At 35.8% G+C, this 72089-nt stretch overlaps 2 protein-coding genes across 2 annotated transcripts; one reads left to right on the plus strand and one right to left on the minus strand.

Moving 5' to 3' along the window:
- Positions 1-35447: 35447 nt before the first annotated feature.
- On the plus strand, positions 35448-36377 carry LOC310912373 (heparan sulfate glucosamine 3-O-sulfotransferase 1-like; the record flags this gene model as incomplete). Its single annotated transcript, XM_083866906.1, has 1 exon — positions 35448-36377. The coding sequence occupies one exon, from the start codon at positions 35448-35450 to the stop codon at positions 36375-36377; it is 930 nt and encodes a 309-aa protein (XP_083723032.1).
- A 13342-nt stretch (positions 36378-49719) lies between these two features.
- Positions 49720-51429, minus strand: LOC310912423 (endogenous retrovirus group K member 10 Gag polyprotein-like; the record flags this gene model as incomplete). Its single annotated transcript, XM_083867006.1, has 1 exon — positions 49720-51429. The coding sequence occupies one exon, from the start codon at positions 51427-51429 to the stop codon at positions 49720-49722; it is 1710 nt and encodes a 569-aa protein (XP_083723132.1).
- Between the last annotated feature and the right edge of the window lie 20660 nt (positions 51430-72089).

The raw sequence follows: 72089 nt of genomic DNA on the forward strand, positions 1-72089 counted from the left end.
ATAGGGCGAATGAACCTCTGGGCTTGTTATACTTATGAGTAATTTGAAATATGTAATCTTGAAATTGATTGCAAAGTAGAGATGTATTAATTGCTGTGTAGCTGAAGTTTTTGAAGCCAAATGGCCTTTCATTCAAGTGAAGCAATTGAGTATCTTAAGTTAAAAAATGCAAGAGCTTCTTTTATGCTTCCTTCAAATAGCAAAAAAAAAATTTTGAGAAGAATTGCTTCTGTATTCCATATTTTCTCTTGCTATTCACACTCACCTGCTTTGCCAGTGGCAGTGAGAAAAGACACTGAACTACCCTCATTGCAAAGAATGCTTAAGATTTCTAGGGCGAGACTCGGTGCTCTGTGTTTAAGCTCAAACTATTTAAGTTTGGTCTAGGATCAAGCTGTTTTGCTGCAGGAAAATTTATTCAGTATTGCTTGAAGAAAAGGAGTTTTCTGTTTGTTTAGCAAGTGACTGATACTTTTGCTTTTAGCTAAAAGAAGATATATTTTGTTTGTGTGTGTGCACATATAAGAGTGATGAAAACAAACTTTTTAATCAAACAGCTTTCCATTTACAGAATACTGCAAAGGTAGCACTTGAAATACTGAAATGATGATTCTCTTTTTTCTCCACCTTGAAATGAGGATATAATGTCCTAGGGACAGTGATGAGCTAATTGTACTTTCAACTTAATACCTTGACACTGATTTTGAGAAGTAATCTAGGCTTTGAAATTTGATTCTGAATTCACATTCTGTAGTAACTCCATCAGAAAAAATGAGAGAATTTAGCTTCTCTGTGTGATGCTAAGGCCTCTCAGCATGCCTCCAGAATTTGGAGAGAAATGACCCTTGGCATCTGAGCTGCAGTGAACAGGTGGGAATTGAAAAATTGTGAACGGGCACCTGTGCAAGTATGCAGCTCTAGGCCTTACTTTTATTTCCAAAATCAATATAAATGCATATATGATCATCATCTGAATTTCAGAAAAATAATTGGTTATGTTTTTTTCTCTTTTTGCTTTTGTCTAAAATTTCCTGTTAACACTGTGCACCTGTTTAATTTGGAAAAGCAGAGCAAATCCCTTTCAGCTGAGGTTATAAAGGTGCAGATAGTTATGAAGTAAAATGTTACACATTACCTGCATAAAAATGGAGAAAATTATTTAATATTTTTTCCTACTACAATTCTCTAGATTACTAACCAACCATTTTGTGTCGTTTAAGTTTCTGCAAGTAAAGAAAACTGTTCAGAGAGGTTAAAAGGTGTTGAATTTAATTTCTTGTAATCTGCAAGCAGTAAACTTGGGGTTTTTTTACAGAAATTGGCAACAGAAAAATGTGTTCTGAGATTGTATTTATTTACAATGGGATTTTAGTGGATATCTGGAAAAAAAATTGAAGTGAGTTATTAGGGATGTAGATTATTTCGATAAATGGCCAAGTATCAGTTAGTAGAGACCTTGGTTTTTAGACATGAATTAATAAGGCAATTCAAATATAAGCATAACATTTTACCTTCTGGATGGAGATAAACTGGGCTACTTTTGTCCTTGTCATAATTTAGCATTTATATAGTGTTTATAAGGAAAAAAACACCTTATAGATACTAATGATCTTAATTATACCCTCTGAAGGCAGGTAGGTGTTCTGCAAATTAATGGTATAGGACCAATGTATTTTACACCTAGAAATCTGCTTAGAGAATGCATTTTGGTATAAATGTGTTTGAAGTTTATAAAGGGCAGACTATATCCCCCAGAATCCAGACTCAGCTCTTACAAGATATGCTTTCATTTTTAAGGAACAAAGATACAGGTTTTCATTCAGAGCACCTGAATAACATCATGTCTCTTTGATAGCAAAGTCTAGTCAGACTTGGCTTTTCCTGCATAAAAGTGTTGGATACTGTAAAGAACCTTATTCACACAGAATAGATCTTTAATTTACAAAGATTCTATAAGATTTAGCTTCCATTTTTTGTAAAAAGGTGTTTACACATGGAAAGAGGGAGCTTGTCTTCCCTGTCTCCACCCTCCTTGGTTGACAGACTTTCCCTCCAGCAAGCAGTTGACAGCAATCAGTTTGCGGATTATTTCTGGAAGGAAAAAGTTTACAGCTTTTCTCCAACAGTGAGATTAAAAATAAAGTAGCTGTCATCTATTTCCATGGTTTAACTAGTTAAAATCATAGCCACAAAAATGCCATATTACTCAGCTAAGCGGTTCACTGCACTTTATACGGTAAGCAGGCCTTATTAAATAAAGGCAGTTGAGCCTTGCAAACAATAGTTTGTAACACAACATTTTAAAAAAATAAATTTTTACTGGAAATTCAGAATTTGTTATTTATTCTTTCTAGGTAAAATAAGCCTTACTCAGATATTATAATGAAATACTTAATTTTGTGACCTTGTCATATATGAAGGACATGTAGGTAATTCTCAGGATGAAAGAAGTTTTTATCTTACAACAGCCAGATTCTTGAGCATCTTCCGGCCCTGGCTCACATTAATTCCCACAGCACAACAGAAAATACAGAAAACAGTGTTTTCCATTGCACCATTTATAAAGGTAAATACTATCAAGTTTAAGATGGAAAATAACTTACAGTTGTCAGCTTTGACACCTTCTAGTGCTAGATTCTTGAGATTTAATATGAAAATAAACATTTAAGGGGTTTCTTTTTCTAGATTGCCACAGTCAGAAATCTTTTAGACCTAATCCCCAAACATTAAGCTATTTCAGTCTCACAGATTATGACTCTGCTTCCTCTGCACCACATGCTACCTTTAGTTTATTCTGTAAATAAATAGTTCCGTTTACTTAGATGGTGTTTTTTAGATCTACTTAATTTACAGAATTTCATTTTCTGGCTTTGATTTTGTTCTGTACTTTACAATATGAAGTCTTCCAGTAGTTTTGGCAACCTTTGTATCACTGATTTCCTGGGTATGATGTTTTCCCTCCTGTCCTGTAGGAGAGCAATGAAATATCCTTACTATGCGTAGACTTTTTTGTGCTTTTAGGGTTTTCTTAGTTCAAAATCCGATATGTGCACTGGAGAATGAAGAACAAAAGGCTTGTTATTTTCATACTCTGCTGCATTCCTATCTCAGCTCCAAGTTTTTGGATCTAAAGAAAGATTCATGCCTGTACACTGCAGACACTCCTGAGAGTTCAGGCCTCTTTAGCAAGTTAGAGAGCTGAACACTTGTGTTGTTTTCATTCTTTTTTTAATCCCCCCTCTGCAAAATTATGGAAGTTTAAGACAGTTATTTAAATGGTTAATGGGTGGCTTTTTATGCTTGCACTTTATCTCCTGTATCCTGAGAGTATAAATAGTGCCAGTGATAGAAAACCGAAGTTTCAAAAATGAATTTATCTTGAAAAGAGAACTGTTATGATAATTATGCATAGAGCTTTAGAAAATGGAAATAATATGAATCTTCACTAAATAGTCATTAATCAAAGTTAGATAATCTGCTATTCTGAAAAGAACACTGTATCATTCTTCTTTTGAATCCTTGTGTGGTCACACGCACAGAACATGGTGCTGTAATACTCCAAGGAATTGTTCTACTTTGCTTCTATAGTGAAGCAGTTTCCTTTAATCAAATGGAAGCCAATAGAAATACACGAGCATCAAACAGGGCTCTCTGTTGCCTGCTGGGAGATATTTAAATTTGTGCTGGCTTGCACTAGAAAGAAATGCTGTTAAAGCATTTTGGTTTGTTTCTGTAAAAACTCTAATATTCAGTGTGTAAAATTGCCATTAAAAAAAATAATCAGATAATATCATATATACTGATTAAGGCAATTAACTGTTCAGCCAATTGTGGAATAATGCCATACAGGTTTTAACATGTGTATTCCTGTACAAGCTGATCATATTACTTCATACTATAAATAATAAATATGGGCTACTCTGTTGTTTCTACTTTACTTTTTGTGATCCTGGGGTAGTCTCATTTATTAAATGGAAATAATCTTATATATATATTTATTTTTAAAAAAAATCTTATTTATGAGGAAGCAAATAATTAGATAGGTGTTAAATTGCAAGTATTGTTTCAGTCAAGATGATTTACTTCATCTATAACTGATTCCCTGCAAAAAAGGTTCAGAAAAAGAAGAATGTTGAAATTACAGAGTAATTTTTAAAAATTATGAATCAAAAAGTATCAGTTGTCTCTGCATATGGTGTATTATATGTGTGTTGGTATTTTTGACACAGTCTGTGTCTGTTCAGCCATGTGCTGTTGATCCTGGTACCATGAAATGTGTTAATTGTGCATAGCTATTAATAGCAATAGTTACTCTTTAATTTTTTGTTTGTTTAATTTTTTTGTTGTTGTGGATAGTAAGATTAAATATAATTTTTCAATCTTGTTATAGTCTTATTTTTAAGCAGGTGGAACAACCAAGCATTTACTGTGAGTTGTTATATAGGAAGCTTTGGGTAAAATTCAGAATTAAGTTTTGGGTTTGTAGATATTGAATGAGATATTTTCAGTATGAGAACATGACTCATGTACAGTGGTTTAAATGTATTGTAGAGTGTAATTGAGGTGAATTTGTTCTTAGCACTTTAAAATGTACTCATGTAAGGCATGAATAAATTTCAGGTGTCACCATGGGGGTGGTGAGAAACCCCATGGGGTTGGAGGGAACGTACCTGTCCACACACTATTTTAGCATAATATTACCTGAGAAAATGTTGATTATGTTTGATAGAATTACTGTCTTCCTACTCCTAACTAACCTTAAGAGAACTACAGGTTTCAGGAATGTGAGTTGTGGGGCAGAACTTACCGTGCTGGCAGCAGGAAATCTGTATAAGTAGTGGAGTTTGTTTCACCTCACTTAATGGAAAATGTTTTGGAGTTTTTTTTAACAAAGAACTAAGGGAAAACTTCTTTTCTCTTCCATGAATTATCTGAGGAATTTTACTTCCTAAGTGAACTAATTTATTGTACTATTAGAGCATCAGGATTCCTCAGAATACAAATTCTACCTTCCAGTTAGTTAGATAAGTATCCAAGTATGAAATAAGTTCCTTTTGACCTTTTAATATCTATCTTATTTAAATTTTACTTCTGAGTAAATATCTACTTAGCTTTAATACATTCCTTTTTAATGTAGAATGGCTCTGAAAAGTGACTATTACCATCTAATTCTTAAGGTAATAAGGAAAACATTTTCCCTTTCTGAGTTTTTATACATTAGATTCTTCTTATTTAATGTCACGCGAATGAGTTTGGGAAGGCTGAATGAAATGGGAGGAGCTGGAAATGGTTTTCCTCCAAGGTAACTAGACAATCCTCACAAAGTTAAGCTGAACTGATCATTTTTATTTAAATATTATTAATTCAATACATATATAACACTTCTTTCCTCTCTCCATTCAGTGTATTTCACTGAATGGCCATTATATTTCTTAAGAAACATCTGTACACATAGATCAACATTTTAGATTTAATTTGACCTAATATTCCAGAGTTTTCTTATATTGATGTGACCTCAGATCCTAGCTGGCAAAGTAAGGTATATTCTGTGTGATTTTCTGAGAGTAGCTACTTCATGTGTTCAAGTCATAGATCCACATTATCTCCCAGTGAAAATGCAGACAAAAATACTCTTGTACATTCTTGCGAAATGGATTTATCTGCTGCATGTGAAACTGTTTTTTTGGAGAGGCTAGTAGAGAGTAAATAGAATATAATTTAAAAATTTGTGTACTGTTTTTTCTGGAAGGAGCAAAAAATATGAAGCAGGTTGAACAATAGGGTGGAAAGATAGATGCTCCTGTTTTAGTGCAGTCGAGGTAAGAGGAATGCCTGGGATTAATCTAGTGGTAAATTACTTTCTATCCTACACCCATAATCTGTGTTTATTGGACTTGTTATTGTGTGGTAATCCAATTTCTCCATATGACACCAGTGTAAAAGGAACTGTCTTTGCCTGCAGAAACCAGTGCCATCTATTTTCCTGCTCATCTCTTTCACAGACCAGAAAGTGATTGCACACTGCACTGCATTTCTAAGTACAGCATTCTTTGCCCTTCATCCCATTCTTCACTTGGCACAGAAAACTCAAGAACTGAGTCTGTTTTGATCTACTGGGTTTGACTTTATAGATGGGGCTCAGATTGGCTGTCAGTGGAAAAGCTGAGCTTTCTGCTGTGAATAATCAACAGTTGGCCAGCAGCTGTATGTGGAAAGGGCTCAACTGTAGAGCCTTGTTGTGAAAAGCCAGTGCTTTATCATCCATATAATTAGTGTCTGAAATCCATCTCCAGCCATGTGTTAACAGATCTCTCAGGTTAGAAATTAACAATCTCTAGCAGTGGTAGCCAATTCCTGGAGAAAACCACGGATGCTATAGGGATGTGATAATGCTGTAGTGTTGATGTTGAACCAACATTAGGAGTCAGGGGGAAGGACAGGGCCTTGAGCCAAGGTTTTAGTCCCAGAACCCTGGCCAAATGGTAGTTTAAATAGATGTTGTCTACCTACCCTGATTGTCTTATTTTGAGAACGGTGTAGGCTGAAGAAAAGAAACTGAAAAATGTCCATGGTGCAAAGGAGAAATTCTATCTCTGGCACTATAAAATGTAAGATACCTGAAATTAACCTTGAAGTTAATCTTGCATGATTATCATACTCAGTTCTTTAACTTTAGAAACTAGGGGGTCTTTGCTGTGGCAAATGTTCATCTTTTTTCCTTGCACTTTGTTTGTGATCATCTGATATGAATTCTGTGTTCAGTCATTTCTGAGACTACTGTTACGAAATAACATTTGATCAGTTTGAATTTCTTACTATTTGCTTTTGTAAAGTAACCAGGCCATTTCTATCCCTCTTTTTCTCTTTTTGCTTTGATTTTTTTTCCCCAAGCATTGTGAATATTTCTTCAAGGAAGACAGTCTGCAAGCCTTAAATATCACCCTGCCATTCTAATTCTTAAATTGAAACCTTTGGTTTCATGTTTTCCTATATAATCTTGGTGTATATGCTGTCTTTTCCCTCTATCTGTCAGGAAGATTAATGTGAGAGTATTAACATAGTGCTGCACAGGATTGTGTGAGCTAGTTCTTGTCACTCTAGAAAGGACCTCTATGCCTTTATTGTATAGTGTGTTTGAATTTGACATGAGAGTAGGATCCTACTGGAGGATAAATTTATCTCTTTGGAAAGCTAACAAAGGAACAATTTCATGTAACAGAAGTGTCACAGAAGAGTGGCCATATTTTTCATTGCTTGCACCTTCAGAGTAAAAAGTAGAAATGGATTTTATCATTCTTGGATACTACAGTCACAATAGTTGAGAGCAGTTGGATAAGTGGACAGACAGGAAAATAGGGAAAGCACATTTAGTATTTAAAGTTATATTTTAAATACTCACTGTGGAAACATGGGGTCACTATTTTGCACATTTGGGTAGGATGACAGAATAATTTAAACTCTATTTGTAACAATGTTAACGAGATGGTTAGCCACTGTCTTACATTAAAGAAGTATCAGAACAAAGGTATGTCACTCAGTAAAATAGCAACACATGTAGCTAGGGGTTTTGCTGAAATAAATCTAAGAAAAAATGAGAAAATGGCACAAAGTGAAAAATGAACCAAATGCTCATGACCTTCTGTAAATGACTACTTGAATGTGAATTCAGACACTGTTTTGTGAGAGCCTTTAGATGGAATGGTAGATGAAGGAGAATAGTAAGAAATAGAAACCTTACTTGCTTTTGATTTGTTATGCTAAGAAAAGCAGAAATTTAACTCTGTACATAAGCAAGATTGCACCAGACACCAAGTTCCCTCATCTGTTTCTTCTCTTAATAAAAAAAACCCTTGGAGAACTCTGTAATTTTATGTAGCTGTCTAGGCCAGCTGTAGTTGAGCTAATTCCACCTTTAGCAAGAACCAACTCTTTTCATGCTAAAATAATCAAGATAAGAATGGAAAAGACAGGTCCATTGTGCTTTGAGTCATTCCATCTCTGATCTGAGTAATTGGCCCAAGGGATTGCTAGAGAACTTCAGTTTTCTCATTTATTTTTTTAGAGCACTTTAGTCTTCCAGCTGGGAAGCAGTTATTAAATCTGTGCAGTGAACACTAACTCACTTTTGAAAGACTTGCACCTGCTTCCACTGAAATGTCAGGGAAGCCAGACAGGGGATTGGATGAGGAGAGGTATGAGCACCCTTCTTGCCCTTGACTTGTTGAACAACTGTTGAGCAACAAGAACTATAATTGTTGAAACCAAACCTAGTCATGTTGACACTGGGAAGAGATTAATTCTTCCAGAATGGAAGGTTGATTTTTTATGTTATGGGCAATACAGGTTTTTTTAATCCATGCTGTGATCTGCAGCATATACAGTATGCAAGATGATAGAGTCTACCAAGTGTTATTTCCTTCACCATTTTGTTTCTTAATGTATGTGTAAAACTTGTTACAGAATTAGCATTTAACATCTTTCTCTTACCAATCTCTACTTTAAGATCTTTTTTTCTTATTCCTGTACAGTGTTTTATTTGCAGTCATATTGTGTGTATTTCTAGAATATAGATGGTTTGGATTGGACTTTATATTGGTTTAACAATGGTAAAGCAGTGGCAGAGCTTTACTGAATAACAGAATAAACTCCGACCTTATTCTGTTCCTTTAAAATGAATTGTGAATACTTCTGTCATAGATTATAGGCTTATACAATAAATTCAGATTGGAAGTTACCTCAGGAGGTATCATGGTCCAGCCCTCAGCTCAAATAGTGTTGAAGTCAGGCTGGGTTACTCAGGGTTTTCCCAGTTTGGTCTGGAAAACATCTAAGGACAGAGACAGGACCACCTCCTGGGGCAACCTGTTCCCGTGCCTGACTGTCCTTGGAGCAAAACCACTTTATAGGCATTTGGAATCTTGTGTCCCAGCTTACATCTGTTGTCTCATGTCTTCCCACTAAGCAACACCCTGAAGAGCCTGACTCTGCTCTCAGGGTGATGTCCTTGTAAGCAAGTTCTTTTGTTAGTAATAATTTTATAGATGTTAATGTACTTCACCTCTCTTAGAAGATTAGCTTCCTTCTTTGTGGTTCTGATATCAAAAAGGTATTGGAGGCAATTTGTTCTGTGTGTCTTACCTTTTCTGTCAAAGATGTGGGTTCTTTAAAAGGAGACTCAGAAAGACCTCACCAGTGTTTATAAAAATCTAATTGGAGAGTGCAAAGATAAACCCCTGCTCTTCTCTGTGGTGCCCAGTGGCAGAACAAGAGATAATGGACATAAACCGAAGCACATGAATGGCATATGAACATAAGAAAAGGTTTTTTACTGTAAGGAAGGTTTGGAGCAAAAGTATTTGGACTTGGGTTTGGTTTATCTTTCATTATCTGGAAATAATAAAAATAATCTCATGTAGAAGTAAGTTTTATATGATGATGGAAAGATGGAATGAGATGCAAGTTAAAGGGAGCCAACCGAACAACAACTAAAGCACTTTTTAAAGAAACCATTGTTTTTAATGCTATGTTCTTAATTGCCTTTTATTCAGAGGCATATCTGCTGAAATGAGAATAAAATATCTTGATTTTTTTTTCCATCTGTAAAGCCATTGGGTCTATTTGCTTCTGTAATGTTAAGCATTTTATTAAAAGTTGTGGGTTATGTCTCCAGTCAATTCCTATTGTTCCAACAGGAATAAAGGCGAAGTATTCTGACTCACTGTATAACAACAACAACAACAACAACAACAACAAAGCTTTGTGTTTCAAATACATTATAAAAAATATAATCTGTTTCAAATAGATTATAAAAATGTTTTTGAATATCTTAAATTGGTTTTAGCTCAGCCCTCCTTTCCTCAGATTATCTTTTGGAGACACTGGATACAGCTTCAGGCAATGCCTTTTGCCATTTGATTATTGGTACCAGACCAGAGCAATGAAACTGAAAATGGATTTCTAAAAATGAAAATCAGGAAGGACAGTGTAGGGCAAGGATATAAAGTACTAGAGAGCACCTGGTAGCTGCTGATGTTTATGTGCTTGAGCAGTTGGCAGTGCTTAAAACTGACACAGCACATTGAGATTTATCAGATTGATAACCATGAGTCCCACAGACATGCTGTGGGCTAACAGAGACACAGTAAACTCTTGTCAGGAATGAAGTGTTGTGACTGTAATTGTGACAGACAATGATCCCTACCGGTTCTACAAGTAAATAAATATATGAGCTTCCTATAATGAACCTTTTTAACAGCTTGAATATAATGTACTTAAACTCTTTTTCCTTGTCTGATAAATAGAATTTTAAAAATATTCAGAAATTTTGGGGTTTATTCTCCAGAAAAATGACCTACATTAAAGGTGTCACAAGCACTTCAGTTTTCTGAGCTCCTTCACTAAGTGATCTGCTTTGTAACATTGTACTTAGAGAAGGGCAATAATTTATAACTTCAGGCATGTAGCTAATTTTGAATAAAAACATTGGTGCTAAAAATATTTTATATCAGTGGTGTTAAAGAGCAGTGCTTATTGTTTCAATATACAAGGCTACCCTTTAGACACTGCACAATAATCTTATATTTATATTTATATTTATATTTATATTTATATATACATCTTCAACTTTTAAATTGAAAATCTAGTTGATAGAACTTGATGAATATACTGGTGTTACTACAGACTGAAGTATTTTGGAATGGCTCGGAGCAGGCCTAGCAAAAAGGTTATGTGTGCTTTAATTGCATATTCTTCAATCCCAATCTACAAGTTTTCTTTTTCTTAGTTTCCTCCCATCTATGGTGACTGTACAGACACTGCTGTGGCACAAGTGGACTTTAAAGGTAGTTATTATAGATTATAATAAATTTATAAAGCAACAATAATAAAAAATATTGGCTCTTGTTCTTGCAAAGCAACTCAAGTCAATATTTTTAATTATTAGCATCTTCAGTCACACCTGTACCTCTTGTTTGTTGTTTTGGACTCCTGAATATATTCCACAGAATAGATTACACATTATAACTATTTTTACTGGAGTTACCCATACTGTGCATTGTTAGAGTTGCAGTGTATTGTACTTTTAATGAGTCAGATGTAGAGGTTTTTCAGCTGTTCTGAGAAACTTACGGTGTTTTTACCTACTCTCACAACACTGATCTCTGATTAAACATAAATAATACTAACAGTTGTTTTCTGAAATTCTTGCTGCTTTATAATTGTTTCTAAGAGCATCAAAGACTAGAATGAAATTTATGTTCTTATAACTTAATTAAAATGTTGTTTTACTGCAGAATATTAAGCATAACCCTCATTATCAGAGTGTGCATTTGAAACAACTCATTATTAAACTGCAGGGAGGAACCTGAACACACAGAGATTCATGTGTAGGATGCGTTGAAGATGATGCTGGTGCACTTTACAGCTCGTTGTGAGAAGATGTGGCAACTTCATGTGTCTCTGCCTATGTTTCTATGATTGTAACTCTGATTCTTAGAGGGTTGTTTTGTTTATAAACTCTGTCTTACACTAGCAGAAGATGTCAGCTTTCAACAAGGCAAGATGTAGAAGGGAAGTGTAATCCCAAGCTCTCCCCAGAGGCACTGCTGCCTGACAGCTATACAGAAACAGCTCTCAAATAAATAGAATGGAGATATATTGTATTTTTTAAAAAAACATTTGTTTTCATGCCCGTTATTAATAGTTTTTGTCTTTTTCCTGGCAGTTGTTTTTGGATTTTGTTTTATTTGGAAATTTTTGACAGGTTGGTTTGGGTTTTCTTAATGCTCTGGAAAAGTTCCATATTTAATCAAATACAAGGAATTCCATGTCTTCAGGGCAGATGCAGAACAAGGTGAGACCTAAAGCCAACCTGTGTTTGATTAATTCTATGCTAATGAATAAGAATATGATAATTTATACCTACCTGTAAAGACTTTTTCCGTTTAATTACAATGAGTTGTTGAGAATGCCTATAGTGACCATTTAGCAGCGTCCAAGTTCGTGTTGAGCATCTGGCTCTTCTTTATGATTCAGGTGTTTGATATATTAATTTTTGGATTGAATCTTACGGGGATTAGATGATCCAACCTTTTTAAAAATTCCTTTCTAGTTCTTTCAGGGAAAATTCAGGGAAAGATACAGCAATGCTTTGATATCTGTTTCTTCTTCCTTTTCTTTTTCTTAATCATGTTTCTACAACCATCTGTTCTTTTTAATCTAGTTTGATGCCAGAAAGTTCTTACTCAGGGCAAAACTAGCTTCAGAGACAATACCGTGTCATCCTTGAATCATCATAAACAGAACTGTATTTTTGCACAGGAGTAACATTTGGGCAAAAGTCTCCCAAGTGGAAAAGAAAACGGCACTGGTGGCTTTCTTATGACCTTTTTTCAATTGAAGTATTTCCTAAAAGCATGTTTAGTAAAATCCTTATATTTAGTAAGTAGCAGGTGATGTTGAAATAAGCTCAAAGATTTCTTATTCTTTGTTCTCCAATGCAGAATTTCACGTGTGAGGCTACTCATGCACTGACAGCACTGCCTGCTGTAACATTTTCTGATTATTAGTGGTTATTGGCAGCATTTTTCAAGTATTCCATGGCAGAAAATATTTCATTATAGGTGCAGCCAAAATCTCAGTCAAGAGCTGCATTTCAAAGAATAGGTAGCAATGAAGTGATAAAAAACAAACCACAACACAAAAACAAAACAAAACAAAACAAAACAAAACAAAACAAAAAAAAAACCAACAACAACAACAAAAAAAAACCAACAACACTAGAAAACCAGGGAAATTATCAGGACCAGGGGATGACTTTTCAATACAACACCATGAAATTGAAGTTTAAAGTCTTTCTAACTCTTTGGACTACTTTACTTAAAAATGTTGGTAGTTTGTTTTTTCTGATATAATTTTCACTGTGCCTCAAATTTGATTCTTTATTTCTCTCTTTTGTGAATTATCTCCACAGAATTTAATATCTCAACCTCATTTGCTATAAAGAAACTAAAATAAAAAATGGCCAAAGGTCAGGGAAAGAATATCAACCTTTTAAATTATATCTTATATATATATATATATACCTGAAGCCTTCTATCCTGAGGATTAGTTTGTTGCTAATAAAATAAAAAGGGCTTCAAAATAAAATCTGTGTAGTTTTCAAAGTATTTTCTTCAAAAGCAGGTTTGCAATAACACTCTCAGATGTTTTTCTTCACAGAAGTTTGTTACAGAACTTGTGCTGAGCAGAATAGACATGAAGAGCCCTGCAGAGTGTCCAGGCAGGAGAGCTCTGCCTCCCTGTAACACCCACAGGGACATCCCTGCCCACAGTGCCAGGGGCACCAGTCACCCTCCAAAAACTGCCTGCTCCAGCCTGAGGGCTTCTCTGCCTGCCTTGGATCCTCACCAGGAACACTCCTTTTGGAACACGACAAAATTGCAAAAGGCACATTTTATTTTATTTTCAGTTACAGCAATCATCCAGTTTTAGAGAAGATGAATATAAAGCATCGGAGGACAAGAACTGAAAAGCTGGAGTTGCAAACTGGATAAACATTTATTGTGTTTTATTTAAAGAATTTGAGCATGGGTTGTAAATGCTCAAAAGTATGCTTGGATATGATAGTGTTCCTTGTGGAGTGGGTTTTTGCTCTGTGGGAAGAAGCCTTTCAGTCACCTCTGGTAGTTGCACTAATGCTTTTGTCATCTTAAGGTTTCTCTCAGAAAAGGTTTAGTTTTACTGGTGTGTTCTACTTCATGAGAAGAGTTGGTTGCCAGCCCCTCCAAATCTGTCCTCCCTATGCACAAGGGGCATAACAAAACAGTGAGATCCCAAGGAAACAAATATTTAGGGGTTATTTTATTTACTGTATTACAATGTGTCTTGGAATTCAAGCCTGGGACCACTGGGTGGGGCTGTACAAATGTCAAAGACTTCTGCCTGCGAGTTTGTAATACAAGCATGAACTAAGAGACAACACATGGATACAAACCAAGAAGGAGGAGTAATATAAGGCAGCAGTAAGATGTTATGTGATAATCATTCACCAAAGAAGCAACTGGCTTTTGCAGGCCAAGGAAGCAAAGAATTTGAACCAGAGCAATGAAGTGGCTTTGCTGATACTTTCTAGGATGTTTTGTGGGCAGAAGAGCACCAACTTAGTAATCCTCCTGCAAGTAAAGCAATGGACAGCAGACATAAATACAGCTAGATGATAAAAGGGATAGATTATGAACCACTGAAGAAAATGGAGCAGAAGACTGTACAGATTTTTTGCCTATATTTGGATAGGTTTAAATCCTTTAAACTTTCCTTCTCTTAAAGAATTGTGTTGTAGAACTTCAGGGTTAAAGCATTCATCCTACATAGATTATGTTATAGTTTATCAGAAGATTTACATGTTAATCTGAAAAAGTAATTTCTGTTATCTTTCAGTTCCAGTAACTACAGAATCCAAATGATTTAAAGATTGAAGTCTTCTGAGAATACATCTGGTTCTTTCCTTTTGTGCGTCAGGTTGTTGAAAATTTCACTCTGAATGGCTGCTGCCATGCTTAATTAGTAAGCAGATCATAAGTGAAACTGCTTCTTCACCAACTGTGACCAGCAGGTATTGACAAGAAAACTATGTAAACTCTACAAATGACTGCTGGTGTGCTTAAACCATCAGAAAAATATGTTCACTTCAATGTCCCTGGGGCATTTAGCTTTGTATTAGCAGCTTTTACTGGAAATGTGAGCACAGGGCTTGTGAACTTGCAAAAATCTATAATGTTCCAGCTGTTTGAAAAGGTCCTCACACACTTATTGGTAGAATGTTGTCAATATTTAACTCAGTAAGTTCAAAACTTTTCTTCTAGAGGATATAAAATCAAAAAAGAGATTGTCCCTTTTTCCACTTTTCAAAATTGTTTTTGATCTATTTCTGTTACTCTTTTTCTTGCAGATATTGAGACTAAAGCCTTAAAGCTGTCCTTTTCCCATAACTGCAAGATCTTTTGCTCTCTACCACCATGAAAATTTTAATTTGTCTTGTAAAATTATTCTCATAAAGGAGAAAAAAGTACAAAGCTGGGGGAAAAAAGTAAGAAGCCTTAGTTAATGTGTATTAAATTCTGGAAAGAGTTGTTGCCTTTGCAAGTAAAATCCTGCTGGGTTTTATGTTGTTAAGAGAGAATTCATTCATCCTTATTGCAACCAACAGGGAGTCCCAGCTCCTGCCTGTGAATAAGCTGTAATATTGACCCTTCAGTGCAAGTCAGGACGCAGATAGGTGTCAAGAGCCATCTGACTTGGCCTGACCATAGAGTCCTCATTTGTCAAGGTGCCAATTCCTTTATCATTAGAACCTTTGGCTTCAACAGACCAAGACACCTGGGAATGCTTTACATTAGAAATTTGTATTAAACCACAGTCTACTCATAGGGGATGTGTTTGTATATTTTTATATATATGTACATGAAAATCTGTGTCCTGTATCAAAATAGTATGAAAGTAAGATAAATTTATTTAAAATACACTATTGTAGAATTGGACAATTCAACGCATTTGTGCCTTGATTAGTTGTGAAATTCTCTGTAATTTGCTAATATAAGAGCACTTTTGATCAGTTATGCAGAATTTCTCTTTTTATATAATTGGAAACAAACATACATTTTGTAGGTCTAGTCATGGAGATGTAAGTGCATAGTCATTATCTGCATGAATTCTAGAGCACCATATTGTGGATTAAAACTGGAAAGAATTAATCTTGCAGACCTGTCAAGAAGGACTTTTGCTATCTTGAATAATAGCTGCAATTTTTAACAATATTTTTGTAGATTGCCTAAGGAAGCGATGGATTTTCCAGCACTGGAAATTTTATAAGATCAGGTTGTACAAACATCTGTCAAGAATGGTTCCAGTACAGTTGATCGAGCCTTGGGGCAGAGTGGCAAACTAAGTGACCTCTTGAGGTCCCTTCCAGCTCAGTGTTCTGTGACTGTGGCATTGTGATGTCATATACTGTAGATATGTATATAGAAGTTACCCACTTAGAAAAGTTTATTTCTATTATTTCATCCCACCCTCATTTCTTAAGGTTCGGGGATTTATGCAGACAAGTAGAAAAGAAAGGAGAACGGTTCCCAATTAAGTATGGAAATTTTTGCAATTTAATTGGATTATTCATTTTGAGACTGAATGAAAAGAAGACAAAAGCAAAGCAGCCCAGACCAAGACTTGGAATTTGCTAAAGCAACTTTTCTTATTTGAGTGTTGGTCTGTTTAGCAGAGTTGTTAGCTTTTACTAACAGGTGATACAAATCACATGCTAATTCAGACTGTTCTGTGCAGTTTCAAATGTGCATTTGTAGCCTCTCACTGTTGTCAACAGGACTGAAATCATCCTGTTGATGGAATGAGGGTATGGTTGCCTTCAAACTCTTCAAAACTATAGATGCCAACAGATGGCAACAATGTTCATGCCTCTGCAGCTATGCCTGCAATTTATTATCAACTTCCCAGTCTCAAAAACTGAAATCTCAAGGGAGGTGTTAACCAAACTGGAGTTGAAAAAGTATACTGGATAGAAAAGCTGGGTAAGGAGGAGAGGACACAAGTGTTACTCTTGAAGTGGTCTGGTCTAATAACAGCAAATGAGATCTCAATCAGAATAATCAATTACTTGACTGTTCTCCCAGAACCCAGACTAGTGTCCTAACAACAGCCCTTCAAACACATCTCAGTGACATACCACTTTTGTTAAATATTTAAATTATTCAGTTTCGGTGTTCTGCAGAAGGAACATTGATTAGGAAACTTGGGAATGTAAATGGCTTTGCAGTAGAGATGTCCAGAACATGTTGTAGGTACAATTAATACACCTTAGATGTTATGAGAAACACAACGTGGATTTTTTATTACTAACCCAGTTAAGCTTGCTAGAATTATCTGAAATTAAATCTCTTCCAGAAGTGAAGTAGTAGTTTCAGTGGTAGAACAGAATTGAAGTTTCTTGAGTCTTGAACAGTGACTGATCTTTCAAGCTTAATAACAATTTGTATCTGTGCATATGCATGTCAGTGTTTGCTCTTTGTTGTTCAGTTGAAGGCATTTGTTTTAATTTATTTAATTGGTTTTATTTGGGACTTAATATTGCTGAGTTCTTATTTTTGTAAAATTGACATTATTTGATATTGTTATTTAATATTTCTGTCATTAAAATACATGTCTAATATTAAACATCAGGTCTTGAGAATGTTCTTAAATACTACTGTATAATAATAGACTGAAAGTTTTTAGGGTTTTGAAACTGACCCATTTTTAGAAATTTTTGCAACATTTGCAGAATCAGAATACGAACAGCTACTCCATTTATAGAACACTCGTTAAAAATGAAGTAGCAATTTAGTACAGGAATAGTTAAGAGGTCAGTGAAAGTCCCTGCAGCCTGGGACTAAAGCGCTGCCTTTATTACTTAAAATTTTTCATCAATAAGATTAAAAACTGGTAACATGAAGGTAACATAAGCTGTTATTTACCTCAGAACACGACTAAGAACTTTATTGTATATCTCTGTTCAGTCACGTCTTGAATAGAGAGAAAAAAGAAAATACAGTTCTTAAATGTAGCTGAAATACTGACAACTATCATGAAGAAATAATTGTCAGTGTCAGAGGGCTGCATAGCCTTAACCAAATAATCAAATATCAAGTGTAAAAACATTATTGGTTTATTACCATCTAACCCATTCTTATGGACTGTTTCAAAGCTGTTAAACTAAGTACAAATAATTCCCACTGGCAGGTGGGCTTTGTATTGTATACTTATTGTAGAGGACGTTTATTGCACAAACATCAGCAGGTCTCAGCAAGTGAACTGATGCTTTCATCCAGGCCAGTTCCAAGGCAGTGCATTGGCATTCTGAACTGTGTGGCTGGTTTTAGTCTTGGGCTTTGGTAACAAATTAAGATGCTCTACAATGCCAAATTTCAATTGACTTATTCTAGTTCATTTTATTAGAAATTAGTGGCTCTCTTCAGCTGTTTTGCTATATCTCTTAGATGTTCATTTATTCTGTTCTAAAAGTCAGATTTTGGCTAAGTCTTCTTACAAGGAGGTGCCAATGAATCAGTTTGTAAGAAATTAAGGCAGGTCTATTCCTCCATTATCCAAGAATAACAGAAACATAAAGCCCAAAAATACAACATTAAACCACAATAGTGTAGACTTGCAAAAGAGCTTACAAAGCAACTTGTTAAAGATTAAATGCATTAGAACAGAAACATTTATACAGGACAATTTTAACAGGAAAATTTGCAGTTTAAAGTAAATTATTTAGAATAGGAGAAATGAGACCCAGCTGTAAAGAAGTACCTCAGTGATACTGAGTGATAAAGTGACAAGTGAAATTCACTGTAAATAAATATAAAGTGATTCTCAAAGGGAAAAAAAAATAAATTTGTGCACAAGAATGGACTTCAAACTGACAATTATTGTTTAAGAACTTCATTGTGAGATTATCTATTCACAGTGTATTCACTGTGAGCTATGAAAATAGGAGCCAAAAAAAGGAGGCAAATTTAATATTACACATGTTAAGAAAGAAATAGAATAAATTAGAGAGGATCATGGTTACAAGCAGTGTCACAGCATCTTGAATAGGTAAAGAGAAGAATGGGTAGGATGAGTAAAGGATGATCAAATAATTCTCTTAAACAATGAACAGGTTTTCAGTCTGGGAAGAAGAAAATTGAAGGAGGCTATGACAAGTTTATTAACTCATGAGTGGTGAGTAAATAGATAATGAGTGATTGTTCACTGGCTCTTTACTGCAAGAACATTAGGTGAAACCAGCAGGTGGTGTGTTTAAGTTGAACCAAAGGAAGCATTTATTCATTTTCACATAGTTACACCATAGTTACACCATGGAACTCCTTGACACAGACCGTTTTAACAATAATTCAAAAAGTAGACTTACAGAAAATACTGATATTGTCCATTAAGGACTATAAAACTCATAGTTCTGTTCCAGAGAGCCACTGAAGCTCAGATTCACTGGAGCCTAGGGAAGTGTGCTTGGAAAAATCACTGCATGTTTGCCTTGGATTTGTGCACTCCTCAAGAGTCCCTGATGAGGCACTGCTAGAGGAGGGATACAAGACAAGTAAATGTTGGTTCAGTCAAGTATAGCCTTTCTTAGATGAAGCTTAACAAATGTTTCAGTTAAAAACATTGCTAAGATGCAAGCATGTTTTTATTTGCTTATAGTTTCAGAGATGGAAAGCTGGCTTTGTCTCTTCTATGTTCGCTCTAATTTTACTTAATCTGAAATTAACATCTCCATTGAGACAAATGGGATAGGATTTCTAGATGTTTGTTGTTTGTCACATGAAATTATGTTCCTTTCATGGCTAATTATATTTTAATTTGCTCACTGCATATATTCATATCTCTTTTTCTTCATTTAATCACATATCAATCCTTGCCTTGTATTTAATTCCCATACTTTCTTTTTAATATCTTTTGAATGAAAGTTGTGCTGAGTTCAGTGTTTATTGGCAAAAAGCCACATAGAACTGCACAATTTTAAAGCAGAAAAACCCCAGTAGGTGGTATCTTTTATTAATTATTTGGATTATGGGGGAGACAAAGGTGGCTCTAAGACAGGAAGGGTTCAAGCATACTGGAGAACAGGACTGGGTGTCAAAATGCTGTTGCTATTTCCAAGAAAATGTTTGCATAAAATAGGCTGCAGTTTAATAGAAACAAATATAAGCAGAAAAGAAATGTTTAACTGCACAAATCCCAGGTGTGGAATTTTTGGCTAGATAAGAGTTCTGCCTTGAGAAATTTCATGTGATTTGATGGATTAGAAACTGTCCAAGGATTAATACCATCTCCAAGCAAAAAAGCAGGAAGAATGTGGGGATTATTTACATGGACCATAATCTTGTTCTTTGTGTTAGTGAGGTGTGATCTGAGTAAAGTGGCCTAAAATTTGGTGTCTTGATTGAATATGAAGGAACAGAAAATTTAGAGATGAGGGAGAATGGCCAGAGTCTAGAACACGACTCACAATCTGACATTAAATGAAGTGTGATTGTTATCACACATCCTCTTAAGTTTAATAATCATTTAATCGAGTCACTTTGTGCCCTGGCATCTATGAACCATAGAAGCATCTGAGTTCCTAAGTTTCTCTGTTAGCTTGCTTCATTTTTTATATTTGCAGCCTTTTCCCCCCTGGAATGTGGCACCAATCTGGCATTGCTGCTCAGGTTTTCCTTGTCTTCTGTAGAACCAAATTCACTTGTGCTTTCAATATCAATGTCAGACTGTGTGCTTTAATTTTGTATTTCCTAGTCTTTACTAAATTAGTGAAAGGCAAAAGCTGGGCTTTGAGAGATAAGAGTGGAAACTGTAGTCATTTAGTCAGAAATTGAGATTTTTTTTCTCTCTCCCTCTTTCCACAGAACCCAGTAAACAAACACAAACAAAAGCATATAAAATTATTTAGACTTTATTTATATGACATTTCTTTGAAATGTATCTTTAGTAAGTTGCTACATATTTCTGTAATACATACCTAGTTATTATGAAACTAGAAATGCAGTTTTCTCAAATTGATCTCTGTTTCACCTGGAGCTCTCAGAAAATCAACTTTTATGGTAGATTTTTAATATAAGAACTAATCTAATACCCTATTTTGAAGTATAACTTAAAATGTCCTTTTTCTTTGTTGGCGGTTGCTTTCTTTTTGTTTGCATTATATAGATCTACAGTAACATTTAGTGACAATGACACTCCTAGATTAATTGTACTTTGTTCAGAGCATATAACTTTGTCAGTTTTAATTTTGTTGCCTTTTTGTTTCTCTGAAATATGTTTTGTGGACTTGCGAGGGAATGAGCAAGGATTATCTTAGTTCATTTATCTAGTGCAGTAGTCAAAGCACAGACTCCGCATTCCTCCTTTTATTGACAAATTATTTATACTTGCAATCTTTTGTTGACAGCCACCTCTGAACTCCCTCTTCCTTTTGGGAGTGATTGACCAGAGTGAAACACGCTGCTCTAGTCACTCTGAGCCATTAGTTTACCAAAATGCATTAAAACTGTACTGTCATTTTCACTTACGGCTTTTGCATACTAACAATCTGCTGGCCTTGGTCCACTGCTGTGCGTCCAGCTGAAGTTTTCACTGAGATTTTTGAGTGCTTCATAAAGAATCCTAAGGGTAGGGCTTTCCAGGAAGGCTAAGGGATCTAGGTGTCCATCTCTAACATAAAATTCAAATTTCACATATGTCAGTAACTGAAGCTCCTTGGACTCTGAAACTCTCAGCCAATACCTTTTCCTAAAGAGATGTCTGGTGCAAGGTTGTGAATTGACTGATGCTGAGGATTTCCTGTGCATTCCTATACTTTGCTTTCTGAACTGTTTTTTAACCCACATTGAATCTTTGCTTTTTACCCTGAAACTAATAGTGAAGTACTTTGTCAGAAGGCCAAAAAAATTTTGTCAACCTGTTTTTCACCCCATGTTCTTTAGCTTGCATGACTAATGGAATCCAAAAGCAGTGTAAAAATTTTGCTCAGCAAAGTAGGATATGCGTTTGTTCATATGGGAGGGAAGCATAATCTAAACAAATTTAATTTTAGTATATTATCGCTCTTTTCATTTTCTCACTAATTTCAGTGTAATTTCTCTCAATTTACATCAATGACTGTGATGTTTTTAGTATTGTTCATAATATTAAATATCTTTCAACGTGTGGGCAGTTATTGCTTGATAGTTTTTCAGCTCTGTGATTTAAAATCTCTCCAGAACACCTGGATGTATTTCTAAGCATGCATAATGGTTGAATGTTTCCTTTATTGTTCAGCTGTAGCAATGCAACTCAACGTTTCAATCGTAAGGAGTTCATTTTATGGTTTCCTCCATTCTTCTATCACCTGAACACTCAAGATGTTTGAATTTGCCTTTGTAATATCACTAAAAGGTGAGAAATACAATTCTGAAAAGCACAAGATGAGGAAGAGAGGAGAATCTTTCAAAATTTTCATAACTTTGCTACTAAGTAAAAAATACTATGATGACTTCTGTGGGACTAGAATGAAACCAGTATAAATGGTTCTGAAAAATTTCACTCTCAAGGCTTGTCTTCAAGGGGAAATTACTGTGAGAAATCTGAGGTGTAAATTATAAAACACATTAGCCGCTGAACGTTAACTCCTCATGTGAATAAACCGAGTTTGAGTAAGTTGCTCTATTTGTACTAATCAACTGTAAATTCAAATTCCATCTCACTTTGTTATGGCATAACTGAATGAGGTATGTTTGATCCAGGCCTCACAAGAAAATATGAAACCTGAACTCCAATTAATTAAGTTTCCACTCAAATCTACCACAAGGCCATCCTTCACCACTTTTGTCTCCCTTGGTACCTGAACTATAGTAGAATCTAAATTTTCTTAAGGTTTGATGTAACAAATCTAAGTTCTTCTGCACTTGAAAATTTGATCCTGAACATGTTTCCAGTGTACAGACATTTATCTATTTTCAATCCACTTTTATAATCTACATTTATGACCATTGGCTGCATTGCTCATAAACCCATGTAATTTGAATTCTTTAATCTGCCTATATTATTTTCTATTACTGTCTGTTCTATATTTCTCTATTTCTATATATGTGTGTAGTATAGAACCTGACTGTTCTCACTAAAAGTATTAACAACCTGCTTTTTCCTACAAATGCTCAATATTTTTTGCTTTTCATCACTTGCCTTGCTTTCTCTAATCCTTTCCCCTTTCACTACTGGCTTTGTGGTGTATTTAGTTGAAGATGGTTATGTGTTATAATTTAAAGTACTTCACATTCAATTTCTCTTGCATGCTTATACATACACAGAAGATCATGATGTTTTATGAAATAGACTGGACTTCATGATTTATTTCTCCTGGTACTTTTATATTTGACTGAAATATTTCCAGACTGTAAATGGCAGTTGTATCAGCTACATTTTTTAAATGTCAAAGAAAATAGCTTTATTTTATTACTTTTTGACTATGTCCTAATTTCTTATATCATTTTTGTAAGTTCCATAGTATAGGAATCATGATTCTTTCACATTCAGTAATTGAATCCGTTATTTCTCACACGCTGACAAATATTGTTTGATCCCAGCAGTTTGATTCTGATCTCAAAAATTTGCTCTGAACTGTTTATTATCTATAAACTCAAAGTCACTTTTTCTTAGACACTTGTTGACTATAATTCTTCTTTAAGGTATCAGTAGTTGTAATAATTTCCCAAATGCATCCATATCACCTCCCTGGACAAAAAACCTTCCAGGAGAAATTTAACCTTCTCTTAATATTAATGTTCTTTTTGCTTGAAATTGATAGATGCCATTAACAATAAGTGGGACGTGAATGTGAAAATATTTTAGCTAAGAAATGTCAAACTACAGATCTAAGATGAAACTTCAGTATTAAAAATGTGAACTAATATATACAATTTATCATTTGTAGAAGAAATAGTGTCTTCCCTTGAGAGGAAAAGTTATTATCATTGCTTTAAAACAGAACTGGCATCAATAACCAGTAGCTTACACTGCATACTTGCAATACCTTTTTTAGGATGCTATAAACAGAAATAACCATTCCATATTTTATAGTTACAAATTAAATTTCAAATCCAGATTTATTTTCCCTTGTGAGCACATATTTTAGGGTATGAGGAATGAACACTCAGAATGCAGAAAAAAAATTGGTTTTTGTCATGAAATTAATAAACATGATGTTGCTTTAAATAGAAGTCCACATTTCTCACAAACTGTGCTGAAGGGAAATTGTATCATGACTTTATTTTCAAACCACCGTATGTGGCAATGGCCAAACACTGAGATTCTAAACCCTGAGAGCAGGAGGATGGATAGGTTGTGTAAGTAATTTGGAGATTCCACCAGAGATCTTCTTTCCCTAACTAAATTTCATACTAATCTTTCTGAAATACTGTGTGAATGTGAGGCTTTTTCAAAATATTAAAGTCCTCATGAAATGGTACAAGGTTTGGACGCATCATCAGCTGCAAAGACGGAAGCTGCAAATGTTTGCTAGAGAATCTTTACACACGCTGGCTTATGTTTCTTCCATGTTGCTGAGTTGGAAAACTGTTGTCTCAGTGCCTGAAACCAGGCAACCTTCAGTGGAGTTCTCAGCCATTCTAAAATGAAAAAAAAAAAAAAAAAAAAAAAAAAAAAAAAAAAAAAAAAAAAAAAAAAAAAGCCTCAGGTACTCAAAATCTTGAAAAATTGCACAACAATTTATGTAGATTTATTAAGATTCTCTAGTCTCCGCTTCAGCACTATCTGACTCCATCTCCATTTTATAAAAGGAGTAAACTCCTGTTCTCTGTGGTAAATGGCAGCAGATCATTCTGATTTTATGTGGTTTTAGGCAGTCTGATTTGAAACTGTTGGTTTGGTGCCTTACTTTCTCTTTTTTTTTTATCTATGAATCCCACTGGACTTGTAAATTAACTGGTATTCACATGATGACAGAATGTTTAAAGTAACTGCTAAGACACATCCTAAGAAGGAGGCTGCAGAAAAACTGCTAATAATACCCTGTTAACACTGCAAAAACTCCTAATGCATTCACAAGGAGAAAAAATGTAGTCAGAAGTAAAAGGTAACAGTGAGTTAATGATTTTCTTTAAAATTGCACCATCCATAGGGACTGCTAAGGGTATTCATGGGGCAAAGAAACAAGGTATCAGGATGCACAAGATATGTATTTTATGTTTAAAATCACCACATACTAACACCTACATCTTTGCTTTATATAATAATGTTTTACTGGTAATGGAGCACAGCAAAAAGAGAAATGAGTACTGATCATCAACTTTTCATCTTTTAAATTTCTTGAGGAAAAAATTAAGTGGGCTAGAACAGTATGGAATATGTGGATCATAAGCTATATGGTAAGAAGAAAAAACTGATTGCACATAAAGCATGGATCTAGGATTAAAAAATTGATCATCTCCTCCTACAGAAAAAGTAAAATCTTTTTGCCAGTTTGGAACTAAAATAACAAAATTTTTTGCTTTGAGGGTTTTTCTCTTTTATTTGGGGAGGAAGGAGACTGAGAGAGAAAATGTAAGATAATGGGGGTACCTTTCTCCTCTATTCTATGTTGAAGTGTTGGTCTTTGGGGAAATGTCCAGTTGTGGCACTATGAGACCAGCCTGCTGTCATACTGTGTCTGCTTGAGGAGCTGAAATCAGGGGATTTAGAATCAATTAAAGTACATGTGTTGTACAACCTACCCAGTCTTAAGAAAATGGCTTTCAACATTCAAACTCTTTATTGCTCTAATTAATATCCAGTTAATTACGAGGATATATCATAGCCCTTCCCTACCTCTGCCTCTTTCTCTGCTATAAGTGTTCCTATCAACTTATCAACTCTCTGAATACTGATAAGACCATCCAGATTTAAGGAGAAAAATATAAAAAGGTCATTATAAGATATCTAGGTGCAACAGAAATTTTCCAAATTGATACTAGTGCTTCAAATTTAAAAAATTGCTACTAATGAATTTTATCATCATAAACAGCAAACACAGTATTTGAATCTGAGAGTTAATCTTACCATGCTCTTATTTTGTCTCCAGCCACATCTCTTGTAGCTCTTTCTAGTTAGAGTTTCTAATGTGACAAACCCTCACCATTTGTCACAAGTCTCACAAATCTGAAGTCTTAAAGTCCACATCCTGAATGTATGTGATGGCTCCTAAATATGATTGTACCTAAAAGACTTAGGTGAAAATTGACAGAGCTTAAACATGCCAAAAAAATTGCTGTAGGCACTCTCAGCCATCAAAGAGCCTTTTTGAGAAGCTGTAACTGATTTGAAGCGAAGCAGCATTAAAGGGAAAGTGTGGAGGACTTGTTTGGGTGCCCCATGGCACTGAGCTATGGGGCAGAAGTGATGCTGTGTGGGGAGGAGCATGTTCTGCTTGAATTAACTGTGCTATACAAAGCACTAGTGTACCAACAGAAAGTGTTTTTGTGAGGACACCTCACACCTGCAGATGCAGAGGATGCTTTTGCACAGAGAAGTTGTCATAACAGTCTGGACTGGGAGAAAGAGGAAAGGGAATTGTTTTGTTTTCCACTGAAATGTAGGAGTCTTTGACATGTGTAGATACATCTTTGGTTGTACTGCTGACATGCCCATAGGCTCAGGCTGTACAACAAAGTTTGAAAAATTTGGACTGCATAGAAGCTTTCCTAAGTTCTGTCTCTTTCCTAACTAAAAAGTGGAAAAGACAGTCAGATATGACCCTACTAAATCTCAGAAGTCCTGGAGAAAATCGTTAGAATCGTGTGGTATTAGTTATCTGTTCTCGGACTCTTAAGAGTGGTGAGTGTTCTTTTACTGTATTTTAATGTGCTCCTTTGGCAGTGGAAACAGGTTTGGTAAGGAGCAAGGATCTGATTTCTGATTTTCCATAATATCCAGAAAATAATCTGCCTTTTACTTACTCCATGTTTTCAGCCTGTCATCTTTGCCTCCCAGTATCAGCCTGAGGAGCAGTGTGTGAGACACAGGAGTGTCACACTCGGGGCTGGTTTTTGTGTTGTATTCCAGCTATCAGGCATTTTCAAATGTTCCTTAAATTGCTTCCATTCCTGTATTTTTACAACTATCTGCTGGGCTGAATGTGCACATAGCTTGATGATGGATATGTATTGAAGGCATTGAGCTTCTATTCAAGAAAAGTTTTATCTATTCGTTTCTTTTCTAATAAGTTTGCCTGTTCTGTACTGCAGTGTATTTACCTTCTCTATTAGCAAGGATTTGTTTACCACTGGAAGACAGACTAATATATTTATTTTACTAATATATTTATTAATCAGTGTTAAGAATTGCTAAGCAGTGGCTTTCTATGGTCTCTTCAAATTGTACTTTTTTGTCTTCTTCAAGAAAAGATAGAGTATAAGGTCCTTTCTGTATAATTTTTGATTCTTCGATGCCCCAGGTCTCTCAGTATACCTAAACTCAGTGTGGGTTTAGTATGTTTCTGGGTTTGTAAATCCCATTATTTTATCAAACATTCATACTCACTCAGACTTATTTTCTCTGATCTTTATCTTGACCTTATCTCTTATCAGGGCCTGAGTCAGCACCCAAAATTTCAAAATTAGATTTTCAGTCTTAAGTCCATCATTGGTTTATTATTTCAGCTTCTTTATATCCTCTCACATCCTCTGTTCTGTAATCACTCTTTAAAAAAAAAAATGCTCCTGACCTATTATTTTTTCTTTAATTTTGTTCAGTCATCCTTTGCAAGGCCAAAAGATTTCAACTCTCATGGATCTTTCAGCTGCTTTTTTTATTCTGGGTGAATTCCCTGCTCAATTTACATCTGTCCTTTACAATGTAACCCTGAGCCAAGAGGCTGGATCCTTCTCTTACTGTTTGCATTTGACATTAGAGGGTCTCCAGGCTGGTGATTGTTGGATAGCAGGACTCATTTCCAAGGGAAGGATCAGTTTGTTTCATGCCTTGTATGATGGAGATTTACAACAGCTTCATGGGGCCCAATAGAGCAATTCTTATCAGACAACATCAGAGAAGTGCTTCCCAGGGACTAATGCCAGAGTCTTGGAAAAGCTATTCCAAAGGATAGAAGCAAAGGGTAAGATATTAACCTTAGCTCATCAGACTCATCTGAGCTGTCTCACTGTTGGACAGATTTTGAGGTGGGGATAAAGAAGCCTCCCTGCCTGCAAGACTTTTCTTGCCTGGCTTCTCCCCCAGGCCAGTTCCCCACTTGTCACTCCAGGCTGTCTTAGGGTGACCCCCGGGCAGCTGCCATGGTCTGATGAGCCTGGACTGCTGGGGCAGTGCTGAAAACAAAAGGTGCAATATTGACAAGTACTGCCCAGAAAAGCTCTGAGAAGGGTTATCCCTTTTTGGAGTCCTTGAAAGTGTAATGTCTTAAAACCAGCAGAGGTTTGTGGTTTTTCTGTGGCTTTTGGTTGGGTTTTTTTGGCAGCATTAGGATTTGGTGGAGGGGTTTGTGTATGTGGTTTTTTGAGGTTATGTGAATTTTTTTAATACCAGGAATCTGTGCTCTTTACAAGAGCATAAGAGATTTTCGTGTCAGTTATTTGACATGGATGTCCTGTAGGAATTTGCTGTTTCGTACCACAGAGTTAACCTGTCCTCATCCCTCTTGAATTCTTTGCCATCTTTGACCCTCTGAGGAATTTTTTCCTTTAAAACAAATGTCTCTCGTAAATCATCTGCATCAAATTCTAATTTGTTTTTATTTTTATTTCCTGAACATCTGTGAATATTAAGATGTTCTTTGTGACAATGAGTGTGGGAAAAATTAATAATATTCAATTAATTATACCAGAGGTAGGCTGAAATTTAACCTTTTTGTTGTACTGTAGACATATACACAAAAACTTCTTATCAGCCACACATTGTTACATCTTGCACCTTTATAATTACATGACTACTGCTTGTTTGGCTGAAAAACTGGCATGGCATCTTTGGTACTTCAATTTAGATTAACTCAGATGCTTAATTAACAATTAGAGGTGTGAGTTTAATTCAACAAATGGTAATGCAATTCCATTTCAAATATGCCAATGTGATAAGAAAAATTTGCCTTCTCATCTGTGCTAATCTGACCATTATCCACTCGTTGCATCTTAATAGGAAGAGAATTTTTATTTATTTCTATTTAGAAATATCCTTCGAATGTACCTGGCTTTATGGGCTGAACTTATTAAAGATCTTTATGAAATTGTAATTCAGTGACTTTTATGTGGATGGTTTGAGTATGATATTTTTCAAAGATAAAATATAAGTGTGTAAACTACAGCTGTAGAAGGTTTATTTAGCTCAGGAATTTATTAGTGTGTTTATACTGTATATATTACTGTACTGCTACATATTCGCAGTCATATTAACATGAGGCAATTTTCTATCTTGAGTTATCAGAAAAGGGAATTAGGAAATGTAATGCTAGCCTTAGGGAAGCAAACTTTTTCAAAACTCCTATCTGCTAATATCACCTGCCAATGATTTAATAGTGTTTATAGTGTCTGCTAACATTTCTTAGCTTTCCTTTTTATCCATTATAGTCTGTGTACCTGGTAGATGCCTGAAGCCAATTGCTATTACTTTGTAGCTCCTACCTTTACTCACAAAATAGCTATTTCCTTTTTTATTCCTTTTATTTATTCCTGTAAGGTAGCAGCTGTTGGCTGTTGTAAAACTGCAATCTCATTGGAAAAGGCTCACACAAATAAATTCACTGCTGAGATTAGCACTTTAAAATGTTAATGTCTTTGTCTTTCTTTGTGCTAACATATATTTTTGTATTGATGCTTAAAGAGAAATCTTTAAACTTTTTCATTACCCAAAGAGGTGTCATGACAGCAAGACACTATTTCTGGACAGTCTGTGAGATCATGGGTTTTTAGATACTACCTCAATTAGGAATTCTTAGTGCATCTCCCTAACAAAAATATGTTGTCCATAGTTTGAGTAAAATGAAAGTGAGCAAAATTCTTAGGTGCCTACAAGATTCTTAAGGTTCTTTATCACCAGTGAGATCTGTTGAATGTTTATTTGACTTTGGGCCTGTGGTCCTTTTTGTATCTACTCCTCTGCTCCTTGTTGAAGTCACTGAACTCGCAGCTCTGTTACTAAACTCCAGTGTCATATTTTACTCTCTTACCCTTTCTTGCTTTCTCCAGCTGACAATAGATTTTTCCATGGTTCCAGGTGGGAAGTGTTCTTCATGTCCAACTCTGTCTATTCCTGGGAACTGACTGACCTCTCCTACCTGAGTCTGATAAAGCCCAGTAACAACAATGCAAATGTTATTTAGTTACTACAGTTAGTCTGGGAATGGAGCACAGCATAAAAGCGTAGCAGAAAAATTTCGTGCCTATAAAGGATTATCTCTTTGGGATAACTATCCTTTCCCACATAGTCTTTAGTCTCATGGAACAGCTAATTCGGGATTCTTCTGAATCAAATCTTGCTTCTAGGGCACAGCTTTAAAGTTATTCAACTGCACCTGACTGATCTCATTCTAACATAAACCCTAATTGCCCTGCGTGTCATAAAATTAAGACTCAATTGTTTCTACACAGGACACTTTTCCAAAATTCTTAATATTTTTCACACTCAGAAATGTGCTCTCATTGTCTCCTGAACTCTGCCAAGGCATATCTCACATGTGTGGATAGAAGTTCCAATTCCTTCCAATTAATATTAAAGAGGATACCTTTCTGTTCAACCATTGGACATGTGCCAAGTATTTTCAAATGTCCATCATTTCACAAGCTATATTATAATCAGAATTAAGGTATTATGAAGAGGACTTTTGATGATAGTATTGCTTCTAATATTTAATGCTTAGAATTAATAGAATTAGTCATTACATTATTGGATTTGAATATATGATACTGGATTCTATTAAGCAATGTGTCCTATGTGCACTGGATAATTCATTTGCCTGTTTTTAAAAAATGTATAAGCCATACTGAGTGCAGATTTGCATTCATTATGCCATGTAACTAATTCTACTTTTACTGGAGGAAAATCACTGGCCTAATTTCAGATATTCAGAAACTTTTAGAATTATATTGTTGTTGTTTGGAATTATTTATTATATAAGCCAGTCTGTATAGGGATACCTTACACAGGTCTAACTGACATCACAGTATGATTGTCCTTGAAAAAAATTTCGGAAACCGTTAATCTTATATGACCTTTGGTTGCGAATACAGTTAGGCTGGAATTGGTTTTTTTATATTGTCAACATTAGAGGTGTTCTTATTGTTGAGATATAATTGAGCTGTTACAAGTTTTTGTGCCAGTAAGCCTCGACATGTTTGTATTTTACTATTCTCAGTGACTGATCTTTGTGTTGGGATGAGTTGGTATCTAATAGAAATTAACAGGAAAAGCAATGCCTTTTTTTGAATCCCATTATATTTTTAAAAATCAAGACAAAAATTGGCTGTTATGGATTGGCATAAAGTCGAAATTGGCAGGGAAATTGAATGGAGAATTAGAAGCCCTGGAGTTTTTATTCTTGGTTGGACTACAAACCTGCTATATGACCTTGAGAAGATCAGATTAACCTGACTTTCCAAAGCATTTGCACTCCTGAACTGGAACTCTACATTGGTCAGTGGCAATTTTCTGTAAGGTGAGAATGGTGCCTTAATAAGGTGCAGGTAGTTCATTAACACAGAATACTGCAGAATCCTCCAATGAAAAGCATTACAGGCAGTGTAATACAGGAAGTATTATTAGGAACTAATAATGTTATAAATTAGTAATAATAATATATTTATGTTTACTGTAAGATTTTGTACTTTACCCCAAAACAAGATAAATCATAAGACATTTAGAAGTTTTTTCAGAGTAGAGTACAGCAGTTAAGGGTCTTTAGTACATTCCTGTAATATTAAAATAATTTTTCAGCCAGCATAGCAGTTCTCAAGTCTATTCTAAGGTTTTAAAAAAATAAAACAAACAACAGCCCAAGGTATTATTTACTTAATTAGTCCTTTCCGCAAGGAATGAATTTACTTCTCAACTACATTTCTGCTTAATAAGTATCACATCTGTTGATGTTCCTTCCGTTACTAAACAACACCAACACTACCAAATAATAGGGAGAAATGGTAATAAGGCATTGTAATTCTGATCATGTGTCATGGGGTTAGTTTCATAAGAATACTTTCAGATTCTTCATTGGTGCACTGCACCAATGTAAAATATATTGTTTTCATTATAGAAAGCAGTTAATATCTTCTAAAAATGTAATTGCATAAAGGCATAAAAGCAACAACACAAAAATTATTCAAATAACATTGCAATTATATATGATAAACCATCTTTAAAACCTTTACATTTATGTAGCAATTATAACCTAACCATAGGATCTAACATCTTAGAGCTTCACTGAAATCAATCAAATATCTTAGGCCAAAGCTGAAATGTTGTTCTGGTGGAATTGATCCCAAAGGCAATTTTGATCTATTTAGGATCCAGTTTTACAAGCACATTTTAAATTTGATTTTTTTTTAGTATTTCCTGGGTAAGGTTTTTCCTGGCAATGATTCTAAGAAATCTGTAAAACAAATAATTAATTTAAAAAATTGTTAAAATGGTTAATAACTATGTTAAATTATTTTTCAAACCATACCTCAGTCCACAGAACATGCAGAACCATTTCTGCTACTTGCTGTCTGAATGTGTTTTACAGGGAACTGCTGATTTCAGATGGTAAATTAGGTAGATTCTCATTCACATCAGAAGTGAACCCGAGAATATTTTGGAAGACCTATCTTTCCTCAGTAATAAGTATGATTTTCTCATTCAGCTTACAGTCTTGGTTTCAGTATTTGCACCTGATTCTGAGGTGCATGAAACTAGAAAAATCATTTAGTTAGAGATGAAAAAATGTTATTGTGTTTGAATTTTTAAAGCAAAATTAAAAAGTGAATTTGAAATTTTCTTCACCTGTCACCAGATCTAGGAAGAGCACATCTCTATACTACCTCAAAGTCCCAGTATCAAATACTTGTTTCTTTTTTACTCTGGTTTTAGTTTATTCCAGAGAAATTCCTCCTTTTCCCCTCTTCCATTCTATTTTTTCAATTTAAGCTATTAACCTAGTTAGTCTCAAGAATACTAATTCTCAAGAAATCTAAAAATAGTTTTCTTTCAAGTTAAATAAAATTACCCAAAATACCTGTCAAGAATCAGTTCATGAAACTGCTTCAAAATGGGAGAGTTCCAGAATTTAAATCAGATAATGAGCTGTACGTCTCCACCTTGGTATTTATAAGTAATCCCATGCTTGGCAGACATTCAGGCTGGTCTTCCCTTGGTTCAAAATACTTGTGATCTAATGTATAGACGTGCAAGTGCATTTGTAATGTATAATGTTCTGTATTATCATGAAAGAGGTAAATTGAGAAGAACAGTAAGATTTTTATAAAAACAATTCCTCAGTCTTCCTGAAACAATTCTAATTTAACAATGAGGATGAATAGAATGCAAACTAACACTGGGACTCCAGAAACAGATTAAAATAATGACTAACTGCTGCCTTGGCCCCCGCTCCCAAATTCCATCCTGCTGGCATCGCAGGCCTGGAAAGATGCCATACTGTCATATGTTGCTACTTCTGAAACCATCTTATGCATAGCTGTGCCTTTCCTCAGATTGAACTCTCCAGGAACCTTGTGAATAGTGAAAAAATTGGTTTGAAATGATTAAAGCAGAGTCCCTTCTTTGAAAGCTGGCATTCCAGGAATCATCTGGGCTGTGACGCTTCAGATTTTGTGTTGTGCATCCCAAGGAGCTTTCCAAAACTAACATTAGCTGCCATTATTGTAAAATGCATCTTAATCCCTCAGCAGCACTAAACAGCATGGTTACCATTTCCAAACTTGCCATCCAAAGGAATAGTAACTATAAATGATTTTGGTATAAACATATAGTTTATATGTTTGTAATCACATCTTCCCTTCTGTGATTTCCATAGAAATTCTTGCATTCTTTGCTCTTGGGAGCTTCAAATAGAACTCCTGTGTGAAGTTCCTAGTTTAAAAAATTACGATCTTTAAAATGAAACCTCCTTTCAAGTTTTTAAGGAACAGCATTCCAGTCTGTCATTACAAGGCCAATTTGTACTTAGACTTTTCCAATATTTAGTAATTGTATTCTCACTATTCCTAGTTTAAACTGTGCTCTTTTTGAAGATGCAGCTGCCCTTTAAGTCTTGCTTGGACATAACAAGGAATGCTCTCCACAGATTTCCTCACTAAAGGTCATAGTTTTTTTTTTTTTTTAATGACAGTTTTAGGGTTAATATTTGCTATATAACTGAGTTTAGTGCTCATTGAGGCTGACTAGAGTCATTCCCTAGATAGCCAAGAAGCTGGAGAATGTTTCAATAAAATTTAGAAAATAGATTTCATGAATCTGCTGCATTGCCTAGACTGTTTTATCAAAAATTTAAGATCTTTAAGCTTGTACAATAAAACTCTAAATAAACAATTTTTAAATAGAAATATTGAATGCTCCTCAGTGCCATGACAAATGGGAATTGGCTGTGTTTTGTAAGAGATGAATTACTGTGACCAATATGTTCAGAAAAAGAGAGACAGTGAACACTAGAAAAGGAGCTAAGGTTGTAACATTTCTGAGACTACTTTAAAATATGAGCCATAATTCAAAGTTATTCCAAAAATGGTTATTGCATTTTAAATTACAGCTGCTTCACTGTACAAAAAAGCTTATTTCTGCTTGCTACATTGAAAACAAAACACGAATGTAGATATATCCCACAAATCTTAAAATCCTATAATTGTTCAGAAATGGTGTGAAACTCAGGAGTCCTCTCAGTGGGAGTTTGTCCTGTAAGATTTTCAAAGTTAAAAACAGACAATCCAACCACAGTGGTTCAAGTGCAGGTGTTGCATTGATCTGAAGTTTTTTATGACTGTAGTTGTGATGGCAGATCTGTGAGCAATTACTTTCGAATATTATATGAAAGAGAGAGATTTCACATGTTAGTAACACAGTCACAGAGATGTTTTCTCTCACTTACATCTGCACATGCACATCCCTGCAAGCCTGGAGTTTTTGCAAATTTTGAAGATATTTAACATTCGCCACTTCTTGAAATGTCCATATGCAATGTGGTTTAAGTAAAAGAAGCTATTCAGCCTCAAGCAGACTTACTTCTCTGCAGAAATCTCCCAAAACTTTGCCTATATCTGTGTTTTGTTTTCAGTGTCTAAGTAAACAGAATTATTTTTGTATGATTCATAGCTCACTAGAACCAAGATGGTGGCACCATCATCCAGGTCTATTATTTATATAATATCCTATTCTAGCAGGAAATTTGAAGAAAGGTGTTGACATTCAAATATTCTTTTTAATTATTGTTATCATATGGGATACATAAAACAAGAGAAGTGTGTGGTATATATGGAAGATAATTAGGAAAGTCAAAGCATGCAACAAATGGTCAGGATTTAAAATCAGGTAAACAGATCTATTGGAGGAAATAAAAGTTTTTGAAAGGTTAATATCCATAATTGGTGACTCATGGTAAGGAGACTTCTGTCCTGAAATAAGGTCAGGGAAAACAAATATCTTCCCTATAAGTTTTGTATTGGGATCATGGGTTAGCTTTGTGAATTGAATTGTGAGTTGAATTTTTCAGCTGATGATGAGTTTAGAAACACTGACTTGTCTTATTTTATTTTGCAGATGCTTCAGAAGCTTGCTGTGTGCTTGCCACAGTTTCTGCCAACCATCTCAAGAGGGGACTCACCTATTCTTTCATTAATTGAGCAAAACATTATCTTGAAATAATTATTCCTCTCCACATGGCCTTCCTACTCGTGTCAGCTTATCTTCTGCTGACTCATGCTCGGGGTGCACCTGTTGAGAATGGGGCACTGTTGGAAACACTGAAGTCACAAGTGGGATTATTCAGCAATAAAAGTGAACATTATTCAGCCCAGGTGAGACCTCCTGGCACAAGCCGACAAATACCTCAGACAATCATCATAGGAGTTCGTAAAGGAGGGACCAGGGCTTTGCTGGAAATGTTGGATATTCATCCTAATATCGTGGTGGCAGCTACAGAAGTCCACTTTTTCGACTGGGATGAAAATTATGTGAAAGGAATAGACTGGTATAGAAATCTGATGCCATTTTCTTATGGAAATCAAATTACAATTGAGAAAACACCAGGTTATTTTACATCACCACAGGCCCCAGGAAGAATTCATGACATGAATAGCTCCATTAAACTGCTGCTCATTCTAAGAGATCCCACAGAGAGAGTTATATCTGACTATACCCAAGTATATTACAACAGAGTAGAAAGCCACAAGCCTGTTCAGCTCTTTGAAGATATTGTTATTAAGAATGGAGTGCTTAATACCAAATACAAAGCTATTCAAAGAAGTCTATATGATGTCCATATGGAAAAGTGGCTTAAACATTTCAGTTTGGATCAGATTCACATAGTGGATGGCAATACTTTGATCAAGGACCCTCTTCCAGAATTACAAAAAGTTGAAAGATTTCTAAATCTTCCTTCCCGAATTATGTCTTCTAATTTTTATTTTAATCAAACCAAGGGATTCTACTGCATCAGAAGTGATGGGAGGGAGAGATGTTTACATGAATCCAAAGGGCGTCCCCATCCTCTTGTTAACAGCACTGTCCTAGAGCAACTGTATTCCTACTTCAGAGAGCACAATGCAAAATTTTACAGGATGGTTAATCATTCCTTTGACTGGCATTAACACCTTGGGAGTCAATGCTTCTTAAAAAGGCCCCGAGACAAACTTTCCGACATATCTTTCTAAACTGTAAAGACTCATACTCTGAGAATTAACATACTGGTTATATGCTTCATTGGAATAACACATCTGTTGACTCATTGAAATGGTATTCTTTATGTTGGGAAAAATAAGTTTTATGTATTTGTATGATTACTGAGATCATATTCTGATCTTTCGCTCACGTGCAAATACATTAACTTCAGCAGACTTAGCTAAGATATATCTCTACAAGATTTCTGCTGTTTTGGAAAAATGCATCTAACTGTAAAAAATGTAAATATTGCAAAATAGTATTATTCTAACTGTTCTGTATTTTTTGTTGTTAGTATTTTTTATATCCCACATGACAGTGGTGTTGATTTATAGAACTTTTCATAAAATAAGTTTAAATTGTATGTATAAATAGGGGCATACATAGTAGCTCCAATAAATAAACCATCATCTTTATTATGCTGAAGTACTTAATTAATAATAGAAGGAATCTATTTCACCTGTAATTTTCAATAGGTGAACTAGAAGCTACCTGTCTGTATAACATGAGTATTAAACCACACTCTTACTATCTTGCATTTGCAAAAAGAATCTCCAAAGTAAGAATATGAACTGCTTGAAGAAGGCTAAAGTAAGAGTTCTGAATGTAAAAAAAATTAAATATCACAGGAATACTGATACTCTATACATTAAAAAAATCAATGCCAAATAATTATGAATGATTAACGAGCAACTGTACAAATATTTGATTGCATAAATTATGTTACTTTGCTCTTGAATAGAAAAGCTCTTAGTACTACCATATGAATTATGTTTGTTCTCTGCGAATTATTCTATTGTTCTCCTGATTTTGGTTGATATATCTCCATTGGCACAACAGTTCTTGTTAAAAAAAATATTATTTGCTTGCCCCGTGAAGCATGGTGTAGTTTTATTTTGCTATTTCTGATGCAGACCACGGGATAATTATAACATTAAAATAACCTCTTGTTGTCTTACATATCTCAGACACAGTGTTCAGTATGACATACTCAGCTTGTATGTAAGAACCACAACCACTTTTAGCCCTGCATCAGGATTTTATTTTCAAATTTTTTAACAGTATTGTGCTGATTTTTCTGCTATTTCACATAAACATTTTGTGACATATCAATACCAAAGAAGAAAATCAACCCTGAGCATCAAACCCAACTGAACTCTGGTGAGGCTCCTGCATCTGTGTCCTTCTACTTAAGTCACTGCTCAGCCTAAAGGAGTATGTTCTGCCATGGGATTCTTCCACTTTCCAGGCTAAAAGGTATGTATTGCAGGGCTGGTTTTTAGGCTTTTAATACTTTATGAGTGGGCTACTTAGGCAGATAGCAGTATTCCTCTGAACCAGATAGAATCAGACTCAGATTATGTGGAAATAGCTTTTATCAAATATTCTCTCAAAAAAATGTAAAATGATAAAAAATATATAATAAATCTTATTCTTTATCTGTTCTACTACTTGTAAAGGTATGTATGAGAGAAAATATGCTGTATATATGAAAGCAAATTATTTTCATTAGCATATAATTAATCTCTAAAATGACTCTTCTGAAGTATATTAACTACATCCCTGATTTCTGTAGATGGTGCAAATTTTCTTTTCTTCAGCCACTTTTCTGAGATTGTGGCTTCTTAATCATTAATATTGATCAGATGTAGGCACTAAAAAATACAGTGTCAAATAAGAATGTGTGGCAATACAAAAATACTTTTTTCAAATTATTCACAGAGCAGAATTTTTATGTTGGTCTTCTACCATCTCTACAAGGACGTTGGATAGGCAAACTATAATAATTACAGTTGTGCAGTCTGACACTATCTTCTTTGTCTTTTATCAAGTAAAAAACTAAACCAGAAAATTACTCAACTCTGAATCAACAGTGTGATTCTATACCAAAATAGCTTTTTATATTTTGTGGGCACAGCACTTGTGTCTGATAAGAGAACACCCAAATCCGGATTCCCAATATTGTCTAGCATGGCTGGTTCATTCTGACCAGTGCAATCTAAGTGACAGACAAAACTCCTTCAGTCCACCCATTTCAGAAATACATCATCAAAGGGAGCAACAAAAATGCCGCCTATATTGGGCAAAAATATATTTCTTTCTTATACATTCTGAAAAACTATTTTTCCTCTTTTTTTTTTTTTTTTTTTTTTTTTTTTTTTTTTTTTTTTTTTACTTGCAGGAAGCAAATTTGTAAACAACGTATACTTTAACAAAAAGTTTCAGGTAGATGCTAGCAATTGAAAAACTCAGATGTCTATATGCCACATTAAATTTCATAGTCTTCCAAGAAAAAGGAAGGGAGAAAATTCTAATGTCTTTCTATATTTATGCTTGCAGGCATCAGGTCTTTCTTCTCTGAAGTTTACAGCTAATCTTTAAATGAGCTGAATGCAGGAGCACCGGTTAGCAGAAGCTGTATGCATCTTTGAAAGTGCAAGTCCCTTTCTCGAATTTACATTTCAAGGAGAGTTGAGCTGTATGGATTAGTGATGCATATATCTATTTGATTTGTTATCACTCCTCACTCCTGTTCAGCATTTTGGGGAAGAACAGAGTTGATGGAATGAATTTAATGATTATTTTGGAGTTTACTGGTACTAGATGAGAAGTATATTAAGCATTATTAAGTATATGAATATAATCTGGGTGAGGCATTAGTTGGTTTGGTTTTATGTAAACCAAGCTTCTCATCAGAAATTTTGTTTTGGTAAATGGTCAATAATCATGCACCTTAACCTCTGCAAAACAAACGTTAGACTGTAATTTTGCATTGCAAACTTTCAATCAGTTTCTCATTTTGTGGTCTGAAAAATATCCTTTCATGCCATCCTGACCTTTTCCATTCTTCCAGTCTTTAAGGAAACCCTTCTTCCTGCACACTCAGGAAGGGAATCAGATCAATTAATAGACAATCCATTGAGCCATTCTTGAGTAATAGTAAAATAAAAAGTACTCAGTTTTTGACATCTGGAATTCAAAAGTTGTCAATTTTTTTGGAAGACCTGTAGGCTTACAATCCATATGCAGATGTTAGTAACAAGACAGTTCACAATTAAAGAAATTATCTCATGAATTTACACAACTGATATTAAACCAGAAATTACTTTTCTCTAAACTGGTCATCAAAGAACTTTAATCTCATTATCTGATATTAAGTGTTGTTTGCACAAGTAAATTTTGTGAGGGAAGGCCACTTGGAGAAATCATGCAGGTGTTCCAAAGGTTTTTGGGAGCATCTGGAACAGATGATACAATTATTTATGCAAGACTACTGCAGGATCCATGATGGTTTGACCAGCTTTTAGTGCTGTTTTACATTCTAGAAATACTAAGCTTTCATTTTAAATACTGTTCCTTTCCTTTTTTAGTAAAAATGCTGTAGTTATAGTTGCTTTGATCTAATATTGCAGAGAATTCACCATATCAAGCAGCTGTAACTGGATCAGTTTAGCCACAATAAACAGCACACATTTAATGTCTAGATGAGTCTAAGATAATTTCTAAGATAATTATTTTTTTTTTAATATATATATTATCTATAATACATAAAGGAAATTACTGGGAAGCTTAAAAGTTAAGATTTTCCCCCAAAAACTCCTTGGACTTACCTAATGGGAAAGAAATGAAGAAGTTCCTGCATTGCATTCTAACTCATTATTTTAACAGGAAAAAGGTTGGATTTTTCCATTATGTCCCCTGTATGCAGCTGCTCAAAAGCCTTGGATCTTGCTCCTGGTCTTTCACAACTTGAAAAGCTTAGCATTTAAAATCCCTCTCAAAGGACACCTGTTAAAGCAGAGACATTATTTTATTGTGGAAAACTTTACAAAGGGCACATACGTCATTGCATGCTGCTCCACATCAGCTCCTTTACTATCTTCTTGATACAAAACTGATAATCCTATAAAGATTATCTATTGAAGACCGGTCAGATTGACTCTGTAGGGAAGCCTATCCACATAAGGATAGGAGTTTTCTGTCTTCATGCACGTCAAAGAAAATTAATTGTTTTTTCTATCAAATTTGACTGCTTATTGCCTTTCTCAATTCAGATGTTTTCATGAGCTGGAGAAAAGTTTTTGGGTTTTTTTTTTATAATCCCTATAAGTTCTTGTTTAATCTATGTGGTCAAAACCAAAAATATTTACATATACAGTTGAAGCAAAAAATAAAAAAATAAAAATAAAAATTAAAAAAAAAAAGACACCCAACGAAAAATAAAATGAGAGACTTACCCCCAAGACTTTGATTCATAGTAAGAATTGCACAATAACTTTTCTCTGAAGAGAAAGAGATATTTAAATTATTTAAGTAAGCATTATACTATTGTAGATTATTATTTTCTGTACTTGTGGATTTTGTCTTCATTTCTTTCAAAAGCTTGAATTTTGTCATAAGTATGTAGACACATTGGAAATAAAATCGGTAATAATTTTGCTAGCACATTAATCATTACCAGCAGTTAATGAACAATATTCAGTTACCAGCCACATAGCGTCCACTTTGATTATTTCAAGGTTCAATGTTTTGCTATTTTCTAAAACTAATTTAAAAGTTAGAACCAACAGTGGCTAAAAAGACTCTGTAGTATCATTCTGTGATTACAGAGGAGTTGTATTGTCTTGCCTTTAAGGTTAATTAACAGTGGCATGAGCTTATCACAATTCCTGAAAACATTTTGGAAACCAAGACACTAATAGAACTGCAATGTATAAATTAGTCCTTGAAGGTGAATATACTGCTTAGGAAAAATACAGCAGATTAAAACAGACTGATAAAACCAAAAGTTTTCTGTGAAAATAGATGTGATGAAAAATGCAGACTTGCTTTTATTAGCCCATGAAACAAGTACTGTGAGATCTCTTTTCTGATTCAATATAGTTTTACTCTTTTATGTTGTGTATGCTTCCAGTGCCATTACAAAAAAAAACTCCCAGTAAGTGATAAAAAAATACCTTAATGTAAATTCTCAACCAGGGGTACAGTTTTTCTCTCAAAGGCCATTTCTCTAGTGTTGTATTGTTTCCTCTGAGATAAAAAGGTGGTTTGAGTCACTCTGCAATAAAAGTAGAGAATTATCATGCCAGAATTAATATTACTTCAATTTGTTACAGTTCTCAGTAAAAACACTTCTATATAGGGACAGATAACAGCTTAACAATCTCAGTATTTTCTCTCTCTTCATTACATAATACAACCATGTTCCAATTTTTCTTCTTTTGACAAATGTTAGACTAAACACATTGTCACCCTAAAGCACTGCCTTACAGATTGAAATCAAGTGGCAATAATTAAAGTAAAGCACAGGTAATTAAGGAGCCATTTCCTTTGCTACTCAGACTGGGTAAGGTTTCCTTTGTGATCCATCATAAACTTTCTGTTAGGGATGTATCAGACTAAGTTGCAATAAGAAAAAAATAAGACAAGGGCAACTAGAACATGATAAAACCTGAGCTGAAGGCCCTCTTCTGTGAAATATTTGTTAACACAACATGGCACAGTTACAAATGAAAATTAAGATTAGCCTGGTAAGACAATGCATAGGACTAAGATGCTGTTTCAGGGATTTAGACCTAGTTAAATTCATGTCTGAATGAATTTTGTAATCATTAGGCTATTAGGAATATACATGAATATTCATGTTCAAAACCTTATTAGAGAGTCCTACAGTGCTGTAGGACAGGTTGAATATATTATGCATATCCTTGGGTGAAATTCTGCAGTGATACCCTGGTAAACTGGATGGGAAGTAGCAACTGTCCTCACTAAATGCTGGGCATTTTAAAATGCCTTATGGAAAATCAGCAGCACTAGATGCAGCAGGTTTGTTGTTGATTTGACAGGGACTGTCAGCCTAGAAAAATGCTGTGCAGCTGTCATGAGAAGATTTAAGATACCTTTTCTATACTCTGCCATGATGCAAATCTACAGTTAAAGACAAGTGATGCAGATGGAACTCTGCAAACTGTGGGGGGGCAGTGCTGCCTCAAGTGAAGAGAGATTAAGGGCTCATAAACAACATATGCTGTAGTTACATGCATGCATCATACACAGCTTACAAAACACACCAAGTCTTAAACCAAAACAGACAGAATCTACAGCTGGGCACTGAAGTGATGCTGTTGAAGGCATACCAAGCCAGAGGTAACAGTTATATATGAGCCATCTGTAAACTTATTATTTGTTGTATTAATTGTGTGTTTACCAAACAACCAGTGTTTATGTGATTGAGGTTCTTTGTCAGGGGTACATATGAAAAAATGAATAAAATGGATGCACAGATTGTCTGGGGAAAAACCAGCCAGTGGATCATGTAGGTAGGGCCTGCTTATGCACAGGAAGACCACCAGAACAGGGTTTGAGCAAACTGCCTTTCATACTTTTAAAAACAAACTTCTCTATGTTTTAGGTTCTTTTAAATGTGTGTGTGCATGTGTGTGTGAGTGTAAAATCCTCCCCTGCATTTTTTAATAACAAAATGTGGAATTTTAAAATTCAAATGCCTCCAAGAATTTAAAAATACTTTGGTTTCAGTGTCCTAAATAAGGTATTACCATTCAAAAATTACTACATCTCTAGCAGCATTACAACACCGTTCATTACCCATTCAGTTCTTTTACGTCTTGCAGTCCTCCCTCTAATCTTCCCCTTGAAAATATGCTTTCATAGGAAATACCTATTTTTGCCACCTGATTTCAACATTATATGGGTACAGTTCATAAATATGCATCACTTGCATTAAAAATACAAAGATTGGGCATGGGGATAGCCAAGTCTTACACTTCCAGATGAGTGGGAAGAATGGTCTATGAAACATAACTATGGTCCCTTAAAATGGGCACCTGCTGAATCATACTGAGCTGTGTGCCCCAGGTCAGAGAGAGCAGGATTTCTTCAGCAGTCAAATGTCTGCTTGTAGCAGTTTTTGAAAGCTTGGGAAGAGTGGTTTCCCCTTTCCATCAAACAGAGGTTCAGGCTTCAATCTGAGAAAAATCTTTTTCCTGTTGGTAGAGCGTCTCTGTGGAAATCAGTGATCAGGTGCCTTTTTACCCCTCAAATCACCCACAAGACAAATTTTTACCAAATTGCAGTATGCATTCCATAGGTAACAGCAAACTAAATTTGAATTATTTTTTTTACTAGATTCTCCATTATTTTTGTGCAAAGCACTAGCTTTCACAGATGGTAACTATGCTAGATGAATAAAGCTACTCAAGTGAATATGAATAAAATATACTAATCTGGCTTTCTGTACCTACTGGATACAATGAGCCAGAAAATACAGGAGCTTGTTATCTCTCTTCTTAGAGTCCTTTGCCCATGACTCCTTTTTATCAAACAAGAATTGGTACACTTGTATATGCTTGTATGACTCCCTATCCTGATCATCTGTGTATTATGATCAAAGGGAACAGGATTATGTTACCTCTCTTTAATACTAAACCCCAGAATACTTATTTCACATAAATGCAACTTTTCTTCCAGTCACCCACTGTCTTTGATTTTCTCTAACTATAAATTCTGTGTATGATCGTGTGGTTGTTGGCATATTTATTCATTTATTAATGAATTCTGGCATTTCTCTTTTATGGAATAAATAGTTTTGATCTTAAATTGAGTTTTCCTGATTTAAGAATAGTAAAAGCAGAAACATGCTATGGTTTGCAAAAATAAATATATTTTGTCTCTCTGCTATGTTAGTATGTCAGGGAATCAGATTAAAAACTTGCAAGTGATTAAGACAAAATAACAAATCCTAACACATACAGCAAGCATAATTAAAGATATTTGGTGGGGATAGGTTAAAAAAAATCACCTTCCATTTTAAAAAAGAAGAAATTATTTTGTATTTAACAGATGCATTTGGATTCATGGGTTCCACTAATGTAAAGTGACACTGATGACAGTCCTTTACATCAACTGCAGTAAAACTACTCTAATTTGTGTTAAGAATCCAGCCTGAAATTTATATACCTAGAGGATCCTACTTCAGTCTTAGGCAGCTGATAAACCAAATTAAATAGCTGTAATTTTGGAAACATGAATACTCTTATCGCCTAATACACGTATTAAACATTTGATAGTAATGCTAATAGAGAAGCTGCTTCTCTACTCGTTTGATTTTTCTGTAGAAATTCTAGTCAGTGAGTTAGTCAATGACAAGCAATAAACTGCAAGGAGAGGAGGGGGGAGGATTCCTTTATTTGCATCGCTGGCCTCATTCTGTCAACATATCACCCAGATTGCTGGATACACACAGAGATGCATTCTGGCAATGCTAGGAAGGGACCTGCATTTCCTGCTGTCTATTTTGACTTATTAGTAATAGGATGAAGCTTCTGGCACATCTAAAATAAATTAATATTGGATTAATTCACTTCAAAAAGGTGTCAAGAAAACACATTGCAGATTCATTCATCACAAACTTGTGACTAATATGTTTAAAAAAAGAATACTATAGTAATTATATTTACATGTATAATTGCCTAAAGCTGAACTAAATGACAGAATATATTCTAACACTTTGCAACATGCCTTCAATGCTGATTAAGCCACCAGTTCTTAAAATAAATATAGTATTTTCAGTGCTAGCAATAAGCGAAAGACATTACTTTAAACAGTTTTGTTTTACTCTAGAAAATGGTTTATATGAATGACTAAAGGATCTTTTTCTTATTGCTGTTGATTCAAAGTTGTGTGTGGTTACTATTTCTTTGCTCTTCACTGATGGTCATTTAGATATCTTTGAATATCAAGAAATACAGTGCAGCAATGCTCTTTTATTGGTAATAATCTGGGCAAGGACAACTGTCAAACTTTACATTATTGCCTTAAATGAAGTATTGCTTGAAGCATTTTATAAGACTATAGCTAACCAATTTATATATAGTATAATCCAATGCCAAAAGGAAGAGTGATAGAAAAGTCTGAATAAATGCTTTAGCTTTTCCACTACCTTATTGATAGGAAGATCAAAATAAACAAAACAAATGGGAGCCTGATTCTGTGCCTTTGACCAGAAGAAAAATCTTACCTGCTACAGACAAAACACCTGAGCTGAAGTTGCAGATCTGGACCCTCTGTTTGGATATGTCTTTATTCTGATAATTTATTCACACTACCTGTGTCTTCAGTAGGAGCTCGGATACAGTTATATTCTGCTCAAGTAAACCTGTCAGAATTTTACTGGATGTGGGTGCAGCGTATGAATGATGCACAGCCCCAGTCATGGTATAACCAGAAAACATTTATTAAAAGTGTATATAGCTTTTATAATATTTTCACTATCAGGCTAGCATGACACATGCCTGGATAGCCAATAAGTATAACTGTTCATGTGTCTGCTAACCAAGAAGTAAGTGATCATGCTCCTAATATTTGCATCAGCTTTTTTTCCTTATAACAATTTTTTCTGCAAACTGCAGTGGTTCTGCTACATGTTACATTATAGAGACTTTGTTACTTCTCTCCTGCCTTGACTGATTAGTCCTTGTTCTTCTTAACCAAGCAGCCTTTGTTCTCTTTTTCCTAAATGTTCTTTGTTTTCTTGCCCCACATCTCTCCCCCTTTTATTTACTAAGCATTGCAAAGTGATTACATTGTGCGTCTGCATGAGCATTACTGCTTTATGTTCTGATTGATAAGCTGTTGATTACAAGAAAAGACACGTGGCAAACAAACATAATCACCCAAAGCTCTGTAAGTCCCATTATATCTAAGCCAACTACAGGCTTAACCCAAGGTCTAAAGCTGAAAATTCCCAACCAGGAGAACAGGCCAAATGGGTCCCATTCCAGGTTTTGCTGAAGTTTTCCAGACAGTTCCTTCAGTTCTTGGGTGCTTTTGTGAATGGATTCAGAGTGGTCACTCAGGGTCATACAGCACATTCCATCGAAGTCTTCACATCCCTGTCCCTGGGCTAACAATAAAAAGTCTATTATTGCTGGTATTTTGCAGTGTTGCGTGATGTACAGAGCCAACATCTGTCAACAATCCTGTTAAAGTGTTACTGATAGCGTCTCTTTCCTTCACAAGCCAACAGATGAGTTTATTAATGATGTTCAAGGCATGTGCAGTATCAACGGGGCAACTAAAGAACTAAAAATTCTCTTTGCAAGATTCCAGAATTCAACCTCAGAGTTACAGTCAGGCCAAATGACTTGGCATCACGTTTATTTTGCCTATGTCGTAGTGTCCAATCAGCTAGTGCTTCGAGACTGGGGTGAAACATAGTTAAATGAACAAAAGTACATGGACCTCCCACTGCTTTACCTGGAATTCCCATGCTCTGTTGCCACATATTAAATTTATGTTATCAGGCAGGGTTATTGCATTGGTCCCTGTTGTGACTTGTGAAGGAGTAGTAGATTGCACCAGGAAGAGGCATTACAGTAAATGCCAGTGCCACTTGTATTGATGCCTGTGCTGTCTGTGCTTGGATCGTTAGTGTAATTAAGATAAAAACATACAGGAGTTTTATAGAGCCTACAACATCCAGTCCTTGGGGCTGCAGTGAGAGAGCAGATTTACTTTTCTCATGCCTGTATTAACATTGCCCAAATACCATCCCACAGATTGGCCAGCATTAGGTTGCCCAAACACCACCATGAACATTTACACTTACCTGGAGTTGTACAACACGTGCAACTGTTTGATTGTATAACTTCTTCCATTTATCCTTCATTAAAGGAATGCTAACCAGACATATGTGTAACAACCATCTGCCAGACTTCACTGATACTTAATCCTCTTGGCTTTGAACCTACTTTAATAGGTAAAGGTGTTAAGTATGCTGAGTCAGGGCAAGAATGAACCATTTGTCTAGCTCGAGAAAAACTAAGATTAAATTGTTTACTCAAAGCTTTTGTATTCTGATGATAGAATTCATGCAACAACTTTGCCTGAGTAATTTGATTTGGAACTCTTGCCATTGTCATTAGAGCATCTGTGACTGCATTGCCTTCCACCACAGGTCCAGGCAAAGATGAGTGAGACCTAAGATGCATAACATAAAAACAATGAGATTGGCATTGAACATAATCACACAGAGTAGATAACAGTATAAACAAATTGTTTTTGTGCACTTGCTTTGGAAAAGAACGTTCAATACAGTTTCAACATTCTGACAAGGAATCTGATGTTAAGTTGAAAGACTCATTTTGAAACAACTGAAAAGCCTCTGGAGTGGCTGCTTATTCTGCTAGCTGTGTCAACCCTGGCTGAAAAATCAGTTTTCCCAATCCCCTGTGGAATTTTTCCAGGCAACAACTGCTTTTTGAGTTTTCCCAGAACCATTGATGAAGACTTTGCTCCAGGCAGGGGTTGTGACAATGTTAGAAAACGACGCTATAGAGAAAGATATTTTAAACATTGCAAAAGTTTGCTTTTTGGCACAGAATTAACAATATTTCCCAAAAATTCTATCAGGGCAGCCTGTAAAGATAATGATTCCTGGAAGATATCCTGAAAAGCATCTGCACACAAAGAAATGTGGATATGAGAAGGATCTTCCCTACTTAGGGTTTGGTATAATTTTTGTCCTGTGGAAACAAGTTTAACAATCATGTCAAGTGATGTGCTTACAGTTTTTGAAAATGTATGAGGTAAAAATACCCAATCTAGCATCCACAATTGTTGGACCACTGTGCACCACTGTGCTATTAATGCATATGGTTGGAATTCAGCTATGATAACAAGAAGTCTCAGTGGTAACTTTGCTTGTTGTTTGAATACAAAGAATGTCTGAATTTTATCTGTCACAATTTGCAGTGCTTCGCAGGCTTCTGGATTGAATTCACAAGGAGATGTTAAATTTGTGTCTTTTTAAAGTAAATTAAATAAGAGTGACAATTCCTCAGTGGGTAGTTCTGAGCCAATTAATTGTTCTAATAATTTTGCAAATAATTTATTGTTTTAATGGAGGACAACAGCACAATGAGCTGAGGAACAATTTTCTGTTCCAGTAATAGAAATCCTAGGTATTTCCAAGGTGGGACAGTTTGAACTTTGTCTGCTGCAATACAAAGACCAAATTAGTCAAGAGAAAGACCCAAAAAGACAATACAGTTTTTCAATACAAAGAAGTCATCTGCTGCTAGCAGTGTATCATCCATGTAATGATACACTAGAACCACAGAAAATTGCTGCTGCACCAACTGTAAAGCACTTGTGACTACAAACTGGCATATTATAGGACTGTTTTTCAATCCTTGTGATAACACAACCCTTGAACTGTTGTTCAAAGATGGTAATGAAAAAGCAAAATTAGGTGCATCATCAGTGTGTAATGCAATTGTGAGAAAACTATCTTTTAAGTCAATGATTAACAATTCCCAAGTTTCAGGGATCATTGCTGGATTAGGAATTCTGGGTTGCTGTGCACCCATTGAGGCTATTACTGCATTGATAGTTCTCAGATCTTGTAAGAGTCTCCATCTGCCAGCCTTTTATGGAGTCACAAATATTGGTGTGTTCCATGGTCTAGTGGAAAGAACTATATTTCCCAGATCCAATTGTTCTTTGGCCAGTTCTTGTGCCTGCTGCAGCTGTTCCACTCTGAGGGGCCACTGGTCAATCCACACAGGAGTATGTATTCCATGTGAGTTAAAGTCTCACCTGCACGTCAGCGATGGCTTTTAAAAATTTGTTGTCCATGTCCTTTCTCACTGCAATAACAGATGTCTTCCGCACAGTCTACATGCAGTAGAAAGTACATACAGTTTGAGGCATGCTTGTTCCCCTTCTGGCCCAAATACCATGAGTTCTTTAGCTGACTGCTGTGGCATCTGCTGATCTCCAATGCCTGCGACGATTGCTGCTGGAGTTGTTAAGGGCCACATGGGTGGCCATTCATGTTTGCTGGTGATGGTTATACCTTCAGCATCTGTTAATCCTGAAAAAGACTTACCATCTATAACACAGGTTAGAAAAGGTTGTTGTACTGAAATAAGTTTAGACCAACAAATGTTAGTCTCAAAACCTCCAGTGTCCCTGTCAGCATTGACAGATGGTATCAATTGCATGTCTGGCAATATAAGGAGTGGTATCAGTTGAGCAATGCATGATCCTGCTGGGATAGTACAAGGTGGGTTAGGAGTCCAAGCTATGATTTCTGTTTCACCTCTAGAATCAGAGTTGATGATTCCTAGTAAAATAAAAATTCCACTTTTAGATGATGATGATGATGATGATTTCCCAAGTAGCAATGCATGACATTTAAAAGAAAGAGTCCATTTAAGCCTGTAGATGTAAAGTGAACCAATGTGTCACTTATTGTGGTTGTGGTGGAAACTGCCAAGTCCAAGCTGGCACTGCCTGAGGTTCTCCTGATGTAACTTCAGCTGTGTGGGTTTGCTGTGGCTGGATCCCATTTTGTTGTGGGGCTCCGGATTTCGTGCCACCCTTCAATTTTTGCCATTGTGGCAGAGGTTTGCCGTCTCTGTCATACTTAGAACGGCATTCATTACTCCAATGGTAACCTTTCTTGCATCTGGGGCACAGTTTACTAGGGTTTTTAGTCCCTTGCTTATTCTTTGAGCACTGCTTTCTCACATGACCTTCCTCTCCACAGGCAAAGCATTTGATTGCTGGCCGAGCCACTCGTAGCTGTTGAGCTAAGGCAGTTGCTAGTAAATCTGCTTTGTATTGTTCTGTACCAATATGTGAACAAGTTTTGATGAAGTCAGTTAAGGAAATGCCAGGTTTGTTTTTTATTTGATCAAGTGCTTTACGACAGTCAGTATTAGCATTTTCATAGGCTAAGGATTTCAATAAAACTTTTGCTGCAGCTGGTAAATCAATTTGCCTGTTCACAGCTGTTTGCAAGCGATCAATAAAAGTATTATAGGGTTCTTGGGGTCCTTGCCTTATGGTGGAGAAGCCAGGTTCAGTTCTGTTAATGTCTGGCACCCTTTTCAGAGCTCTTATAGCCAGCTCCCTCACTTGGTTATACGTCTCTGGAGGCATTCTTAACTGATTTCTTATGGTTGTTTGAGCTCTAGTCCCTGCCAAATGATCCTTTGTTATTCCAGCCTTACCAGTGTTCATGTTAGCCCATGCTTGATTTTCACATAACTCTTCATACTCTTCCCACCATATTGAATATTGTCTTGTTGCCATAATCAATTTAAATAAAACTTTCCAGTCAGCAGGTAACATAACATAGTTTTTTGCTATAGCTTCTACAAGTGCCATTGTATAGGAAGACTGCAAACCATTTTCTTTCACAGATTTTCTTAATTCCTTAACCATTACATAAGAAATTTGCTCATGATGGGGCTGATTGCCTTGATAGACTGTGGGCATAGCATGGAGCAATTCAACATCCCCTTGATCTAATGCTTGTCTTCGGCAGGTGTCTAAAAAGTGTTTTGGCTCAGGGGACAGTGAAAGTTCATTATCAGTCATATATCTTAAGGGCTTGCAGGGTGGGGGACACGACTGCTGTTTTTGCACCTTTGCATCGGTAGATGGTGATGCAGCCATAGCTTTCAGCGGCTGTGGCTTTATAGCAGGATATAAATCACATTCCTGTGTTAGATCAATAGCTCTTAGATTCACAAGATCGCCCTTCAGTTCCTCCCCATTAATTCCCTCCTCCACTTGCAAAACAACTGAATCAGGACATGAAAACGGTGCTGTGAGTCCCTGGGAAGTGTCTACAGATGAATTTATGGCTGGGTGTAATATTTCTTCCGAATCACGAAAAGCTTGTAGTGCAGAATAAACAATCTGCCATGTAATGAATTCATCGGGATAAACCTCATGACTGTCTAATTGATGAGACTTTAGAGACTCCCCCACTCGCTTCCAGTGATTGAGGTCATAGGAGCCATCAGGGGGATACCAAGGACAGTAAGTTTTCACCCATGTAAGGAGTTGTATAAGCTTCCCTTCTTGTATTTTATAGCCTTGCTCCTTTGTAATATGCAATAAACAGTCTTTATGGAGAGTTTCCAGTTTACTTACATTATTGCCCATTTTTATGGGGAAATTTTCCCAACCAATTGCAAGGCTAACATGTTCCTTAGCCAGCCATGAGAGGATGTCCTCAGCAATCCTTGAAGCCCACTGTTGGTACAGTTGGGAGGTGCTGCAGGTCTGGGATCTCTTGGGAGCTTGTGTGTCCCTGCTCAGGGAGCCATTTGTGGCCTATGAATGATGATGCATGGTCTCCAGTCACAGTATAACTAGAAAACATTTATTAAAAATGCATATAGCTTTTATAATATTTTCACTATCAGATTAGAACAACATGCACCTGGATAGCCAATAAATATAATTGTTCATGCATCTGCTAACCAATAATATAAGAGATCACAGCTTTTTTTCCTTAAAACAACTGCTTGTATATGGAATTTTTCTGCAAACTACAGTGGTTCTGCTACCTGTTACATCATAGAAACTTTGTTACATGTCTCCTTTGCCTTGACTGAATAGTCCTTGTTCTTCCTAATCAAGCAGGTTTTGTTCTCTTATTCCTAAGCGTTCTTTGTTTTCTTGCCCCACGTCTGGGGATGAATTTGGATTTACTCCTCTTGTAGTTATGACAGGCAGATGGAATACAGATGGAGCAATAAAGATACCTCCAGCAAAAGAGTCTCAGCATGTTTAGTAGCTGACCTTTATGCATTTTACAAGTGAAGAGCATAAAAATCTTATTTGTCTGAAGTACTTAATGTCTTATAATTTTAAATAAGCAATCATAAAAGCCTCTTAGAGATTCTTAAAAGTACTGGAAAGTAAGCTGAAAATGTCAAATTAATAATAGTTCATAACCTATGTCCAAGGAAAATAGCAATGACTTTTATATATCTAGAATATTCCCACAGACTTTCTTCCTCAGTCTGCTACTTTAAATCATAGCTACTAATAGTTGAATAATTACAACTTATAGTATTGTCATGCAAAGCTTAGGTGGAAAACCTATTTTAAATACACTAAATTTATCACACATTTGAGCTCTGGAGGGAAAAATTCCACACAGCCAGGACTCCAGAGGAAAAGATACTGTGTACTCTCAGCTGGCTCATTTCAGACAGCCCTCAGGCCCCAGATCTCTCCCTCCTAACCATCAAGATTGAAATGGAATACAGGGCATCAGAAGCTCAGAAAGGCACTTGGGATGCAATCCTCTTGGGACTTTAAATATTCACATGAAAAATCTTAAACCTTGGGCTACCAGGCAGCCAAGACAGACAGCAAAACATTGTGAGGAGTCACACTCCCTTCTGCTATCTCTTCCTGCAACAATAACACAAAACTACACTGTGAACCAGCTACAGGCAACAGATCATTTATGCAAGCTGCCCAATGTGCCACATGTATTTCATTAATCTGTCTGACATCTCACAAATATATGCCTGGTGATTCTCATCAGGAAATTCAAACACAGCATCATCTCATTTTCATTGCAATGGAGTTACCAGCTGACTTCACGTCCTTGTGCTGCAGCCTCTGGTCAGTAACTGCACAGAGCCTCCACGACCTGCTGGCCCTCAGGGACATCCAGGGGAACAGCACCTTCTTCAGAGCTCCTGCCCAAACACACCACCATAAATTAAATCTGCAGGGGTTTGTCTTAGCTAATCTCGCCTTTTGATCACATACTTCAGTCATATAAAAGGAAAGCAATTGCAAGTCTTTAGTTGCAACTGGGTATAAATTATGCTAATGGTAGCTCAGGCCATCTACCACTCAAACTCTCAATAAGTCAGATTGTGCATTCAAATAAGTACAGGAACCAAACCAGAGCCCTGCTAGACACAATGCAAAAGCAGGCAAGAAAATAACTAGGTTCAGAAGTATTCTGGCACCACTTGTCATCCCAGGTAGCTTAGGAAAATAAACCATTCCCAAAGAAATGCAAGACTGAAAGAAAAATCACAGATTTGTCAGTTTGATGCAACCCTCTATTGTTTAAGCCTTCAGGGTGTTATAGCATTATATTTCCATGCTTTTCTCTCTCTACAACCAGAAAACATAAACTCATGCTTTAATTAAAAAAAGAGCAAGGCAAGATGTTTATACTAATATAGTCCCAAATTTACAATAGCTGGAAAAAAGAGCAATTACCTTGACACTCGAACTTCAAACATCGGAGCTGGCAAAGTGGAAGAGAGATTGATCACACACTTCCTATTTCTAGTTTATCAGCTGGAGAATTATCTGGATCTGCAGTATCAGAGAGAGATTATGCAAAAGGTGGTCAGATAAATGGCTATAAACCACACAGGCCATCATCTACTCATCAGCTCCTCATTTTATTTTATGCTATATGGCATAATTCAAAGCCAGATTATTCTGCTACTTTAAACTGAATTTGGGTCATGGTAGGAATTTACAACATTTAGAGCAAACTCTGTGAACAGAAAAATTTTTATTATCTGGGAAATATAGTCTTTTGTTTATAATAATCAGTTATACATACCCCTTACATTATTTTTTTTCTTCTAATGAACCATGTTATTCTTTAAAAAAGATATGTTCAACACACTTAAACAGACACTCCAAATTTTCAAACTCTGCCCTAACAGAGCTCTTTAGATTATGCACATTTCTTGTGGATTTTGCTATTACTCAGTCATGAAGCTTTGTTATATGTTTATGCAATAAAGGAGTTAAACCAGATTAGGGCTGTGTTAACGCTACAATACTTTCAGGTATTCTGCATATTGGAATGAAATATTAATTGCATAATTTAATAAATGTTTGATTTGATAGCCATCATGGTTGTGTTTTCCTGGTGAATAATACCTAGGCGTTAGTAGTCCTATCCTCGACAGGAATGACATTGAATTTGCATTTATAAGCCCATCAGCAAATGAGAGATCAATTATTTTAAAGATCAGAGAAGCAACAATTTCATGGTAATTGTTTAGTTCATCCTCAACCAAATACCTGTACTCTGACACTTTGCAAAACACGACAGTGTGAGATTTTCTTCTATTCTTTGGAAGTCAGCAGTGTTTGCTTGTAGATCCTAATCTCTCCTCCATCCAATTCTCATATATTTCAGTTTACCCTGACCTCAATCACTGCAACCAAATAACTGAAGAGAAACTGCTTTCCCCCCCCGCCCCCCAACCTTTTTGTAAAGAGGAAGGAGCAGTTTTCCCTCCAAAGCTCCAGGCTTACCAGCCAGCTGTTAATTTACTGTGACTTCCTTCCCTAATACTTAAATTGGATGCATGTTTAACCGGGGAAAATATTGCAAAAAAGAAAGACAAGCACTGCTGGAGCGATTTCTTTACATGATGCTACAGAATTTTAAATAAAAATGCCACACTCGTTTTGCAGGCAATGCCTCTATTGAAATGAATGGCCATTAGCATCCCTTATGTATGGAATTCTGCACCCATTGCTGCAAACACCAGGACTCTCATGCCTTAAGCAGCTCCCTGAACTGTGCAGGCAAAACAGCCACACTGTGCCAACACCTTTGCTGTGGGCAAAACCTGCCCAGGGCCAGGGAGCCTGTTCTCTGTACTGGTGTACCAGGGGTGGTTTATCAATCTGACCTTCTGCTATGACACAACAAGGAAAAGCAGAACACAAAGCCTCTTCCAAATTTCTCAAATGTAATGGATCCATATCTTTCAATACTGGGGGGTACGGGGTAGAATATCACACTGCTGGGAATGTCTGAGAAAGGAGAGAGAAAAAGTCTTGCATTTATTTACTCTAAAAGCAGATACTCAACAAGATTTCTGTACTGAGAGAAATTTCTAACCCCCACAGTAACAGTCAACATTTAAAGTATTCCCGTCATACATGGGGAATATAAAATAGTACCTACATTTCATGTTGAAAAGGTTGAAAATATGCAGATTTACTTTGATGCTCAGAGAATCAACAAATGTTAAATAGATCTTAATTTTAAAAGAGAAAAGAATAAGTTAAACAGTAAAGAAAAAAATTACATCTCATATAATGAGAACATTAGCTAGATTAAATTTAGTGGGGGACTGATTCTCATGTATTTTATGTAAATATATTATTTGAATGTTTTCAATCTCATCCATTATATTGTTTTTTGTAGATATAGCAGATTATTTTTACCTCTCAAGAATAATCAGTGTTTAAATACTCACTTTAACGAAATCAGAATACTTATGGTTTTGGAAATATTTTGCATTATAGGAAATATCTAGAAATAAATTTATTTTATAAAATATGCTTTAATGATAGCAAACAATATTGCAAACATTAACAACCAAACATGTTGAATCAGATGCTGAGACATTAAAAACATTTTTCAGAGGAAAAAAAAAAGCCATGGTGGCTGTTTGTGGATTTTAAAGATACATCTTGGCTGTATAAGTTCACCCAGTTTATTAGAATGACTGAGCAGGCTGAACTGACAACTACAATTACTTTTTCCTGCCACAGCAATAGTTTGTTTTCTTTTCCTACACAGTTGCTTGTGTTTCTTTTGTGAAAGAAAAACACAAAAAAAAGAGCACTACGGAACTAGTTTTCCTTGAAGAAATCCTACCTCTTTTGTTTTTACTAAAATGAAGTCTGAATCATAAATATGTCCTTTTTTTAAAATCTCTTTTTTTTTTTTTTTTTTTTTTTGCATCTTTCTGTGTATTACCTTTACTCATCATTGTAAAACAGATCTGAAGGGATTTCTGTGTGGTCCAAAAGAATCTGGCACTAAATACGGATTTTTTTTTAATGTATTCAAGTATGCAGAGCATATTTCTAAGTAAGTATAATAGAATTTGTTATTTCCATGTAAGTATAAGGAGAAGTGTAGCATCAGTAGATTTTTCAGATGTTTCTATTTAAAATGCAAATATTTCTATATGTGAGTATAAAGGTCAATGTTTATAAAAAGCCTTTAAAAAAAACCCAAAATCCTAATTATTTTTTCAAAGATTCCAGGAGTTTCTTTCATTCAGATCACCTTTCAATTTTTAATTTACTTTATTAAAATCTCAATAAGTCATCATATTGTGAACTTCTCTATCTGGAATTCATTAACATATCAGAAGATAATTTATCAACCACATCTCATATATTGCTTCTCATACATCAATTTGTCATTCTCTGCTTTCATTCTCTTTTATGACTAAGAAATCTTATCTAATTTCAAATTTCTATTCATCCAGGACATAAAAATTTTGACTATTTAAAGTCATCTAAATGCTTAAATTAACTAAGTTTACACATGCCAACTTTTTAAACTTTTGTGCTTGACGGAAGAACATCTTAAGATACCAAGTGCTGTTTGAAGGAGCAGAGGTATATTTTACAGAATTCAGTTAGGGTGTTAGAATATCATTATATGAGAACTCCATGTGGATTAGAAGAAACTGGAAAGTCACAGAGACTTTACCTCATTTAAACATATAATTGCCTAATTCTGAAAAACACAAAAAAGCCAAGTCTTGTGTATAACAACCTTAGCAGGCCAAAAATAGTCCCATTTTAAAGCTTTGTAATATAAACAGAGGAATGAGTCCATACATATCTGATAAAACCCATCAGCAAGGATAATAAAAAGTATATGGTTTTGTAATAGCATCTTCTCAGGAGGGAATATAAAAGAATTTATGGAATGGAGACGCCAAGTAGAAACAGAAGAGGCTGTTGATAATTTCTCCTAACATTTTCCAACTGTGAAATACAGTTGTGAGAAACTGTGAGCAATGATCAATAGAACATTTCATTCCACCTAAATTTTCATGCTTACATTGTACATATAAGCACTGTCTAATTTTTTTTTTTTCAATGAGAAGTAATATGCAGCAGGGGAAGACATATGCACTTATAGGACACAGTTCATCTGACCTATTTTAGGCATCTATGTGAAAGAATACAAATTATGCCCTAAAGGTATCTGTTGCCATTCACTGAAATAAGGGTTAACATTTGCAAATACATGCACTGAAAATGTTTAAGTTCAAGCAGTTGGATCTTACCCAAATTGTTATCAATGAGAAGAGCAAATGGAGAGTGTTTATATATAAACTTGGATGAAAACAACCATATTGTCTCACTCTGGTAACCAAAAACATTGTTGTGGCCATAAATAATTGTGGAACTTCAAGTAGAATGTGTTCTCTTTAATTCAAATACTGCCCATTTTTTATTTGCCATTGTGATCAGGGACCTTGCTTTTAAAACTCTACCTGTTTTACCCATTCTGAAAATGACTCAAAGGAAAAATGAATTACTAATTGCTGTTAATGAACCCTTAAAACCTGCTTAAAATCAGCTCCTGACTTGTCTCAATGACCTGAAATGGCAAATGCCAATGAATGATTATACTCCAGGAAAAAAAATTCCTTTGGCCTTTAATTTCACTTTATCTCCTTGCTTCACACATTGAGATAGAGCTTAAAGGAAGACAGTAGTCACTTCTTAGTAATCTTCTCACTTCAATCAATTCCCTATTATTCACCTCATTCAGACTGAATTATCCTTGCTCTTTTCAATAACTCATTGTTTCTACAGAAGTTCTACTGTACCCTCAATCAACTTCTTTACACCTACCTGGATACTTTCAGCTTTATCTTCCTGAGGCAGCTGCCAAAGGCTCTGGGATCACAAACATGTACAGAAACTGGATGACAGTTTCCTACACAGGGTTTCCCAGATTGCCAGCAAGCTTGTGCACACACTTGTTCATTCCTCCAGCCTGAAAAACAAGTTGTTCTTGTGTCAGTTTATAGACTGTAAATAATCTTCTAGATTACACAGTAGGCTGTAGAATCTGTGGAAGTTTCAAATGACAACACAAACTCGTAAACTCTTGTAAATAAAATATAGTCACAAGAACAAAGAGGCAGTCTGTCAAAGCTCATATTTTACAACTCTGAGGGAGTAGTGTGGGAAAATACTGTGAATTGTATGATAGAAAATGCTGGCCAAGCTGTCACAGCTGAGCAATAGTATAAAGATCACAAAGATTTAAGAGAAAAGACCAAGTCATAGGAAACTAAAAAAATAGTAAAAAATTAGTTGATGTAGGGTACCTGCCTCAGTGGAAGGAGAAATAATGGTAGGAGAAAGACACTGAGAGATCAGGGACACTTTATTCTGGTAAAAGTACCAGAGGAAAATAATTCTGACAAAGTCCATATAAAATTTTGTTCTGAATCCTATGAAGTTTATCTAAAGTTTATCTCTTCTGCCCTCTCACCTCCTCACCAAAAAAATGCCCAATGATCAAATGGGACCTTTTGCTCCTTTAAAACAAGCTGGATGCCAAGAACAAAACATTTTTTCCTGGACAAAAACATAACTGCCTTTGTAAATTTTATTGATGTTTAGAAAAAAAGAACAGAGGTGGCATAACACAGCTGAATTATCTTGGAGGTAAATCATCACTCAGTCTTGAAAGACTTCCTACATAGCTTTCATATAACATTGACAGAGTATTTGGGCCAAGTCAACCTAACTGTTGATATCAACCTAAATTACATGAGGGACAAGTGAGACACATTTTGAAAAATTTACAGATATCTAAAGTAAAAAAAAAACAAAGAAGACATTAAGCATTTTGTCATAAAGCTTCTTAAACAGATTCTACATGACCGCAGGAAAAATAAAAATAAATATATTTTCAAAAAAAGCTAAGGTTAGCAGAGAACTGTTCATGAAAACAATAGTTCTCTTTGAATCAAAGATTTTTAGACAAATTTTGTTGCACCAGGATGACATCAAGTGGCTACTCAAGCCAATTACTCTACACTTACTGGAAACAGTCATTATTATATCTCTTTAATAAGCTATTCCTACTGTGTAAACATAATTGTATTACCAACAAGTGCCTCTATTTTAAATTCAAATTTTGCACATCTTCATTTCAAATCCTCTGTGCTTTCCTCAAGCCTTTCTAAAGAAATAATAAACCTTCCAACTCATGGAATAAATTATTTTCATATAATACTTTTGAGTTCAGGGAATCATAAATGCAGACTTCTGTGGATTTAACAGATTTATTAAACTTTATAATAACTGGAATAATTAAACTTAGCTAATCATTCTTTAACTAGAGGGAAGAAATCAATCCTTGAAAGACCTTCTTGGTATGTAAAACACATGATTAATAATTGAAAGTAATCTCACATTTTAAGCCAGTGAGAACAATCAGTCAGTAACCCACCTCACCAGAGATATGGGAGAGCCTCCAGCACTGGAGGTCTTCAAGATGTGGTGGGACAGGTTGGAAATAATCCCATCTCTGCTCCCTTTCCTGTTAAAGGCTGAACCAGATGACCTTTCGAAGTCCTCTCTTGCATAAGCTATGCTGTGATTTTGTATTTTAGACAACAAACATCTGTGGCATCTATAAACTTGCATTAAGGCTATAAAAATATGATCATTTTGAACTAGTTAATAGATTAAAATTTCAAGCACCTTTTGACTTTAATAATAACGTGGTTCACTAAAGTTTGTATTTCTAAAAATTTTATTTCTAGAAATTTCCATCTTCAAACACAGCAATAAGGATTGTAATCCAAAATTGGATTTGCAGAAAATCAAATATTTCCAAGTATTTAAAAGATAAAACATAAAGAATGTGATCTTACAAGTTTATGTGTTTCTTTCCTAGATGCTGAGCAGAATTTAAGAAAGTCTTCAAAGAAAAAGAAATTGATTTATAAATAGCAGAAGTAATTAAACCTTCCTAAGAATTTTTATCCTTCACTCTCCTACAAAGTTTTACTCAACTTCAATAACCTCACCTTTATTCCAAAGAACCAGGTATATTCTGCCTGCTTTTCATTCGGTGAGACATTATTTTGAATAAATCTCCAGCATTTGAGTGCCACAGATCTCATAGGAATTGAAGTATATTCCAAATTTGCTTTAAAATACCTATAATTTCCAAAGTTATTATGGGTGCAATGACCAGATGAAGAGAAGGAGGAACAGCATCGTCATGTAAGCTCTGTCTCCTGAAGAAGGTAGTAAAAACAAAACACACACACACAAAAAGAAAAAACCACAGCCACCACAAAACAAAACAAATCTCAAACCCTCAAACCCTCTACTGTTGCCCTGAACAGATATCAATTTTTAAGGTGTCTGTTTCCATTGTTTCTCTTGCTCTCCCAATGTCCTATATGAATTTATTTTAAGGTAAAATTCTTCCATATTGCTTTTTTTTTTTTTTTTTTTTTTTTTTTTTTTTTTTTTTTTTTCCTTTTCACCAGGTCTAAATGCACTTGAAAATATTACCTTTTGGGGTAACAGGTGTTGGTGTAAGGAAAGAGTTAAACAGAGAGCACCAGCAGCAGCACCAGCAGCAGGGTCTCTCAGGACAGCCTGTACCTGAGACAGAACTGGAGTTTCTACTTCTGCATCAACACAGGTCTGTGCACTCTTCACACTCTTTTACCACGGCTTTGGAGAGAACAATGGAAAATATCAAGAGGACAGATTTATTGTAGGACTGTGATTACATCTGTAAACTGTAACCAAAAAAAGCCTCTTAGGAGTAAAGATATACCTACTGGGCATTTCTGAATAAATCTCAGATTCACCCTCTGCTGCTGCTGGGTCTTGTCCTTTCACATATCACAATTACCCACTCTGAGGATGTCTTGCAGGAGATTTGACCAAACCTTGTCTTCGCAGCAGTTTCTGCCCTGCTTGTACATCAACTGACATCTTCATTCAAATGCTCAAATGACACCAAGCTGCCAAGTTCTGCCAAGTGATTGGCCTCTAAGTTATATTGTCATGTTTTTATTTAAAATCTCTGATTGACTCCTGGAAGGATGTTTTTATCTGCTGTGAAGCCCACAGGAAGCAGATCCATGTAACCCCTAGAAAAGCAGGCCTGAAAGAAACTACTTGTCTAGAAGAACTAAGCTGCCCTTCAGAGTCTGATATGCACCCAAATGCCCTCAGGGACCTTTCTAACAAGACAGTCACCTTGTCTTTTCTGAGCTTTGGGGTTTCAGAGATAGACTTGATGAGGAATGACAGCTCTTAGTCATAGCAGATTCTGGAACTATTAAACTTCTTTTAGGTGACAGACAAAACTTGCTGCACTGAGTCCATGAGTTTGTGGTAAGTGCTAACCAACTAAGATCATTCAGCCATTGTAGAACACTGTCAGAGAATGGAAAAATGGGGCACTTGTCTAGAGCACTTTATACACATTATTCCAAAAAGCATTTGATAAATAGCATAAATATTAAATAGTCACATCACAAACCCTAAAAGATAGGCAGGACACCTTATATATTAATAAAGGGCAGATGTAACCACAGATTGGTTTGTGTTGGAAGTGACCCAAAGATTGTTTTGCTCCTCCCTGCCACAGGCAGGGATCCCTTCCACTGAAACCAGGTTGCTCAGAGAGCCTCATCCAGTCTGGCCTTCAGCACTCCCAGGGATGGAACAGCCACAACTTCTCTGGGAAACCTGGAACAGCATCTCACCAACCTCACAGTGAAGAATTTCTTCCTGACATCTAATCTAAACCTACTCCCCCTTGTCTTATCACTACACACTCCTGTCAAAAGTGCCTCTCCAGCTTTCTTGTAGATCCCCTTCAGGCAGTGGAGGGTGCAAAACCTGGTGCTGGTGTTCTCCAGGGTGAACAGCCCCAATTCTCTCACCACCATAGGAAAGGTGCACCAGCCCCTGATCAATTAAAAAGCCTGCTATTATTGTTGTCTGATGCACGTTCCAGTGTCCATAATTTATTTTTCACAGGTTTCAGGCTTTTCTCACCAATTAAGGCTAACAGTGTGTGTCAGAGAGAGAGAGCATGAGCAAGCACAAGGACAGAGAGAGAGAGAACAAATGTGCACACAAAAACTGCTGAAAGTCATTTCCCACAGGGTCGAGCTCTAACAATGGAAACAATATCACAATAAAAAACTGTAGCTATTTTTAAAAATTTCTACTGGGCTTCTGTTTTAACAATAATTCAACATATCTGCCAATATGTTTCCATCACTGGAAAATTCAACTCTTTCCAAGTACAGGAGAAAAGGAACAAAGGAATGATAATGCAGCATGCATAAAACCAAAGAGAAAGGCTTTCTTTCCAGACTTCAAGAGAATTTGCCTCTTCACCTTCTTTTGGCACAAAAAACACTGAGAAAGAGAATGTGGTTTGAATAATAAAAAGTATGTTTGCATAGCTTCCTTTTGAAGGAAGAGGAAGGACCTATAATATTAGATAAAAGATTTATATTGAATGCTGAGTACTTTGTAGAACAACTTTGGTTTGATTTAATTATTTTAATGATAAAATATCTGAAAGTGAAAATAAAAGTCTGTTAATGCATTACCACTTAGCAACTTGAGGCTTGTTGTAGGTTTTCTCTTGAGGGTCAGATCCTTACCCGATGAAAATGCACATAGTCCACCGAGTTGGCTGTAACCAGATGAAGTCTCCAGAGCTATTACCTAGAACCAACAGAAAACATGCAGCATTTATAACTGACAAAAATTCTTTTCTCTTTGATGTGGAGTGTTATTATAACTTGAGGTATAATTAGTTGCAAAAAAGGACTAGGGAAAAGGAAAACTTTATAAATCCATTTCCAGTCCTACTGTCATAAAGAGAACATGATATTGCAAATTAAAAGCAGATAGTAAAATAATTAGATAAAATAACTTAGTTCTCTGACAGCAATTGATAAAGAGACGTGGACTCCATGGTTTGAATAGGCATGAAGCCTATTTATTGATTCCAGAGCTCAGTATTTATACCTATTCAGCTGTAGCTAAAAATAGCTCCTTGCTTAAGCAATAACAACCATATCTATTTTTCTTAATAACATTGCTTAACTATAAGCTAGTATAGACCTGTACAGACATGGTCTGTACTAGCAATAACCCAAGCACACCGTTATCTCTTGCTTCTTTCTTCAGGGTTCTGCTCTAAGCTGCCAGGGTTTATGGCTTACCAAAGCTAACCTCCACTTGTGCCATGAGCTGAGCAGTGCTCTCAGCTCTGCTCTCTGGCTGGATTCTCACTGTTCTCTTTGATTCATTAATGCAGCCCTGCATTGAGAATCTAGCCATAAAAAATGTTATGCTGTTGCTTAGTCAACTGCAGGCAAATGAGGAATAACATAATATAGGACTGGACTCTTTGATCAACAGACCTACACTTTCCTTTTGTTATTGCTGTAATGGTAAAATCAATTATGGCTTCCCATTATGTCCTTACCTGCTGTTAGCTCCAGCTAAGCTTTGCTTTAGAGATCTCACCCCTAAGCAATGTTTTTGTAGCATCTTTGGCACCTATTCTTGCTTCCTATATGCTCTCTTGTCGGGTTTGCTAGGGTCTTCAAAGAAAACTAGAGTGGCTGGGTTGTTGTAAAAGTTATTTATTGCATGGCTAGAAGATCAGTCTGAAAGGTGATGAGTTCAAAGGACTGTGCTATTATGCAAAGCTGTTTGGCATAAATTCCCCATGTCCCAAACAGAGGCAGAGCAGTGGCCCCATCAGCAGCAGCATCCCCTGTGATCTCTAGTGTTCTCAAAGCAGTGCATTTTTATTCTTTTTTTTTTTTTTTTTTTTTTTTTTTTTTACCCAATAAGCTACAAACTCGATTCTATTACTGTCTTCTTGGACCTATCTAGGTCTAAAATTGATGTGTGAACATGGTTGTAATTTCTTACACAAATTCTACGTACATAGTTCTATCTATTCTCTGGGAATGCCAGCAATGCTACATTATGTTTTCGTTATGTCTAGGCTTAGTTAACTCTGCCACTGAACTTTAAACTAGGCTTTAGGGCTTTTCTTACTAACAAATACAGGCTCTTTATTTGCTTAAGGTAATTAAAATATTCTCTATTTATTTAAAACTAAAACTTATATTTCTACCTCATGTCTGCATGGATTTCTGTGTTTTAGTTTCTCAGAAGGTTTTAATTCAGCCCTCACATTTCTGAGTACTTCTGAGCCTGTGTGAATGGGCCCCAGAGAGATATGCACCCCAAAATTCTCTTTTTGCATTAAGAAGCCACTGCTGACTATTTAGGGTTGGCAATAGTCTGGTAGCAGAAATTTTGTTGGGGTAAGAGGTGTTGGTGTAAGGAAAGAGTTAAACAGAGAGCAACAGCAGCAGCACCAGCGGCAGGGTCTCTCAGGACAGCCTGTACCTGAGACAGAACTGGAGTTTCTACTTCTGCATCAACACAGATCTGTGCACTCTTCACACTCTTTTACCACGGCTTTGGAGAGAACAATGGAAAATATCAAGAGGACAGATTGTAGGACTGTGATTACATCTGTAAGCTGTAACCAAAAAAAAACCTCCTAGGAGTGAAGATATACATACTGGGCATTTCTGAATAAATTTCAGGTTCACTCTCTGCCACTGGGTCTTGTCTCTTCATGTATCACAGAGACTGGACTAGTTGACCCTCAAAGATCTTTTCCAACCAGTATTTCCATGATTTGTGAATGTTTTTTCCAGTAACTATTGATTTCTAAAGCAATATTAAAAGTTACATTAATAAGAGTACACATAAAATGCATCATTTTAGTGCAATTTACTCTGCAGAAAACAGTCAATATTAATTTTGGAAGGCACAGAATAGCACTCCCATTTAGTAATTAATGTTCAGTATCTCAGGGAAAAAAGCTTTTTTCACAAAAACCTTGGTACTCATACTGCACTGCCATTATTTAAATATAAATGTTTTCTTTGAAGAACTAATACTGTGCTGGTTGTTAATATCTTAAGAAAGACAACAATTTCAGGTCCTAAATTATTGGCTGCTCTTATCTGATAATACACATACACAGATGCTTTATTAGGGACAGGTAAAATAAATGTTTCGTAATTTCCACATCATGTGAAAACAATCAGACAAAATCACTTTAAATTGTCACAAAGGGTTCAATTCCCTACTCCTTTAAATTTCATCACAATAATTTACAACTATTCAGGAGGTATGGAATCTGTTACCAAACTGCTCTGGTTTCATTTAACACCTAATTTCACTCTGCATATGTGCAAATTAATAACTGAGGTGCAAACCAGTGGAGAATTAGGATTCAAGGCAGAAAACTTTGTCTGGTGATTAGAATTTCATAATGCACTTACGGAAAGGAAGGTCATCCGAGACAATTCCTAGAGTACAACTAAGTACACATAAAGTCATTTGAAACCCTTAGTTCTGTAACCTGGCAAGAGAACAGAGGTCTGGGTTAGCCCGAGGATGTAAACTAGACAGGAGTTATTCACAGAGGAGCATCCAGGAATAGCTGCTCCCTGCTGTCTCCAGCTCTGGGCTACTGGGATATCCCAGGCAAACTAGGCAGCAAAAACAAAGTATAGCAGAACTTATGAGCTCACATTTCCTTGTGGAATTTGACTCAAGATCTAAAGAAATCAAATATTGTCACAGGCAAATCAGTCTTAACAATCAGGGAATTTATTTTAACTTAATTTAACTTATTGCCAGTTTACACAAACTTATGACTGATTCAAATATTGGGAAAAAGGAAACATAGGTAACTAAACAAACAGTTATGGAAATATCTTTCTTCCCCCTTTCTCAGGCTCAGCTCAGGCCAAACTTATACCTTCTCTCACTTGCAGGTTTCAACTTTCTTTATTTTCCCCATGACTTATGTTCTGCTCATCCTAATTTCCTCAGTGAGGTGACAGACAATGCTGAAGTGTGGCATCAAGAATGGTTTCTTTCTGCAATCTGGGCCAGGAAAATGAGCTACACCAAAAACAAATGAAAATAACAGCAAAAAGAGATTTGAGGTGCAGGAACAGCCAGTCACCAGTATTTGCAGGGAGCAAGGAAGCTTTCTCCTGGGAAGACTAAAAAGGCTTCTCAATGTTTTTGGCCTTACTTACAGTACCGAAAAAAATTATAAAGTCACTGGGAAAAAGAGTTGTCATGCAGATTTGCTGCAAGAAGAGTAGAGCCCCAGCAGGCAGATTCCAAGGTAACAGGGTGATAAAGGACTTGACAGCAAACTTAAAAGCTGGAAGGAAGAGCCTGTAGGATGCTGAACCAGAGCTAAGAGGCTGACCTTCAGCTTGATTGATTTAAAGGCATTTCAGCCCCAGAAAAAGGTGAAGGTCTTTCCATAAAGGGAAAGAACGTCTTACATAGTCTAGAAGGCAGAGTAAAGAAACAGACTAGATAACAAATAGCTGGTGTGTGTAATCATAAGGCCAGGAAAAAAAAAGAAACAGACGTAAAATGTCTGTATCCACACTAACAGGAATTATTACATGAAGCACCTAATTTGGGTGCCTAAACTCAGAAGTTTCAACGCAGAAACACAAAGTTCCCAGGACTGTAACACCCAAGCATTAAATTCCTTTGTACTCCCCTCCCTTTGGCCCTATCTCTAGTTCAAAAGGCATCCACCCAACATCACTTTGTTCTTTCTCACTAACAAAATGAATCCAGTTCAACACCCTGACAGGAGGGACCTCCAAGGTTTTTGGTATTGATTTCTTTACTACCAGGATTTCACTCATTCATGGCACAATAACCTGCAAAGTGTCAGTTGTTGTTTCCACATCAGGAGAGTTGTCTTACATGGAAGAATGCAAGATTATCCTGATATATCCATGCTAAATCAGGTGCCAAGTGCGATAGTGATGAATTACTGCATTGTTCTGCCTTGAGCAACTTACCTTGCTTTGTCAGCAAAGCAACCAAACTAAGAACACTTATCTTCTAAAACTCTTCTGCTTCTGAGATCTGAGCCACTCATGCAGAGTTAAGGGTGAAAATATCCATGAAAATATGTTATTACATAATCTCTGCAACACCTTCTTTGGAAGTAATACACATCTAGACTAATAATTTCCACAAAAGAGGTAATGCAAACTGGCTTCATCTTCCTGATTATTGTTTGCAGTATGAGTTCTATGCCAGCGGAGAATTTAACAATTGAATAAATAATACTAAACTTTTCATATCTTAGGAAAGCAATGTATAATTCAAATTAGAACAGACATGAAACAGTCCATTAGTCTTTAAGTAAAACTCTCAAAATTTATAACAAAGGTCATGGTAAAAAGCAAAATAATTTACGACCCTATGGTGACAGATGCATGGCAAGTTTATATTATTTTAAGTATGTAATATTTAAATGTGAACAAAAGTATCCTTTTCTCAAAGTAAAAAGAATGCAATGTCAAAACAAATCATAATTGCAGTTCACGTTCTGCAGCTCAGACATCCAGCTTCTTGTGTAAAAAGAGTTTCATTTATATATTTTAAATCTCTAAAGCAAAAGATCCCCTCTGTCTTGTCTGTTTTTTATTCTCACTTATCTCTTGTGGTTTTAATTTATAGGGCCCTCAAGGTAACCTAAATCTGTTCTATTTTTTCATTGTTTTAATTAAGGTCAGCATAATAATGGCAAAAAGAGTAGCAAAACCCCTATTTCAAACAAACTAGGAGTTTGCTGAGCTGGCAGATCTTCCTGGGCTCTCGCAGCTTTAATTTTAACACTGAAAGTCTAATCAAGCTGCAGCTTGAAACTGAAATGTTACTTTCTGCTGCTAGATTCAGTGCTGGTAATTACACACTGGGTTTTGTAGGGGGAGGGGAGAAATATCTGTGTAGATCCTCCTTACCTAAACTTGGCATTCTGCCTTTCTGCTTTTAAAAGTCCACTCAACACAATAGCATATTGTGCTGCACTTTCAGTTTTGTTAACTTTTATGAAAGCAGCTCCTTGGCCGAGTTCAGTACTTCTCAAGAAGTTCAGCTTGGATCTGCAAACGTACATAAAGCAGAGATCCAATAATATAAGCATTTTTTAAAGATTAGCCTAATGCTCCAAAGAGACAATAAGCAGAAACTATAACATTAATGTAAAACATGTTTTGGAGCAAAATCCAACTAAACTCTCTTTTGAGTGATAAATATTACAATATTTGAAAAGGACAGCTACTCAGATGGATTAAATCAACTGATTTTTCTATATGCCAGGAAGCATATGTTCTTTGACTTCAATGTCCAGAATGATTTTTAAATATGGACACTAAATACAAGAGACCTATCTGGCTTGATTACAAAATTCTCAGGATGAGAACAACTAAACTGATGAATGTCATTATAAATAATAATTGCATCCTCCCACTAAATTGATTGAATAGAAGAGAAACAGTAGAACAACCTGAAATTAATTTCATGTCAGCATAACACGTTTCTGCAGAACTAGCTAGTGTATATTTACCTGCCTTTTTTAAGGGGGTGTGGGGGAGAAGGAAAACAAAATATGTCTCTCACCTCTATATGTTGTTAATAGAAAACCCAGGGGAAAGCCCGGAATTTTTGCTGACTTCAGGTTTACTTGGTATTGAATCTCAGCCCTGTCCTGCTTGGCTGCTCTGACAGCTCTCACTTATGTGCTCCTGCTGCAGCCACGGGAGGCAGCAGAACAGCTGCTCTCTGAAATTCCAGGGCTGATCTTACTGCCTGTGCTCAGGCTGGTGGGTTCCTTTCAGACTGCTCCTTGTGGGGGAATGCACTGCTCAGATACAAGCAGGAAAGGCCAAAGCTAAGTCTTGTCTAATCTTCACTGCTATTAAAGTACATAAGGAAAGGATAGTGGTAATACTATTTCATCTCACACACAGAGATACTGTGCATAGAACCTGGGAAGAAAGGGTGTTATGTCAGTGTTGAATTATTGTGAATAATACAAAAATTGTGATGTTGTGTGTGACTGAGCACACAGATAATCTGTTCTATGGGAGACTAGAAACGAAGCATTTGCTTTATCAATCCCCCAGCCCGTAGGCTACACAATTAAAAATTTGTTACGGATCAGGTTGTTGGTTTAGATTCAGTGTCTTCTTGGCTGTCTGAGAACAGCTAAAATAATTTCAAAATCCTACAAATGGACAATATTTTAGATGTCTTGATTTGCATATCTCCCAGTAAGATTCTGGAACTCCATCTGCCTCCTGCTTACAACAATTTATATTCCCTTCTTCATTTCCTGCCTTTTAGGCTCTGAGTGGTAATACCTCAAAAATAGCCACGTTGGGCATTGGGTCCTGGATATTTTTGTCGTGGTGGTTTTTTAAACACCAACAAAACTGAAACAGTTTGAAGTTCTCTATTAGGACCCCCAAAGTTCTAGAAAGCATTGAAAACGACCTTTTGCATTATCTTATATCCTGTTAACAGGATATGAAAAATTATCATCATTTATGTCTGGCCTGGGTCTGGACATAGAACTATGCCAGGGGCTTATATCTAGAGTTGATATTAAGAAACTGAATTCAAAATAAAACCCCGAGAGTCTTTACATGGTTGTTTCATTTCACTTGGCTATTACTGCCATCTAGTGATAAAATTTACAATAGTCAAAGCTTCCCATTTAGAATTTATATTTCATCAGAAGTATTTGGAAATGTGCAAGATATAGTCCAAAACTCTGTTTACTTGCTAATGTAATGCCCCATGCTGGCATGCAATTTTATACATATCTAGTTTTGAAGGTTGATTTTTTTTTTCTGTCTTCCCTATAAGAGTGCACTTGAAGACCCAGATATTTGCCCAAGAAGAAAAGTTTTCAGAGCCATAGGAGTTTATAATGCATTCAACTTCTCTTCTGGCAAATTTCCCTTGAAATGGCCATATACTTTATTACTGTATTGGTTGTTAATAAATGATTCATAATTATTTCTATGCATATAAGTTATGAAAGTATTTTAGGTCAAGTAAAGAGAGCTAACCTCTTCCTCTTTTCAAACACCAGAAAGTGTCTCATTCTGTTTGAAAAGTAATCACTTCCCAATTCTCCTACCTACTGAACTTGACTCCTTGAATATTACCAAAGGCTGAAGATCAAATGCAAATAGGTCACACATTCTTAACTCATTTATAATAAATAAATTGCTTATTTTAAACTATTATTATTTGTCTGTGATTTGAGGTCTTTAAATCAGGGTTGATCTTTCTAAAGAATTCACTGGAGCTCAGATTGGCGGATGGAGTTTATGACCATCTGGTTTTACTTCCTAAGTAGCAAATTACTGGTGATTTTCTGCAGCTATGTGGACTTCATTTATTTTTTTTTAGTCAGATTATTTCACCTGCATGATCAGACCATTCATAGTGCTTCTGAGCTCAAATCAAGTTACACACAGAACAAAAAGGTACTAACAACAAAATCTGACACTTGGCATTATCACATCAACCATATTCAAATTTGGTTTTGACTGTTAATTGAACTGCACATGAAAAGTCATCCCACACGATTCTACCCTGGGATAGCTCAAACTTCCTCCGAGCTTGTTAGGGGTCTCATTTAGATGTCTTTCCTTGGTATCTTCCCTGGCTTTGACATTCTAGGGCATGCTGACCTTTAAATTAAGTAATCCTTGAGTCCTTTATTCTAGCAGAAAATTGTATTAAAAACACTTTGACTACCATTATCAGAGGGAGCTGATTAATATTCTCTTTTAATATTTCCAAATACCAAACATCTTCCTGTATTTTTCAATTCTCAGTGTTGAAGCAAATATGTATGTTCAATTCTGATTTTAGACTTAACTCTCTGTACAAAATAAAACTGATAATTTAGCACAAAATCCTGTTGTCACATGTAGCAGCAACCTTAGTTCTAGATTACTTAATTAAAATAATCTCCAAAATCCCAGAAAGCTTAATTCTTAGATTTTCAGCTTTTTGATATCTGGAAAAATCTCACCGTAACAATACAAACAGGCAAAGGCACCTCTGACTGTGCAAATTGGAAAGAAGAAAATGCAAGACAGTGTATTTTGTACGGTGATTTTCTTTCTTCCTAGAACCTCTTCAGGTTTAGATACTATTAATAAATATACACTCCACCATATTGCAGTGAGATATTCAAAATACGTATTTCTAACCACTTGGGAAAACTGAAAGAAAATGCTTTTTCTGAAAGCAGAGGTGTCTTAGCACTGTTAATTAAATACATAGATTATACTCTTTAGAAAAATTATGACTTCTGGCATTTATGGGTCATTGTTAAATTAACTAAACTAATGGACTACTAACAATTCTAATTCACACTATTTTAGGAGTCACAACATGTCTAGTGCAAGATATGACTTCAAGTGATGGAAAAGTGTGCATTACAAATTAAATTTTAAAGAAGCAACCTGCCAGTGGTCAGAAATGCAAGTTGGGATAGAAAGCAGAAACCCTGCTCATACAGAGAATTCTGTAGCAAATCAGAGCCAGTGAAATGGATCCATTGGTGCTTTTAAATCAGTGTTACCCAGAACTAGTCCAGGGAACACAGACACTCAGCATTTAACTTTGAAATGAAATAAAGATTATAAATAACTTCTTTTTTTCCTGAAAACAACTGTTGGACTGTTGCAAAAAAACTAATAGCATGGGATGGTTTGTCGTTAGTTCTTGAACTGAATCTACAAATTCATCGTGACCAAAAGGGGGGTGTTTTCCTCCTCCCCTCTCCTTCAGACCATAAACACTCTTCTTTCTATAAACATTCCCATTCTGACTCTCCCACACATCATGCCCTGAACTGAGTCTATTCAAGCTGTTGAAAGAGAAGAAAATGAGCCTAACAAAGAAAGAAAGTTTGTCTGTAACTTTAATACTTGTAACAATTTATCAGTCCAAGTGCTAGAGCTGGTGAAGGTGGGATTGGGCAGCTGGGTCCAGCTGAGGAGTAATTAACC

This window comes from Zosterops lateralis (assembly GCF_965231275.1).
Source record: "Zosterops lateralis genome assembly, chromosome: 8".
Taxonomy (NCBI): domain Eukaryota; kingdom Metazoa; phylum Chordata; class Aves; order Passeriformes; family Zosteropidae; genus Zosterops; species Zosterops lateralis.